Here is a 72,089-nt window from a genome sequence, read left to right as displayed (position 1 = left end):
TAAAAATTAGAATTAGATTTCAAACTAAGTTATCAGCTAAACACTAGTTAGAATTGTAAAAGTTCAAAGAAAATCAGAATTACAATTAGAAATCAGAACTGGGGTTTGCAAAGTAGTAAATTAGAATTAGGGACTGCAATAAATTGAAACAAGAAGCAATGATAAAGGAATTGAATCAGATATGATGATATGAGCTAGTTTCAAAGACAAAACAAAGAAAAAGATAAAGAAAACCAAACCCTAGCATTCCACAATCCAAATCCCGAACTCAACTCCTCCAATTTGCTGTAAAACAGAGCAACCTCTGGGAAACACCCTTCGGGCAACCAACTACAATTAACCAAGCTTCCTTCTATTACCAGGGAATGCTCACAGCTCCTGGAGACCTCCCTCGAAGCTCACATTTGACTGATAAACTCACCATCCGAAGAACAGAGGAGAATTCTGTGATTTTGCAATCCAGATCAACCGGCCAAATCGACCCAGGTTTGCTGTGGTATGGAAATCGGAAAAGGGCTAGAAGCTCCCGGAGACCTCCCTTGAAGCTCTCGTGGAAGCGAACAACGCCGATCTGGAACCTCCCTCGATCGGGTTTGCGGCGATGAAACAGAACTCAATCGTGAACTGGAGACCTCCCTCGATCGCTCTTTGAACACCGAAAAGTGAACGCTGGCCGCTTAGGATCGCCGTCGTTGAAGAAGAAGAAGCTCGGATCTAGTTTGTGGAAAGGGAACTCGGCGTCGCAGCGGAAAAGAAGAAGAACACTATGGCAAGAATCACGATTGCTCGAGCCCACTGTACACTGTAGCTTCTCACGATATTTAAACTCTCCCAAATCTGATCAGGCGACTGAGAATTCTCGAAGCTTGATCAATGGTGGAAAATAGCCAAAAATTCGATCCAACAGTACCGATCTTCATCTACGGTCCAGATCTGCTCCTCATTAGGTCGGATGAGCCGGATCTTCAATGGATGGCTCAGATCTGCTTAATCTTCAATGGACAGTCCAAAACACTCCAAGGCTTGATCGCTCTGTTTAGCCCTAGATTTGAGCCCAAGTGTGGCCAGATCTGATCGGGTCAAAAACCCTTTTGATGCCTACAAAATGATAATCAAATATTAGCATCAAATACCGTGATAATTAGCTAAATTGTAATTAAGTCCAAGATCATATGTAATTTATGAAATGTAATGTAAATGTGAGATTAGGCTATGAATAAACCATCAAAAGCATGCATTATGAATTAAAATAATATAGCTAAATCATGGTTATCAATTGCCATTAGGGCTAGTCCGGCGTATACTTCAATTTCATATTCGGAAGATGACGACTCGCCCCACGTTGCTTTGAGGTTATGTTTGGATCGAGCTGGCTTCTTATTCTTTTCTTTGTCTTTGTTCTTCTGTTTGAGGCAGTCATCTTTGATGTGCCCTTCTTCGTTGCAATTATAGCATCAAATAGTCCTTTTATTTCGATACTGCTTTCTCATCTGTGACTTAAATTTATTAGATTTAATAAATTTATTGAACTTCCTTACCATTACCGCTACTTCGTTTTCATCAATTGATTCTTCGGAGTCTGAATCATTAGTTCTTGCCTTCAGGGCAACATTCTGACTCGGTCCTTTTCTTTGTCTTACGCATCGAGATTCGTGTAATTCGAAAGTAGAGAAGAGACTTTCTAAAGTACTTACCTCGAGATCCTTGGATATATAGTAGAAGTCTACTATAGTTGTCCATTCGGGTGTTCTTGGGAACACATTTAACGCATACCTTTGTGTGTCCTGATTCGTTACCGTTTCTCCTAGGTTTGTTAGTCCGATGATCAGCTCCTTGATTTTTCCGTGTAGTTGTGCTACTGACTCTCCTTCTTCCACCCGGAGGTTCGTCAATTGATTCAGGAGCACATCTCGTCTCGCAAGCTTCGTTTTGGAAGTTCCTGTTGGAGCAATCTAGGTGCCCTAGGTTTTGATGTTTGGACAAAGGTTTAAGTTAGGTTTATTGTTGTATTTGATATGCATTATGAGTGTGCAGGATACAGGTACAACAAGGAAAGTCCAAGGGTGAGTCTTGGCGGTGTAAGTCCAAGCATGTAGTCTTGGCAACGTAAGTCCAAGTGTGATCTTGGCAAAGGAGGAAAGTCCAAGGATGAGTCTTGGCGCTGTAAGTCCAAGCATGTAGTCTTGGCAACGTAAGTCCAAGTGTGACTTGGCAATGGATGAAGTCCCGGAGGCGCGACCTCTTGGCAAAGGAAGACCCGACAACAATGACAAGGCCGATGGAAGCTCCAGAAGGCAAGACGTGAAGGATGGGGAGGCATCCGAGGGACGCAAGGCTGATGGAGGAGGCTAGAAGGCTAGGTCTAGGTTGGTCGGACGAGAACAAGTGCTGAGTGAATGTACTCGAGGTAAAATCTTAAAATTAGGGTTTACTGCAGCAGTACTGTAGAGTTACTGTAGCAGTCGACTGATGACTGTAGCAGTCGACTGGTGCACTGTAGAGAGCCGTTGAAAGAGCCGTTGGGATGACACCAGTCGACTGGTGCAAGGACCAGTCGACTGGTAACGGGCAAATCAGCTTACTGATTTGTTCCAAGCTCTATAAGAAGGAGCTTGGGATGGCCGGCCAAGGTGACGAAATTAGACTTGGTTAAAGCCTAATTAGTAGTCACCAAAGTGCTCAAGGATCTCTCGTGTCCAAGTGTTCTTGGTTGAAGTTGTGGTGAGGTTTCTCCACTCACAAGGAGCGGTTTGAGCTAGCCGGAGTTTCCGGGGACTAATCCACCGACGGATTGAGGGATCGCCCACCTTACGGACAGCCGTGGAGTAGGAGCATCATCTACGAATCACGTTACATCGACGTGCATTGGTTTGCTTGTTCTTTTCTTTATTTTTAGCTTTCGTATTCGTAATTTGTATTGTATTATTCCGCTTGCGCACTAACGAATACGTAGGAAGCCATCGATTTGGGTGAGACGCTATTCACCCCCCTCTAGCGGCCACCGATCCTCCAACAGTTCCTTCGTGCAGTTCCAAGAACTTCTCTAAAAGTTCCTTTACTGAGTCATAGCTGCCGATTTGATTGACCTCTTGGGGCGGAAGAACGTTGAGCAAATGAAATTCTACTTTATCATTCGCCATGAAGTTGGCTTGCTCCTTCTTCGTCCAATGATATTCTTCTTTGTCTTTTAGAACTGTAAAATCATATTTCATTATTAAAAGAATTTTGAAATCTGTTTTGAAGAATGCCTCCATCCGACGTTTCCATTGTGCGAAGTCTCCCTTGAACTTCGATGGATGAATGCTTGTACCGGCCATCATCTTGATCTTGATGCTTCAGTCGACAGTCAGTCCTTCTAAGACGGTTGGGCTCTGATACCACTTGTTGGCATAGTGACGGGGCCGGTGAGAGGGCGCAACATCTGAAAATAAAAATAAAACCTTTCCGTTCTTTCCAACCAAGATTAGTAGCAATATTACAATTAAAATAAACTAAAATGAACAACTAATTAAAAAGAAATGAGGCAAACAGATTTGACTTGGTTACAACCTAGGTGGTTGTTAATCCAAAGCGGTTGTAAAGCTCTACTAAAAAAATCTCTTTCTTTGTAGGTGGATAAGCCTCTTACACTTTTTGAAAAGCTCAGAAAATCTCTAGGAAATGATTACAGTAGTTGTTCTAAGTTGTTGTATCTTTCCTAGATCCAGGGGGTCCTTTTATAGCCCCTGAAAAGTCTTATCTACTACTTGAAGGCGCCTCCAAGGGGCTTGGAGGGTGCCTCTAGCGAGGCAGCGGATAAAGCTTTATCCGCTACCAAACGGCTACAAAGACTAGGTCGATGGTGCCCTCAATAAGCATGGAGGGTGCCTCCCATACCTTATGGAGGCCACCTCCTATACCTTATGGAGGGCACTGTTGGTTGCTACTCGGAAAGCCTAGAGGTTCCACTGTACAAAATTTTGTACAAAGGTCTGAACCTTTTCCTAGCTACCATGTGTTCTTTTAAATTAAATTTTGGATCGCCTACGGAACTTAACACGTTTGATCCAAAACTTAATCTATTTGTTCTTTTAGGTTTTGACTTGGATCTCCTGTGGAACTTAACACGTTCGACCCAAATCACCTTAAGTTATTAATTTCATTAAATATTAATTTCCATAATTGGTTCCCAGTACTGACGTGGCGAGGCACATGACCTTCTTGGATATGGGAGCAACCACCACCGACTAGACAAAACCTTTTATAGAAATCTAATATTTAATTTCCTAAAATAACTTTAGGTTAACCGAAAAGAACAATCAAATCACAAGGAAAAATAAAACAAAAGAACACAACTTCGAAAAACATATTCGAAATACTAGAATCGTAAGCCTCTTGTATTTGGTATTATTTCCAAAAATAACTAGTATGATGCGGAAAGAAAAATACTAGTTATACCTTTTAGAAAGACCTCTTGATCTTCTACCGTATTCCTCTTCTAACCTCGGACGTTGTGTGGGCAACGATCTTCCGAGATGAGAATCCACCAAAGCACCTTCTTCTCCTTTCTTCAAGTTTCGGCCAAGCACAAAGCTTCCAAAAGATGAAGATCTTTTTCCACCAACCAAGCTCCAAGGGATACAAGCTTTCTCTCCTTCTTCTTCTTCTTCTCCAAGTAGTATCCGCCACCACAAGAGCTCCAAGCAAATAGAGAGGTTCGGCCACCACCAAGAGGAAGAGAGGAGAGGTTGGTCGGCCACAACACCAAGGAAAAGAGGGAGAGAAATAATAGAGGTTGTTCACCATGAAGCCTTCTCTACCCCCTCTTTTATAATCCTTGGTCTTGGCAAATAAGGAAATTTAATTAAAAACTTCCTTAATTCTTTTGCCATGAAAAGGAAAAATTTATTTAATTAAAAACAATTTTCCTTTTCTCAATTTACATGGCCGGCCACCATCAAGCTATAAACAAGGAGAGTTTTAATTAATTAAAACTTCCTAATTTATCTCCAGAAATTTATAAAATTTCTCCAATAATTTAATCCCTTCATGATTGGTTTATAAAAAGGAAATTTAATAAATTAAAATCTTTCTTTTAAACATGTGGATAAAAGAAAGTTATCTCTAAAATTAAAATCTCTTTTAATCTACAAATAAGGAAAGATATCAAATCTTTTCTCAATCTTTGTAGAAACTAATAAAAGAGAATTATTAATTTTTAAACTTTCTTTTAAATCATGAACATGGTTAAAAAGGAAAGTTTTCTTAAAATTTAAAATCCTCCTTTAATCAACAAATAAGGAAAGATTTCAAATTTTAAACTCTCTTTTAAACATGTAGATGATTTACAAATAAGGAAAGTTTTTACCAAAAATTAAAACCATCCTTTTAATCTACAAATAAGGAAAGAGATTAATCTCTTCTCTTAATCTTTTGTAGAAAGTTATAAAAGGAAATTTTTAATTTTAAACTCTCTTTTAAATCATGATATCCACATAAGAAATAATTTTAATAAAATCCTTTTAATATTCTAGTGGCCGGCCACCTAAGCTTGGGACCCAAGCTTTGGCCGGCCACCTACATGACTCATCCACTTGGTCTTGGCCGGCCCTAGCTTGGGTTCCAAGCTAGCTTGGCCGGCCCCATTGGATGGGTAAGAAGGTGGGTATGCGGTGGGTATAAATCTCTATATACTAGAGGCTACGATAGGGACCGAGAGGAGGAATTGGTTTTGGTCTCCCGATGAAATTAAGCATCCCGTGTTCGCCCCGAACACACAACTTAATTTCATCAATAATAATTCATTCCACTAAAGAACTATTATTGAACTACCACACCAATCCCAAATTACATTTTGGGCTCCTTCTTATTATGAGCATGTTAGTCTCCCTGTGTTTAAGATATCGAATGTCCACTAATTAAGTGAGTTACTGACAACTCATTTAATTAATATCTAGGTCCAAGAGTAGTACCACTCAACCTTATCGTCATGTCGGACTAAGTCCACCTGCAGGGTTTAACATGACAATCCTTATGAGCTCCTCTTGGGGACATTATCAACCTAGTATCTCTAGGACACAGTTTCCTTCTATAATCAACAACACACACTATAAGTGATACCATTTCCCAACTTATCGGGTTTATTGATTCATCGAACTAAATCTCACCCATTGATAAATTAAAGAAATAAATATCAAACATATGTGCTTGTTATTATATTAGGATTAAGAGCACACACTTCCATAATAACTGAGGTCTTTGTTCCTTTATAAAGTCAGTATAAAAGAAACGACCTCTAATGGTCCTACTCAATACACTCTGAGTGTACTAGTGTAATTATATAGTCAAGATAAACTAATACATAATTACACTACGACCTTCCAATGGTTTGTTCCTTTCCGTTATGGTCGTGAGCTACTGTTTATAATTTATAAGGTGCTGATAACATGATCCTCTGTGTGTGACACCACACACCATGTTATCTACAATATAAATTAATTGAACAACTTCATTTATCATAAATATAGACATTTGACCAATGTGATTCTTATTTCTAGATAAAAGTTTATACCAAAAGCTAGGCTTTTAGTATACACTCTAACAATCTCCCACTTATACTAAAAGACTAAGCTGCCATATCTGCTGCCATACATCTGATTCCCAACCCTTCAACATGTCCATCAAAAGCTCTCGCCTTAAGGACCTTAGTGAAAAGATCTATAGGTCATCATCTGATGCATTCTAGGCAGCAACAACTTCTCCTCGTTTATACGATTTCTCGTATTGGGTGGTACTTGCGCTCTATTGTGTTTACTTGCCTTTATAGACTTATGGTTTCTTCGAGTTTGCTACTGCACCAATATTATTACAATAAATTGTAATAATCTTTGGACAAACCAGAAATCATATCTAAGTCTATTTTGAGGTTATTGAGTCATTCAGCTTTTATGGCTACCTCAGAGGCTTGCCATATACTAAACTTCTATGGTGGAGTCCAGAAAAATACCTATGTTTATCACTCTTCCATAGCTATGACTTTACCTCCTAAAGTAAACACAAAACCCCGAGGTTGACTTATTATTGTTCCTATCCGATTGGAAGTCAAAATCCATGCAACCCACAAGGACCAAATTAACTGCCTTGTAAGCTAGCATATATTCTCTAGTGCCTCTAAGGTACTTCAATATATGCTTTACTGCAATCCACTGTCCTTGTCCAGGGTTACTTTGATAACTGCTAACTATGCCCTTGGCAAAATAGATTTCTGATCTCGTGCATAGCATACATTAGGCTTCCGACAGCCGGAGCATAAAGAACTGCCTTTATTTCCTTTATCTCCTTGGATGTCTACAGAGACATATCTTTAGATAAAGTTACTCCATCCTGAAAAGGTAAGAAACCTTTCTTGGAGTTTTGCATGCTTAAAACGAGCAAGGATTTTTCTGATATATGGAGCTTGGGATAAGTAAAATATTCTTTTCTTGCGATCACTTATTACTTTGATCTTAAGAATATATACATTCTCCCAAGTCCTTTATATCGAATTGTTTGAACAACCATACCCTTACTTCTGACAACATTTTGATATTGTTTCCAACTACCAAAAATGTTATCTACGTATAGTACAAGAAATACCACCACGCTTCCATCACACCTTTTTGTATACACAAGACTTATCCGGTTACTAAATCCATAGATCTGGATTACTTTGATAAACCGGATGTTCCAAGACCTTGAAGCTTTGCCTCACTCCATAGACTGATTGAGCTTGCACACAAGATGCTCTTAGCCCTTTGTAATGAACCCTTCTGATTGCTTTATATGGATGCTTTCTTCAAGACTTCCATTAAGGAATGCTGTCTTGACATCCACTTTCCAAATAGATAAAAGAATCCGGATAGACTTAAGCATGGCTACCAGTGAAAAAGTTTCCTTTTTCATCAAGTCTTGCTTTGAAAGTTACTACCTTCCTGTCTATCCCTCTTTTCCTATTATAGACCTTTTTACACCCAACGACTTTTACACCATTTGGTGATTCTACAAGCTTCCAGATTTTATTAGAATACATATATTCTAATTCTATTATTCATTACTCTTTGCCAAGATGCTGCATCTTTATCTTGGAGTGCTTCATCATATGACCGGAGATCAGGTTCATGTCCTCCAGGGATCGAGTCCAAAAACTCTCTCAAAATATGAATCTTTTTAGGTTGCCTAACAACCCTCCCACTACGACAAGGCACTTACTGCAATTGTGTATCATTTGTGATACGTGTTGCAGTTTTCTTGTGGTATCTCATCTTGTACAGTTGGTACTAGGTTAGACATGTCCTTTATTATTTCCTTAAGAACAAATTTAGTTATGAGCACGTGGTTCATTATATAGTCATTTTCTAAAAAATCAGTCATTGATGCTAACAATGACCTTCTGATTTTTAAGACTATAAACCTACTTTTGTTTATCTAGGATAACTTACAAACAAGTGAGCTCCTATCCAATTTATCATTGTCTCTCTTTAACATATGTGCTGGATTACCCGAATCCGAATATGCTTCAAAATAGGTTTTCACCTATTCAGCAATTCTATATGAGTAGAGAGTTCTAACTTGGAAGGTACTATGTTCACTTTCGTTTTCAGAGTTTATCCTTAAAACAAATTTGGTAATTTTCTGAATAACTCATCATCTATCTAATTATTCCATAAGAGTCCTTTACCTTCTTTCTACTACACCATTCTGTTGGGGTGTACCAGATGCAGTTAGTTGGGATTGAAATCCAACTTCTGATAAGTGACTCCTAAAATCTCTCAAGAGGTACTTGCCACTACGATCTTCCATAGTGACTTTTTACTTTAACATTTCTCCGCATCAACCTTGTACTCTTTGAACTAATCAAAGTACTTAGTCTTGCGGTACATTAAGTAAATTTATTTGTATCTTGAATAGTTGTCTATAAAATAGACAAAATATTCAATACTACCTCTTGTCTGGATAGTCATAGGATCACACAAATCAGAATGAACCGTTTTCAACATATCTTTGACTCCATACCCCTTGGACTTAAAAACTTCTTGGTTATTTTCCTTCCAAGTAAGACTCATAGGTTGGAAAGATTCCCACTACCAATGAACCCAAAAGTTCATCAGCTACCAATGAATCCTACTCAAGTATAACCTAGCTTTAGATGCCAAAGATATAATTGGTTCATTTCCGAAGATTGCTTTCTCTTAAAAATTAGAAGATGTGTTACTAATTTCCATTTGTTGCATCGTGGGAGTTATTGGATTATAAATTGTCAACCATCATACCAGAATAGATAACTTCCCTATTTTTCTTGATAACAACTTTGTTATCAAAATAGACACAATATCTATAATAGTTTAGAAACTGAAATCAGGTTCTTTCTAAACTTGGTACGTAAAGACAATTACTTAAAATCCATATTTTATTCTTATCAAAGGATAAACATCTCCCACTGCAACAGCTACCACTTTTACAGTAGTGCCCATGTGGACGGTGATTTACCTTTCATTTAGTTGTCGGGTTTCCTGGAACCCTGCAATGAATTGCAGACATGATTAATGGCATCTTGTATCCACACTCCAGGTTCTGGTAGATAACACCACTAGACATGTTTCAACTAATGAATTAAATACACCTAAATTGTTCTTAGTTCTTAGAAGACAGTCTACCTTAATGTCCAAGTCCTTTTTCCAATCATTACAATTGGGACTACTAAGTCTTTTTCCATAGTATGACTACTAGGGATTGACAAACATCCTAAGAATCACAAAAACATTTGGTCAAGATCAACTCCTTAAAATCTCCATGAATTTTGTGTATACAAAATCGAAGAGGAGATTTTATTCATTAATTTTATTATCTCGTCAACGAATAAAATTAATAGTTGATCTATCTTTGATCAAATATTTGGTCAAAACTCTTTGAATTTAAAATAACATTGATTCCTCAAACAATATTATTTAAATTTACCAACACCTCAAACACCGTGAATTTTGCATGCCACGTTAGTGTGGACGTATACAAATTCAACATTTGTAAAAGGAGGGTTTTACCCATTAACTATCTTGTCAACGTATCTTTATGACAAATAAAATTATCTCAAACACCGTTAATTTTGTATGCCACGTTAGTGTGGACGTATACAAAATCAATCATTTGTAAGAGGGGTTTTAACCCTTTAATTTTATTATCTTGTCAACCTAGTTTTATGACAAATTAATAGTTGGTTTCATTTGGTCATACAAATAATAGCAGTGACTCCGATGGGGAGGATACTATTAGATGTGTCTAAGTGTATACCATTACTTGACACTAAGTCCATTAATAAGATTATGCCCCTTCCGTTGGGGAAGATCACACGCTCTTAATTAACTTCCTATAGTCATCCAAAAATGGAAGTCTGTTCTAGTGATCCACAAACAAGCTCATCCGTTATGGAGGAAGGCACTCAGAGCCAACGCGCAAGCTTGTTTGCATCACTTACAAACCAGTAATGGAGACCATGAGATTTATTTAAAAATCCCTCTCCCACTTAGTTATTTATAAACGAGGAATTTTAACTATGCTAGCCTACTAGTCATGTATACTAACATGCACACACAACACAATATAAAAGCAATAAATAGAAAATCTAATTTTCAACTATTATGGCTTTTATCTCTAGTTGTCCTCCGTGTGTTGTCATCCCAAGCTGCTGCCATATTTGGCCACCGCCACCGGGTCTAGCTGTCGCCTCCATCTTGCTCCTAGTTCCGTTGCGCCTCTGGTCCTTAGAAGGTTCCACGCTTTGCAAGATTCGATCCGCGACATAAATTGAATTTTACGTTTTGATCCTATATTCCATAAAAGAAATGTACATGTATCTAGATCAAAAATAAAATCCTAATAAAACTAAATACAGCTCCTGTTGTATTTTAATACAATCATGCACACACATATAAATGCCCTTGACATGTCCAAGGGTCCAATCACACACATAATAATTAAAAGCCATAATAGTTGGATCCTGCATCCACAAAGTTAGCACATCCTACTATTAACCTGCCTAAATTATGTATGACATGTGCATAATTAACCTAATACCAAATACACAGAGGCAAAACCCTAGCTCTGATACCAATTGTTGGTTGCTACTCGGAAAGCCTAGAGGTTCTACTGTACAAAATTTTTGTACAAAGGTCTGTACCTTTTCCTAGCTACCATGTATTCTTTTAAATTAAATTTTGGATCGCCTGCGGAACTTAACACGTTTGATCCAAAACTTAATGTATTTGTTCTTTTAGGTTTTGACTTGGATCTCCTGCGGAACTTAACACGTTCGACCCAAATCACCTTAAGTTATTAATTCCATTAAATATTAATTTCCATAATCGGTTCCCAGTACTGACGTGGCGAGGCACATGGCCTTCTTAGATATGGGAGCAATCACCACCGACTAGACAAAACCTTTTATAGAAATCTAATATTTAATTTCCTAAAATAACTTTAGGTTAACCGAAAAGAACAATCAAATCACAAGGAAAAATAAAACAAAAGAACACAACTTCGAAAAACATATTCGAAATACTAGAATCGTAAGCCTCTTGTATTTGGTATTATTTCCAAAAATAACTAGTATGATGCGGAAAGAAAAAATACTAGTTATACCTTTTAGAAAGACCTCTTGATCTTCTACCGTATTCCTCTTCTAACCTCGGACGTTGTGTGGGCAACGATCTTCCGAGATGAGAATCCACCAAAGCACCTTCTTCTCCTTTCTTCAAGTTTCGGCCAAGCACAAAGCTTCCAAAAGATGAAGATCTTTTTCCACCAACCAAGCTCCAAGGGATACAAGCTTTCTCTCCTTCTTCTTCTTCTTCTCCAAGTAGTATCCGGCCACCACAAGAGCTCCAAGAAAATAGAGAAGGTTCGGCCACCACCAAGAGGAAGAGAGGAAGAGAGGTTGGCCGGCCACAACACCAAGGAAAAGAGGGAGAGAAATAATAGAGGTTGTTCACCATGAAGCCTTCTCTACCCCTCTTTTATAATCCTTGGTCTTGGCAAATAAGGAAATTTAATTAAAAACTTCCTTAATTCTTTTGCCATGAAAAGGAAAAATTTATTTAATTAAAAACAATTTTCCTTTTCTCAATTTACATGGTCGGCCACCATCAAGCTATAAACAAGGAGAGTTTTAATTAATTAAAACTTCCTAATTTGTCTCCAGAAATTTATAAAATTTCTCCAATAATTTAATCCCTTCATGATTGGTTTATAAAAAGGAAATTTAATAAATTAAAATCTTTCTTTTAAACATGTGGATAAAAAGAAAGTTATCTCTAAAAATTAAAATCTCTTTTAATCTACAAATAAGGAAAGATATCAAATCTTTTCTCAATCTTTTGTAGAAACTAATAAAAGAGAATTATTAATTTTTAAACTTTCTTTTAAATCATGAACATGGTTAAAAAGGAAAGTTTTCTTAAAATTTAAAATCCTCCTTTAATCAACAAATAAGGAAAGATTTCAAATTTTAAACTCTCTTTAAACATGTAGATGATTTACAAATAAGGAAAGTTTTACCAAAATTAAAACCATCCTTTTAATCTACAAATAAGGAAAGAGATTAATCTCTTCTCTTAATCTTTTGTAGAAAGTTATAAAAGGAAATTTTAATTTTAAACTCTCTTTAAAATCATGATATCCACATAAGAAATAATTTTAATAAAAATCCTTTTAATATTCTAGTGGCGGCCACCCAAGCTTGGGACCCAAGCTTTGGCCACCCCTATATGACTCATCCACTTGGTCTTGGCGGCCCTAGCTTGGGTTCCAAGCTAGCTTGGCCCCCCATTGGATGGGTAAGAAGGTGGGTATCGGTGGGTATAAATCTCTATATACTAGAGGCTACGAGGGGACCGAGAGGAGGAATTGGTTTTGGTCTCCCGATGAAATTAAGCATCCCGTGTTCGCCTTGAACACACAACTTAATTTCATCAATAATAATTCATTCCACTAAAGAACTATTATTGAACTACCACACCAATCCCAAATTACATTTTGGGCTCCTTCTTATTATGAGCATGTTAGTCTCCCTGTGTTTAAGATATCGAATGTCCACTAATTAAGTGAGTTACTGACAACTCATTTAATTAATATCTAGGTCCAAGAGTAGTACCACTCAACCTTATCGTCATGTCGGACTAAGTCCACCTGCAGGGTTTAACATGACAATCCTTATGAGCTCCTCTTGGGGACATTATCAACCTAGTATCTCTAGGACACAGTTTCCTTCTATAATCAACAACACACACTATAAGTGATACCATTTCCCAACTTATCGGGTTTATTGATTCATCGAACTAAATCTCACCCATTGATAAATTAAAGAAATAAATATCAAACATATGTGCTTGTTATTATATTAGGATTAAGAGCACACACTTCCATAATAACTGAGGTCTTTGTTCCTTTATAAAGTCAGTATAAAAGAAACGACCTCTAATGGTCCTACTCAATACACTCTGAGTGTACTAGTGTAATTATATAGTCAAGATAAACTAATACATAATTACACTACGACCTTCCAATGGTTTGTTCCTTTCCGTTATGGTCGTGAGCTACTGTTTATAATTTATAAGGTGCTGATAACATGATCCTCTGTGTGTGACACCACACACCATGTTATCTACAATATAAATTAATTGAACAACTTCATTTATCATAAATATAGACATTTGACCAATGTGATTCTTATTTCTAGATAAAAGTTTATACCAAAAGCTAGGCTTTTAGTATACACTCTAACAGGCACCTCCTATACATCATGGAGGGCGCCTCCTATATCTCATGGAGGGTGCCCTTTACTTGCAGCGTATAAATAGCTCCAGCTTTCCTTTGGATCTTTCGCTACTCCATTCACTTGGGTGATTGTGGCCAACCAAAATAGGGTTCACCCGAACCCAATTTCTGGCCTTCTCCTCGAGCAGGCTTCCGCTTCAGCTTCTCGTCCCTTGAACGTCGCGTACATTCTTCTCATCTACCGGTGTACTCTTCCATAGCCCTTTCGTCCCTCAGATGCACCGAGCACGTCAGCTCCCTTCCCGTGCTATCATTCTCGCTAGCTGCGTCTTCCACTCGACTTCCTGCGCTTCTAAGCTCCTGCACACTTAGACACAGGGATCAAAACCAAACAGGACCCAACCTAACTTGGTTGATCACATCAAAACAACCATGGGGTTCAACATTCTACACTTATTTAAGTTGCTTATGTATTTGCTTAGGGTATAGGGGAATCAAGGTCTGCGTAGTTCTTTTATATTTTTACTCTTTTACATTATGAAGTGGCATTGTTACTCGCTTCCATTTCCTGTTCCTATTGTATTCGTTCCTTTGGTATCAAAATCTTTGACTTCATCATTTAAAAGTTGCATTCCTTGGATTCTTTTCTCGACTCTAGTCTAATCGTCGAGTAATGCTTAGACTTCCAATGAGTTGGGAGACAAAGTTGATCATCGTTCATCTAATATATTGTTGTCGACACTGAACGTGTACTCCACAGTAACAGTTGACACTAACAAGCTAAAATTTCTTTGGCAATCATGGAAAGGACAAGAAAGTTTTGAGTCTTCTGTGACCACCACTTTAGGATATCTGCTTCATTAAAATAAAAATGTCATAAAATAATTATCAAGTTCTTGTGTGGAATTTGAGGATTTTCATGGACGTTTTGTTAGTTCTTTTAATAAAAATTATATTTTTATAAGTTTTAAATTACTATTAGTAGTTTGTTGTGTTTCATAAATACAAGTTTGTATTCCAAATTTTACATAATATTGATTATAAATATCATATAAAGAAATTCTAATATTATATATAATATTAACTGGATCCGGAGAAGAAGAATTTTTAAATTGAATTAAAGCGTTATAATATAAAGTTAATATTTCTTGTAAAATTTCTAATTTAAATCTAAGATCTAAAGCAAATGCAAATAAATAAATTTCAAGAATAACATAAAAAATATTTTTCCCCATTTAGTTTTCATACCTAATCTGCAAGAAGATAAAATTTCATTATTAATATATTCATGTAAAACTAATATTATATTAGAAAAATTCTCTAAACTAAATGAGCAGTGAGATAACAAACACCGAAAAGTTATTCGATTGCATAGTTAAATACTTTTAAAATTTTATAAATACTACTATAAATATTCCATTATTGTCAAAATAAATATATATTAATATTAGTTTTTTATAAAAAATAAACATAATAATTATTTTTATTAAAATGAATCTTGTAATAATTGATATGTTAAATTCTAACGCGTTGGTATATCAAGTGAAAATTTTTTATGTCTCATTTCATTAGTTTGATAAAATTTATCGTATCATTTCATTATAGATGGATGCAACCATAAGTAAGAAATTACAGTTGTAATTGGTTTAATATAATTTTCTAAAATTTTTAATCCATCTTGAACACATAAATTTAAAATATGGTATACACAATGAATATGAAAAAATAAACTACCAATAAAAAATTAATAAATAAATTTTAGATCTTTTATACAAGTCGTATTAGAACTAGCATTATCTAATGATATTGAAAATATTTTATGAGTTAATTCATATTCTGCTAAAATTAAACATAATAATTGTCCGATGTTACGAGCAGTATATGATTCATTAAAATCTTTATAAACTAACAATCTTTTTTTGGAGGTTTTAAGAGTTTTCGATCCAATAACAAGTCACACCCATATACGAATGTGTTTGCCAATGATGACTCCAAATATCATAAAATGAAGAAACTTTATTATTTCATTTACTAAATTAATCAAAAAAAAATTTCATTGTTTTACTAATTTTTTAATTGTATAAGTGTAATCCTATGAACACGTTTAATACATAGATTAAGAAATTCTTTATAAAAATATTCAAATGTGCATTTATATCCAAAACTAAAAAAAAGGTGTTTCATGAAAATAAATTTGGTTAATAAGTCTCTTAATTTATTATCAGAATATAAAAATAAACCAAAATTAGTACTACTGTAAGTTAAAGAAAAACTAGATAATTGTGATTGAGCATGGTCGAGTTCATATTCTATCGAGTGCTTTGTTTCTACGTGTCATTTCAACGACTCAAAGTTGTCGCCGGCGTGGAATGTATAGGATGCACTGTGTTGGTGCAATCAACCCCTAGGATTTTGATATTTGCCAATGTACCTAAATCTGGTCAGTTTGACCAAGGGTTGATCCAAACATGACTTGATGTTTGGAAGAGAGAAGTCTAGTCAAGACTAGATGGTTAGCAAGGGTAAACCCTAATCGAAGGATAGGCAAGTGAGAAGTCTACTGAGTGACTAGTTCTAATCGGAGGTTAGGCAAGGGAAAGTCTTGGTGAGTGAAGCTAGGTCCTAGTGAGTGAAGCTAGGTAGTGGAAGTCTTGGTGAGCGAAGTCAGACCCTAGTGAGTGAAGCTAGGTAGTGGAAGTCCTGGTGAGTGAAGTCGAGCCCTAATGAGTGAAACTAGGTAGTGGAAATCCCGATGAGTGAAGTCAGACCCTAGTGAGTGAAGCTAGGTAGTGAAAGTCCTGGTGAGTGAAGCCAGACAATGGAAGTCCTAGTGAGTGAAGCTGGGCAACCCTAGGAAATATGTGACCGACTGGTTTCCAGTCGATCGCGCATGGTCGATCAGACCAGTGAATTATTAATAATACTAACACTGTTTTTCTTTACCATTTTATATCTACTATGCTAACTTAGTGTTGCAGGCAAGTCTTAGTAGATTAGCTCGATCAGATACTAAGCAAGGTTAAAGAAAGTCCAAACAGGTATGAAGGATAAGATGTTTAGCAAATAAGTGGAGGTAAGCCACTGGAGGAGAATAACACAGTGAGGACTCGTCCCGGTTGAGGGGACAGTAGGTGTCGGTGCAATTTAGGTCCATTTCGAAAACATAAATTAAGACCATGACTAGATCCTGATTTGGAGGACAGGATCTAAGTCATAATTTGATCATATTTTTAATGTGCTAACTATGTTTTGCAGGTTAATTTTTATGTTTGGACTAACATTTTGTTATAGGAAAGATATAGGTAAAAAAATAGTCAGGGAGCTCGGAAGTGCTTCGAGTGCCTAGAGTCCGGATGCCCGGAGTTACTTTAGGCGCCCGGGAAAGGCTCGACGAGGAGCAACCCCAAGCGGCTGCCTGACCAGGCATTTGGGCAGTCCGGCGCTAGGAGTTGCTCCAGGCGCCTGGACTAGTGAAAGTTGATCTTCGCGGTGTGGTGGAGCATAGCGATTGGCTGACCCATGAAAGTTTCGACGAGAGCTCGCTACATCAGCATAGTCCAGGCGTCTGGACGGGACTATAAAAGGAGGCTTCGACCAGAAGCTTAAAGACAACAATCACTCCGACTTTCGTTCTTGCGCGCTACTCCGAGAAGGCTCCGGTAACTAATTCTCAAGTTTTTACTCGTCTTGTTGTTGGTAACATCTTTTGTATTACGTTGTACTTAACCTCTTGTAATATTTTCGATATCATAGTAATTACCCAATGAAAGCACTCAACGAGCGCGAGCCTTAGAGTAGGACTTGTCGAAGGGTCCGAACCAAGTAAATTAAACTTGTGTTAGTGTTTGTCTCTTTTTCTCTCGCTTCTATTTTCTATTTCCGCTGTGTATTTGATTTCAAAAAGAAAAGAACAATTTCAAAACCATATGATTCACCCTCGCTCTCTCACGTGCGCTACGGTCCTACACATTGCAATGCTTACATTTTGTACGTAATTCTCCCGACAGAAGAGTGACATTTTAAAAATATTTAGTGAAAATATAAGATTATAGAGGAGTAATTTCATGAACCTTAGAAGTAATTGATTAGAATATCCTTATGTTTTAGGTGTCGGAAGGTGCTCGGTTTTATTATCAGTGGATTGAATGTTAGGCGGATTCACTATTTCCTTTTCCTTATGAGATCAAGATGATAAACCTTCACGACCTTCTTCCATTGTAGTTAAAAGTTGGAGACTAAAGTGCGTAGAAATAGATACTTGGAGTTGAAAATGTATAAAGAATGCGGAATTAAGAATGAGAGTAAATAAGATGTGTGTGAAAATGATGAAATGAACTCTTTATTTATAGAGTTTGAATAGAAACAAATATTAAATTATAATCATTATTAAAAAAAAATGATCAAATTGTTTTAACCTTTAAAAAAAAATCTAAAATAATCATCCCCCAACCCTTAACAGCTAGTAACTATTGATTAACCGCCAGTCGATTCCAACATAAACATAAAAAATCCTTAGAATCGACAGGCCAAATTAATGGTTCATCTATTTTTAGAGGCCTAGAACTATAATCGACATCCTACTAAGAGTAACAATTTGGCCAAATAACCTGCGTCAATGGACAACTTGCTCGGGATCAGCCATGGTGCTGAATTTTAAAAACTAACCCAGAGCTGATTGGAGAAGAAAAAATCAAGATAAAACGGAAAAGAGATGCATCGTCTAGACATTCTCAAATCTCAGGCGCCTTTTAGGCAAGGGATCGGATCTTCTGATCCGTAATTTACGGACCAAGAGATAATTCACTATACAAAGATCATTAATTTAGATGGAGTCCACCTTTAAATTGGTAAGGTCCAGCTAAATCAAGGGTCTATAATAATGGACCATCCCCTGATCCGTAAATTATGGACTAGAGGATCTGTCCTCTTCAGGCTTGCCCTAGTGCCTTTGTAAATTGCCGATTATTTTTTCGAAAATTATTATTATTTAAATATATAAAAAATAAAATATTATAAATTATATATTTTTGTTAATAGTTGGCTCATTTGCAGTAAAAAAAACGGTGTAGTTTTCCCATAAAGAGTATGCAGGGTCAGCGCGTCATCTCCTCACTTATCGTCTTCAACTCACATTACCTAGCCGTAAACTTCCTCTGCCGCCGCCATGGCTTCCCACGACCACCACCATCACCACGACCACCACCACCACCACCACGACGAAGGCGACGACCATCATCACCATCATTACCATGAGTAAGCCGTCTCATCTTTAGCTCTCGATTCTCTTTTTGTGGTGTTTCTTCCCCTCATTCATCGATGTGGTTTACTGCAGGGCTGGGACCGTCGCCGCCTCGTCGTCGTTCGTCGGTCAGGACGGAAGGGTGTACCATTCCCACGACGGCCTGGCGCCCCACTCGCACGAACCCATCTACTCCCCAGGGTTCTTCAGCAAGCGCGCGCCACCCATTGTAGATAGGGACTTTAAGGAGCGAGCTTTCACTATCGGCATCGGAGGTCCCGTTGGCACTGGGTACTATTCCCCCCTCCCTTCTTGCTCAAACAAGGCAAATATATGGTTTTGTCACACTAAGTAAATAATTTTAGGAAAACTGTTGCAAGGTTGGTAGCTGCTTTCGCTCCATTTATCTGAAGAGGAATGCTCTTGTTTCATGTGTCTTGTAGAGCAAACAACGAAAGAAAAGTTAATCTATTTCTAAATTATTCTCTGTTTATTTTAATTTTTTTTACAAATTATGGTTCTAACCTTGAACAGAAAATCTCTAGTTTATAGCAAATGCTTATTAAATTTTTTATCCAGTGACCAAATTTCTTTTGCCTTATGCAGAAAAACAGCATTGATGCTTGCACTTTGCCAGTTCTTGCGGGATAAATACAGTCTTGCTGCTGTATGTATTATCCTAGAAATAAATGCTTTTAGAACATGCTATTTCTGTCTTGATTTCATTTTATGAATGAATGTTAAAAATTTTAAATTTGCTTTTTGTTACTATCCTTGGAGATAACATGGAACTACATAGGACAACTAATTTGTTCTGTTTCTTTGATTATCTTGAATTTCTTGAGCTGGTCTTTATTTCTATCCTTGAATCAGGAAAGTTTAGTTGGATAAATGAGACCATCCTTTGTTGAGATACTTCTGATCTGTGATAACACGACAAGTTAGTTAGGGTTCGCAGGAGCCTATTAAAACTGATATAACTAGGCCTTGATATACTTGTTATTGATATATTTGTTATGAAGAAAAAGTTTCTTTGGGAACTTTTTTTTTTACTTCATTATTTGATCATTTTTAGTTTTAGCTTTCAATTTGGTAAGAGACTGAATATATCATTTCTTATTGACATGGGACTGTAGGAGACAGAGATTCATGTATAACATGATGTTGTGTTATATCAACTCTTATGTAATAGAAGAAAGTTTGCTGATGGAAATCTCCTAATGCTCCTCTCTAAAACTCTATAACAAAATTAAGGTTTAATTAAAATGCAATATAATAAGTAAAACCTTAGTAACCTTGTTATTCCAAGGATAGGAAAAACTTCACTCTATTGAGGAAAGATGAATTCACCTTTTTCTCTAGAATAAATGGTAGGCCGATGCACAAAGCTCCCATCAATGCAGTGTTCCGGAGAAGGGTCTATTGTATGTAGCCTTATTCTGCTTTGTAGGAGGTTGTTTCCGTGACTCGAACTCGTGACTTCCAGGTCACACGACAACAACTTTACCATTATGCTAAGACTCCCTTTCCCCTTCTCTTTAGAATCAAAAGGATAATTTATACTTTTGCTACTCTTAATTCCTCATCCAAAATCTAAATTCCCTAACTTCTTCCCTCTTCTCTTTTCTTCCTCGTCTCATTTTATTTTCTCCTTTCATTTTATTCCTTCTATTAGTTTTTGTTCTATTCTTTTCCTTAACTGTAGCACCAACCTCTCTTTAGTTTGAAAATTCAGTGGGTTGTTTCAAAGGGTTGATGTCACAATGTCACTAGTTAGTAGGCTGAGTGTTTTTTTTCTCTTTGCAATTACCTGCTTATTGGTAGCTGGCATATTGCACATACAACATAAAACTAGTTAATTTTAAAGGCTGTTTGTTTTGCTTATTTTGCCTGCACTTCATAATTCTTGACCTGGTATGATGGCATAGACTTTCATTAGCCTATCCAGTTTGCCTTTATTTATTTGCCCTATTGATGGCACGGTTAGGTAACAAATGATATATTCACCAAGGAGGATGGAGAATTTTTAGTGAAGAATGGAGCACTTCCTGAGGAAAGGATTCGGGCTGTTGAAACTGGAGGGTGCCCACATGCTGCTATACGTGAAGATATAAGTATTAATCTAGGCCCTTTGGAAGAGCTATCTAATTTGTACAAGGCAGACATACTTCTGTGTGAATCTGGAGGAGGTATTTTCCTCAACTCAACTCTTTATCTTGAAACTCTATTAAAAAGTAAGGTCGTATTTTATGCAACATTTTTATAGCAACTAGAAAGACTTCACTGTCAGCTAAATTGAATGGTATGCTAGAACCACCCACTAAACATGATCAAATATTACAACATTAATATACATGCTCTTAAGATGATATTTAAAAGCTAAAACTAATCTTTTTAGTAGAAACACTGTGTGGTTGTTAATAATTTAATTTCCATAGCTTCTGCCTAATACCTTACTGATAAAAATTGTGGATAAGATATAATTTTCTATCAACCAAAAAATAATATATTTAGTTTGCAAAAAGCTTGTAGGATTTGTGGAATGTGGCAGTTATTGGTATTTTACATAAAAACACTTATGTAACTAATTGCTTTCTGATTATTATAAGTATTCAATTTCTCATAGGTATAGCCATTGCTATTCTACATACTATCCATTTAAATCATGTTCATCGATTTTGCTTCTACGGACATGCATGAGAATTTGGACCTCCTCTCTTAAGAGAGAACGTTGCCTCTCAAATTTCAATTGACATTCAATCCAAGTTTGATCTTTTCTCTACCACCATCAAATAGTCATTTCTTTTTTTAGCTCATCTTCTATAGCAAGCAATCTTATCCCTTATCTCAAATTATTGAACTTGCTCGTGTTGTTGGTCTCTTAAGATGACATGTTTGCTCAAATCAATTTAGTATATTTTAGTTGGGTAGTTGAAGTTTTGAACAAGATGTAGCCACAAATGCTCTATTGTGGTCTGTATGAGAAGAATGTACAAGTTACAACAAATAAAATAGTTGGTTGAGTATATAACAATACTGCATACAAGCTGTGATCGGTGAAGAACTGCGATCTGTAGAGATGAAAAGGAACTATGTTATTTGCATACATGTAAATGTTTAAAGAGAAATCAGGATTTAGTTTTCATCCCTCATAATGAACGTGACAACTTTATTTACCTTTTATGCTGCTTTTTGTGTTGTTCAGTCATCTGGCACTCGGCCATAGAACTTCTGATACTCCCCTCCATTTCCCTATTTTTTCGTTTTTGTATTTTTTATGTACGGAACAATGAGATGAACTTGACATTTGATAAATAGATTAGAAATTCTTCTTTCCTCTAAGGGGTTGAACTGTTGGTAATAGTAAACAGCCAATGATCTCACTTCATTCCCAAAAAACGACATCTTGCCTACAAATTTCTAAATGCTTTCTTACTCTGGCTTGTTTTTTTTTTTTTTTTTTTGAATATTTTGTTCAGAAGAAATCCATTCGATGTGATTAAACTTATTTGACATAAAGGTGTATGCTGTATTTGATGCTTGGTTTAAATGAGCTGGAAAGTGATCTTGCTAATTGATGCAGATAACTTGGCTGCTAATTTTAGCAGAGAATTAGCGGACTATATAATTTACATCATCGATGTTTCTGGCGGTGATAAAATACCTAGAAAAGGTGGTCCAGGAATCACTCAAGCAGATCTTTTGGTATGCTCAAATAATGCTCTTTGTTGTTTAATGTTGCACTCTCCTTTCTTTGCTTTATTGCCTAATTCTCAACCTTAACTGTCTGACGCTCTACAATACTTATATTAGGTAATTAACAAGACAGACATAGCACAAGCAGTTGGAGCTGACTTGGGAATTATGGAAAGGGATGCATTACGAATGCGAGATGGAGGGCCTTTGGTTTTTGCTCAGGTCTGTTGAACTGATAAAGCAGACCTATTAATTAGATTTATCATTTACCTGTGATTGTTCCCTTTGGCATTGCTAGGGCCATGCTTATCAACACCATCAATATTTGGATGGTCAAAATATCTAAATATCCGTCATATTAGATTGATAGGATCAATGAGATTGGAATTTAATAGGGTTTAGGGAAAACCTAATATGTCATTTTACAAGTTATTAGTTTGATTGATGCCTCTTCTGTTGCAATGCTGCATTGATATTTAGAAAGTTGATGAAATGTTATCGTTATTACGACACAGGTGAAGCATGGAATTGGCGTCAAAGAAATTGTGGACCATATACTGCAAGCATGGGAAGCAGCTACTGGTAATCCGCATCGCTGATTCTGTTATATGATGTTGAACTTAGCGTTTGCAGCTCTGGATACATTGCTAAATAAATGTTGTCGATGTAATGAGTTGCTTTGAACCAGACGACCTTTGGATCCTTATTGTTTTAATTTCCATCCTCCTATTATATGCTCTGAGAACTTGATTGGAGTTCATAAAAATCCAATAGTTTTATCATCGACATTATACAATTAACGTATCTGCACGCAATTAACATAACACTGTATTCACAATCCTCACGCTTCAGATAAACAAGTATATAAAACTTGTTCGTAACGCCTTTCTACGGACACGCTTTCATGCTTGCACGGTTTCCGGTTCAGCGCGGCACTGCCTTGCCCTTCTCGCGTGAAAGCAAGCGCTGCCTATTTTATAAATTTTCATTTCATCGCATTAAAGTAAAATTTTCTTTCATTTCATTAACGTTTTTTTTTTTGAGCAACATTTTTCAGTTACCTCGCGACTCTTCTCTAGCTTGCACGCAACCGGATTCGACAGACCCGTAGTTAACCTACCCTGGTGGGGCACCACCTCTGACAGACAGTGGGCCCCCACCATAGATCCGTTAATGAAACACAAGCGAGTCTTACCCGTTAGATTTGAAACGATTATTACGTGGCAACCTGTTGCTAGCTTGCGATCGCAGTTTTATGCGGGGAAAAAAAGTTGATGCTTAAAGCAACCACGACCTCCTCGATGGCCGCGCGAAAAGGGAGCGGATCCTATCCGATTGTGATTTCAATTGTTTATATTTCAATGCTTTCATCGATGGTGTTCGGTGGCTGAATTAAAATACGGACGGTCAGCATGGAATGCAGCTACGAGATAATTGTATACGATCGTGAACCCGTTATGGGAAGCACCTTACGGAACGGATGGTCTGTCATCGCCTCAATGGACGGCTCTCGCTATATATATCTGGACGTGAAGAACCATTGGTCTTCGAAGAGCTTGGTTGGGCCGTTGAGAGATCACTAAGCTTTTCTCTCGGCGATCTTCTATCATCCACTTCGATCCTTCTTTCTTCGGTGGGTTTTGTTATTGGTTCGATTCTCAATTTGCATATTTTTTTTTTTTAAATTTCTTCATTATGTTTGTTGAGGAAAATTTTCTAGGGACAGTGTTCTGGTTTTGATTCCGCTTGCAAATCTAAGGTTCGTCGGTACATTCTAGGGGAGAACCATTTGGATTGTTGTTTCGATCCGTCAGCCATAATGGTGACGGTGAGTGGTGGCATTGCGATTCCTCTGCTGCTCTCGATTCTTGTGCTGCATGTGGCTTTTCCGGGCTCGTCCGCCTCCGATGGCTTGGTTCGGATTGGTTTGCGGAAGAAACCGTTAGATGAAAACAGCAGGCTTGCGACGCGTTTCTCGGAGAAGGAAATAAGGGATTTGATGTCGAGGAGGTTTGGATTGAGGGGCGATGTTGAGAGTAACGGGGATGAGGATATCATTTCTCTCAAGAATTATATGAATGCGCAATACTTCGGGGAGATTGGCATTGGTACTCCTCCGCAGAAGTTCACTGTGATCTTCGATACTGGAAGCTCGAATCTGTGGGTTCCATCTTCCAAGTGCTACTTTTCGGTGAGAGTTGTCCAACTTTGGCGAGTTTTTTTTTGTTTTCGTTTTTCTTGCGGCTCTTGAAATAACCATTGTGTCATCATAATCCAGCTCGCTTGCTATTTTCATCCAAAGTACAAATCAGAAGTATCGAACACTTATCAGAGGAATGGTATGTTGTAAGCATAAACATTTTTGTTTCTTGAACCATTGTTCTCTCTTAGTTGGTTATGGCATTTTTTTTCATCACTTTCACTGCATGTTTTCTTCTTTATTTTAGTCTGTGGATGTACAATTACGATGCAATGAAAATGAAGATGACATATATGTAGTTCATACGTGGGAGGAAACAAGTGTAATTTGACTTTTTCATAGATTAAACACGAGTTGGAATCTGATTATTCATACTAAATGAGGATTCTTTTAGTAACTCTTGATCCTGGTGTCTGGGAACACAATGCAACAGATCAAGTACCTCTTGGTCCCGTATCCTTGTTTTAATTGATAAGTGTTATTTCTTTTGTCATAGTTTAGGAACTCAGTCGTCTCACCTACATTGTTCAATAATAAAATAATAATGCTCTTCGTCATGTTTTGTTTAAGAAAATAAATTAATTTGCTCTGTATGGCTTACTTCATAAACCCTATCTGCTTCCTCTTCTTCTTAAAGCTTTTTGATTTTTTTTTTATTATTTGCAAACAGACACTCTTGTAAAAGTACCTGCATGAATTGGCTGATTGTTGCAATTGGATACTCAGCACATCCTGACGATATCATAATTTATATTGCCTCTTTTGAATAGGTAAACCTGCTGACATCCAGTATGGAACAGGAGCAATATCAGGTTTCTTTAGTGAAGATCATGTTACCATCGGTGACCTAATTGTTAAAGATCAGGTTCACAAACTTCGTACTTTTTTACATGTTTGTTTTGTGGTTATTTTTCTTAGATTGTGGGGTCTGATATAATTCATCCAGGAATTTATTGAAGCCACAAGGGAGCCAGGTCTCACATTCTTGGTTGCAAAATTTGATGGCATATTAGGACTTGGATTTAAGGAAATATCTGTTGGGGAAGCTGTGCCTGTGTGGTATTCTGACTATAACTCAATTCCTTCTCCCTGTTGCATGATATTTAATGATCATTGCTTGACATCAAGTTGATATTGTTCGTTTATAAACAAACTAGTTAGGAGATTCAAAAAGATTTTTGTCATTGAAAGCATCAGTAATGTCCGGACTTGTTCTAATAATTTCAGAAAAGCTAAATAGTAAATGTGGTGAAAGTCTGAAAGATGCAAGGTCGTTGAAAAATTGAATTATCTTGAATTAAGATTTTTTTAAATAATTCCTGCATGTGTTTCTAGAATCTTTGAACAGCAAAATTAACACTACTTTTGTTACTTGCAACTCTAGAAAATATATTTTTTTAGAAATTTCTTCTTTTCTTCTTTTGAAAAGAGAAGTTCCTAGGATGGATTAGAAAGAAGAGGAAGATAACATGGTACTTGTAGTAGAAGTCAATCATGACTCTTGGATCTGTATTCTCACTTATAATTGAAAAGAAAAGCCAACCTTGTGATATTATATCACGATCTCTCTAATCAGGCCTTTGGATGTTTCATAAATAAGACTGCAGGAAATTTCACATTGAATACCATTTAGACTCGAAATAGACTTAGTAGAATAAAATTGAAGAGGACACAATTTTTTTTTGTACTGTATGGGCTTTGTTTTACTCTTGGGACCTCTATTTTCTCGGTCTAAAAGTAGGTGATTTTTAATGATGACAAAAATAGATGATGATCATAAACTGACAAAAATAGGAACTTAAGGTATTTTAAGGTAGTCAACCAAGAAAATCTAATACTCAAGAGAATCCAGTGAAAATCTCAGGCTGGTACTAGTCTGAAACCATCAAAAATATCATTAATGTTTATGAAGTTCTAGGAACTTAAGATTTAAGAACTGACGTTGTGTTGCTTATGCTAATAATTCTATCTCTGTACTACCGATATTGATCAATCTCCTTTGTGAATAAAACTGTATTAAAATTTGTAGCTCAATTAGAAAATCATCTTCTAGTTAAGATTTTGTAGTTAATATTTTTTTTGAAGCACAATTCATTCTCCCTATTTCAATCTTCAAGGCCACAACTATCTTCTATTATTCTCCAAGGAAGATATACTCTTAGTGCTCTAGGTCTTGATGATGACCTCGAAACATAAAGCAAGCTTATTGTTTATTCTCTGTTGCTTAGATGTAGCATGGAACATTGTCCTCTTTTGCGGTAGTGTAACTATGAAAATGGTGTCTCAATTGGGTGATTCTTTTGTGCTGTTGATATTAGAACTGCTTTCTTGTTCTAAGTTTGTGGGTACCTGGATTGTTATCTGTAAGTTTGTGCTAATTTTATTATGCAAATGCTGTATTTGATCACTGTTTGCTATTAATGCAAGTCTATGTCTAATTGTTTAATTATTCATTCTATTGGCAGGTATAATATGGTTGAGCAGAAACTTATCAGAGAACCTGTCTTCTCATTCTGGTTTAACCGAAATGCTGATGATGGTGAAGGAGGTGAAATTGTTTTTGGAGGAATTGATCCAAATCATTATAAGGGTGAACATGTATATGTCCCTGTTACTCAGAAAGGTTATTGGCAGGTGCATATTTCGGACTCTTTTCTGTTCAGTTAGCTTGTATGGATCATGCATATGCTATCTGACATTGCAATTTTCTATATATGATCTATCACAATATCTTGCAGTTTAACATGGGTGACTTACTTATTGATGGCAAATCTACTGGTACAACCAATTAACTGAGCTTTTTTTATTGCCACTCAGTATCGTCATATATTTACTGCTTATTTATCATGAGGTGCCTTTGTGTTCGTCAGGCTATTGTGCTGGTGGTTGTGCCGCAATTGCAGATTCTGGAACTTCTTTGATTGCTGGTCCCACAGTATGATTACCCTAAATTCAAATGCTTAAGTTTTGATAACGGAGACAATTCTTTTCATTGACTATCAACCATTAATTTATGTTTATTGCGTTCATATTGCTTGATTGCTGACCCATCCGGCAAGAAAACAGTTCTATATCATAATGCCATTTTTCTGCAGACCGCTGTTGCAGAGATTAATCAACAAATTGGAGCTTCTGGTATTGTTTCTCAAGAGTGCAAAGCAGTAGTTGCACAATACGGGAAACAGATTATCAGACTCTTGATGTTACAGGTCTGATTGGATTATTAGACAGAGGTATTGCCTCTGGTATGTTGCGTCGCAGAAAGCGCACTAATAGTTATCTATTTGGCAGACAAAACCTATCAAAGTTTGCTCTCAGGTTGGTCTGTGTGCATTTAATGGAGCGCATGGAGTTAGGTCAGTGGATATTTCTTTGCAATTTTGTAACATAATATCCTTCACTTCACCATTGTTGTTATTCACATAAAATCTTGTATCTTATGTATATTCCTTATGCAGTACTGGCATTGAGAATGTTGTAGCCGACGAGAATACAGAAGCTTCAGCCCATCTCCACAGTGAAGCTATGTGCAATTCTTGCGAGATGGCAGTCGTATGGATGCAGAATCAGCTACTTCGTAACCAGACAGAAGAAAGAGTGTTGAATTATGTCGATGAGGTTAGGTTCTCTTTCATCCATGTGAGTTTCACTTTTGCAGCTGTTTGCATTATTTACGGTTAATTTAAACTACATTCAGCTCTGTGAGCGCTTGCCTAGCCCCATGGGAGAATCATCAGTGGATTGCGCTGCTTTAGATTCCATGCCTGTCATCTCTTTCACTATCGGTGCTAAGAAATTTAATCTCAAACCGGAGCAGGTATGGCCATTCTCACTTAATTCCACACAAACTTCATATATGAATCTCAGCCAAATTCTTGATTCTCTTTTGCTGCTTCAATCCTAATCATGTGTTAGATGAATGGCCTTATAATTCTGATTTACTTAACTGTCTCTATAAGATTCATAGTGCATTCAAACTATATATCATTTCAGACGCTCAAATTTATCCCATGAAACAACCTTTTCTTTTAACAAATTAAATAAGTAGAGTCTAATGTCCCCACGGGATGCCGGCTGGCTCGAGCTCGGCTCGTTTACTGCCCTAATCAACTTTTGCTACAAATAAGTAGAGCCTAAATCCCTCTACTGATTCATTTAATAGAGAAGTCGAAGTAACAACACTTCACCGTAGTAAATCTCCCTATGGATGCATTTTTGTGTTATATCTTCTACTGTGTTCTTAGACCTCATCATTTTGTGATGCACATGCAGTACATTCTCAAGGTTGGCGAGGGTGGTCAAGCACAGTGCATCAGTGGGTTCACAGCCTTGGATGTTCCACCACCAAGAGGCCCTCTCTGGTGCCCACCCACCTCTTATCTGCCTTTGAACCTCACTTGTTTGCACCATGTCCCACTAACTGAACTGTGAAACTGGTGCAGGATTTTGGGAGACGTCTTCATGGGAGTATATCATACTGTCTTCGATTACGGCAATTTGAGGGTTGGCTTTGCACCCGCCGCATAAACAAGTTCTCGACGTCGCTACGATATCCTTAAGCAAAGGCTTTGTCGACCCAATACAGCTTTATGTCCTGTTGTTTGTTGTGTTTAAATGTTCTTTGGTCCTATGGTTTCACTAATGTTTGAATAGCACATTCTCACTGTTTTCACATTAAATTCAAGCAACAAGTTCAGATCAAGAGGAATTATGATTCTCTGGATCAATGTTATAACATAAATATAAAAAATATTAATAATCATGTATTCCATAAAAATATTTTTCATACGTTAACAATATTATCTTAATGTGAAGAAATAACAATATCCTGAATTATGTGCATTAAATAGTGAGTATATTATAACATAAATAACTAAACAATAAAAAAAATTAATAAGAAAATTAGAGTGTAAGTTGAGAAAATGGAAATTACAACAGTTGAGAGAATTTTTTTAAAAAAAAAAATTAAAAAATCAATTTCATAATTATAGATTTAAGTTTACTAAAATATCCTAAATTAATTAAAGAGTTAAGATAATTGCTCTTCATTTTCAACCTCAATCCGTTGGCTCCTTTCATCCAGTCCTACAGCAGGTAGGACACAAACCGAGCTGAGTCCGGCCAGATGGTCGCCGGCGACTCTGCTGATCCACCACCACCTCCAAATATAGCATCAACCCCAAGAAATATTCCCCCTACATCCGTAAAAGGGAAAAAGAAGCCCTTGAATTGACAAAACATGCTTTGCTTTTTCTAAGTCCATAATCCCAATGCCATCGGAATCTGAAAACTAGACGAGCAGAAATGCCATGTCTTCCTAAAGTGAAACTTCCATTATTTATCGCTCGTCAGTACAACTCATAAAGAGAGAGAGAGAGAGAGAGAGAGAGAGAGAGAGAGAGAGATCCCAATATTTTCTCTAATGCTCAAGCTAAATAGCTAGGAACATGCATTATCGGACTGGAAATTGCTTCAGGGGGCGAAGAACAGTAGTAAAAATTAATATATAATATCCATGGAGGTGGTAATCTGAACTCCTCTCACCACAGAATCCAGCAAATATTTAAAGAAATTGGAATACTAAACTAACCATCTCTAGTAGCGTTTCAATCGATCTAATTTCTACTAGTAGCATAAGCTGCAGAAAATATTGTAATATTTGAACACCATTTCTTCTTCTTCTTCTTCTTCTTCTTCTTAAATCAAGATTGAGGTTGTTGGGCTACTGCTCTTGTGCCGTGAGTTGGAGCTGTTCTTGTGGTGGAAGCTGCTGCTCTTGCTGCTGCTGCTGCTTTTTGATGGAGTGCTTGTTGTTGTGCATCCAGACTTTTAACACGTGACGCTTGATGCCGGTCTCGGCGCAGAATTGCTCCACCAGCGCCTCCTCGTGGCGCTGGAGCCGCCACCCGATGCGCTCCGCGAACGCCACCATCTTCTCCTTCTGCTCCGCCGTGAACTTGGTCCGGAACCGCTTCCTCGTCGGTGCTCCCCCCACCACCCTCTCCTCGCTCGACGACTCCGTCGTCGTGCCTCCGCTCGCCATCACCCCCGAGGAAGAGACCGGCACCACCCGCGACGGCAGCAGAGGCGGGCTCGCGAACCCCCCTCCGCCGTACGCCGCCGTCCTGTGGTGGTGATAATGCGGTGGCAGCGGCGGGGGTAGCAAGAGAGACGGGGGCAGGTGCGCGCCGCCGCGATGATGACTGCCGACGTCGTCCGCGTCCGCGTCGGAGTCCCTCCTGTGGAAGCTCCGGTGGCAGCCGCAGGCGGCGCACTTGAGCGCGTCGATGCCATTGGGCATGAACTCGCCGCACCCGTCGAGGATATGGCCTCCGGCCGCCGCCGCGTGGTTACGCAGGCACTCCTTGTACCTCACGGCCGCCTCGTCTGCGGCCTTGCCGCCTTCGCCGGAGTAGGACTTGGAGCTGGGAAACAGAGTGGAAATGGGGGCCGGATCCTGGTTACCCACTCTTGCAGAGCTCCCAAAATTAGCAGCGCCATTTCTTGCACCACCACCACCGTCACCTTTTGGGGACGAGAGAGAGGAAGAAGCATGGAGTACAGGCTTCGAGAAAGCAGATCCTCTGATGGGAGGAGGGCTATAGATCAAAGTAAAAGGAGGAGGAGAAGAGGAGGAAGGCAACTGCACGTCACCATCTTGATTTCTGAACTCCATCGATTCCCCCTCACAAGAAGCAATTTATAGAGACGCCCAGCCTGCTCTCTGCTGCATGCATTACTACTACTACTGCTGCTGCAGCAGTCTTGAGAAGGAAGAGGAAGACACAGAGGTAAATAATCAAAACATTGGTTGAGAAGTCGCTGAAGCCCTAATTAAAGAGGAAGCGAGGGTTTTGCCGGTTCCCTAACAGCCATCAGAGGGGTGATGAGGGAGAAAACCCAAGAGCATGGTCATGGACTATACAACAAAAAGCTAGCTATGCCACTGTAGCTGAGAGCCAGTCCTGCACATCGTGCCCTATCCCTAATAATTCCTATCTGAGAGAGGCAGGCATGTCTTTTGTAGGGTTGCGGTGTGAGTGCACCAATCCAGGGGGTGACAGTGATCTACATTAGCTGTAAGGTGAAGGTGAATTGTGAAGGTGAAGGATTGAAGCTTATCTTCTGCTAGATGCTGGTGATGGCTGCAGGAGTCTGTGCAGGGCTATTAGTGCAGGCAAATAAAGCCCAAGCCCCCGTTATTTTATTATTTATCAGTTATCTCATTTACATAGATTAATTCTGAATAGTCGGTTCTTCGTATTTCGACTACCAAATAAATTCAAAGTAAGATGACTCTTGACCTATCACCGGAATGTCATTAATTATTTGAAACTCTTTGTTGTTTGAGAAAATCACTCCGCTTTCTTTTTCTTCACTAAACTATAAATTACAAGTATCCATATCAGTTTTTCTTTTCCGAGTGAATAATTTAAAATAGAAAATTATTTTATTACATTTAGAACGTTCACATCTATTTTTTTTAATTAAAATATATAATTTAAGGTAAAAAATTATTTTATTAAATTTAGATATTTATTTTTCATCATATTATACATCAACCTTTCTATTTTTTTCTACTACTCATAAATACAAAATTTAGAAAATGAATAAGATAATTGAAAAAATTTTATATTAGCTACCCTATCTATAATTTGAAGTAAAATATTTGAATAAAGTAATTGATATAAATACTTTTCAGCATATCATATATCAATTTTTTTTTTATTTTTTCTCTCTTCTCTATTTAAGAAATTGAATATATTCTTTAAATTTAGAGAAATATTATTCATAAATATAAAATTTTAAAAATGAATAGAGTAAAATATTAAGTATGTGTAGATGATAGACGAACATGATTAAATTCACATCCCTACATTTAGGAAATGGACAGAGAAGTACTTTAAGTTGTAGTGTTTATGAAAACATAATTATTATAATACGGATTCGATTTGCTCATCCAACATTAGCATTGTAACAACTAATTAGTAGCTACTATCACACATACAAGAACAACCGACTCAAAATTTGACAGTAAAATAAGTATTCATAGTTTAATAGTGAGATGAAGCGCTCTTTAATAAAAATAAAATCTAAGACATTCTGATATGATTTGAAAAAATCTTTATATTGACCTAGATCAATAGTATAGAGATAGAACGTCTTCTTAAATTTTTCACACGGTTAAAGATTAAATCTTAATTTTGATGACCAATACTAAACTGATTATTCACTATAAATACTTTCGAATTTATTCAAATTTTGATAGAATAGAGACGATTATCTCAGAATTAATCTGCCTAAGGGGTTATATAACTTTTGCACATTAAATTAAGAGGGTGTTTTATTCTTTCCTAAGAATAAGAATCGAAATAAGAATCATAGTACTGTGGAATGAGAATGAGTATGAGCATGAATATCATTCTTAAAATCAATATTTGATTAGTTGAATATTTTCTATCGGAATAAATCAAAATTTTCTTTTTTACCCTTAAAAGAAAACAAGAGAAAAAAAATAGATGTGAGAGAAAGTCGAATGTGAGAGAAAAATATGATAAGAGAGAATCATGAGAAATAAAGTATGATGGGAAAGAATGAATAGAGAGAAAGTGTGATGAGAGAAAATCAAGAAAGAAAGTGTGATGGGAGAGAGTATGATGATAGAAGATGAAAGAAAAAATATGATGAGAGAGGATGAAGAGAGAGAAGTGTAATGAGAAAAAAATGAGGATATAGAATGCGATGGGAGAGATTGAGAAGAGAGAAAGTATGATAAGATAGAAAGTGTGATAAGAAAAAATAGGAAAGTAAATGTGATGAGAGAGAAAGTATGATGAGAGAGAAAAGTGTGTTGAGAAAAAAAAGGAGAGATTGTGATGAGAGAAATTGAGGAGAGAGAAAGTGTGATGAGATAAAAAGCATGATGAAAGAGAAAGTGTGATGAGAAAAAAAGAAAAAAGAGAGTGTGGCAAAAGGTGGAACCGCCACCCTAGCGGCCCCCTGGCCCCGGCCCCACGAGATTCCAGAGGGAATAAATCACGGTTAATGCTGGGCAGGATAGGTGACTGGGGGTCGAAGGAATTTTTGGCGCAGCAGACCAGGGTTTTATCCCCGAGTGCAACTGGCGACCTTCGACCCCACGACTTCAGTGGCAAGCTGCAGGCATCTAACCAGCTGATCCAGCCCGTGGGGGCAAGAAAAAAGAGAGTGTGATATGAGAAATTGAGGAGAGAGAAAATATGATAAGAGAAGAAGTATGATGATAGAGAAATTGTAATGAGACAAAAAAAAAAGAGTGTGATTGAAAATATTAAGAAGAGAAAAAGTGTGATAAGAGAAAATGTAATGAGAAAAAAAAAGAGAAAAGAAAAGTGTGATGAGAGAGATTAAGGAGAAATAAAGTGAGTGATAAAATGAGGAGAGAAAAATACGATGAGAGAGAACAATGAGAGAGAAAGTGATATGCAAGAAAAATTACATAAATATATTTTGATATTTGATATTAAGGAGAAAAATTTTAGTTTTGGGTTAAAGGTATTTTTAGAATAAGAGAATATTTTGATTATTAAAAATAGAGTAATGACTTATTGAAGAAGGGAGATATGAGAATGAGTCATTACCCAATTATAAGGATTCATTTCCTTATTTGTATTTTCATTCTTATAATCTAAATATCAACAATAATAATCAGTGATGTGTCAAATATTACTATTCTGATTCTCATTCTTATTCTTCTAAATCAAACACCTCCTTAAAAATCTCCGGATTGGCGATGGAGAGGCATTCGCACTGACCCTAGTTCAGTGCAGGCTAATTAATTCCACTCATGAGCTTTCTCTGTCCTTATCATTAGCGTTATAGACTTCTAATCCCTAGGGTTTTGCAACGGGGTGAGAGAGAAGGAAGGGGGATGGGCGGAAAGGCGAGTGGGGCCTTCAGTCACACACCTTGTTGGTGTGTCAGAATTCCAGCACCGGAAAAGGACTCGGGGCCCACACCATTACATGCATGAATTAACCCTCAGGTCAACTCTCACCCCCCCTCTCTGCGTGGTGTGTCTGGTTTCTGCTGCGTCATGTTTACTCTTCGAGTTTTGCACTTTAGCTTCTTATTCATCCGATCGGCATCCACACACGCCCAGCGATCGTGGCACACATCACGCGCTGCTGGCATCAACTTGCGTGTGAGAGATAACGATCGAGAGAAGAGGAGCAACTGTGGGCAGGTGGTTGTACTGGATGCTCTTTACTCAAAGCTTTGGAGCAAGTCTTCAGCATTAATTCAAGCTCAGTTCTGAATTTAATGCATGTGGTCGTGACAGGAATAATGAGTTCGTGCCTTGTAATATGCTGTTGGAGCCTTATAATTGATGACAGATTGCTTTATGAACCCTTCTTGCTCCCAAATCAATAATGTATACATATATTCATTTTTTTATCCTCGAGCAATTAAGATTATCTCAAACATAATATGAAATATATTCCACACGAAATGCATGAGTCAAGGCCTTGGAATCTCAAATCTATGAATTTGATTGTTGAGACGATGAACAACATCTAAACAGAATAAGCTATCGATCAAAATCTCTATATATATGCAGTTTCAGAAAGATGCTGCAAGGAAGCCTATAAAGAAGAGAGAAGCGTGACAGTTTATACAGACAGACAGGGTCATGGATGTCTGTCGTATATGCTAGCTGGAAACCATATGGGAGTTAGTGTGCATGGAATCCAATGTAGTCAAATCTTCAAAAAAGCTAAAAATAGTGTGATCAGCGTATCTTAGTTGGTTAAAAGAGAGGCCAGGCAGTAGGCCACGATCCACTTACTTGGAAGAAGACTATGTATAATGGTATTGATCCTTCAAAACATATGTCACTTTACTTGTTTAAGTCAAGAGCTAGCAACTGTCCACAAACAATGTAGTGCTTATCTGAAAGATTTATGGCCCAAAATTAAAAGCCTTGTACCATCAAATCTTCTTCTAAACATGCATAACTATTACGCCATCATTCATTATCAACTAAATTCTAGGCATGGCAAAGCCAACTTTTTCATATCTTCCTGTATTACCATCCACCACGCGTAGACTTTGTTACAGTAGTCATCAAAAATGAAGCTCTCAGCTGACGTACCGTACGTAGTTCATTGTCCAAGTCCATCAGCTCCCACAAGTGGGTTAGCACAAGTCGCCATCTCTACAACAAATCAGTCTAAGTGATTGCTTGAGTAGGAATCTTGAAATTATGTATAATTTCAGCTTTGACATATTTCAGTTGATCAACAATCCCTAAAAAAATCAAGCACAGTTGATAATTCAATTGGAGATTCAGTTTATCAACAGAACTGAAAGTACCAGTTAATCAAATGAACTGATTTCCCAATTTAGGATAAGTCAATCTTTTCCTAGGAATCATGTGTTAATGCTTCCTTACCAAAAATTTTGATTATTTTTGGGATCAAAATGCAAAGGCCAAAGGCTCCATTCAAACTCTACAGTTGCTTTCATGACTATAATATTACTCCCCAATATCTCTAAGAATATATATAGCCTTTCATTGTTCTTAATTAGAATATTAACATGCTACAATTACTAAAAAGAAGGGATAAGCCCCAACAATGGCGTTGGGACCATCAGTCATAGATACTTGTCACATGAATTCTGATCAGAGTATCAGCAACTGTCATTGCTGGAGTCTTCAGCAGCAGGTGATGCCATACACTGAAATGACATTTTTCCTGATGTATAGGAGTTGGTGGCAGACTAAGGTGAGATGTGAAAATGCTATGTAGCCATTTGTTTGCTACACTAAAGTCATTACAGGGATCAAGGTTTTGGTAGCAGCTAGAGCAGTCATAAAATTAGGATGAGTGCACGCAGAGGGTATTATTACACTAACATAGAAAATAGCTAAAACAGCTCAAAAAGGAATCCTTTTCAATGGAGACATAGCATCTGTTGGTGGAGGCATTAAGGAAGGTAGGGAGGGGCAAGGAAGCAGTAGACATGTTGAAAATGAGACTCCAAATCTTTGACAGTCAAAAGTAGCATGCTCGATCCTGTAATCTTGGACTCTTTGTCACACATCAGCTAGTGTGATTCATTTAGGCTAAAATGCCATTTTTTTTATAAAACACTATGGTTTCTAGATAAAATTCAATGGATCCAAGACATGAGAAACTGAGCATTTTAATTATTGTTCAATTTATGCTTAAACTTAAACTTTATAGATTTCAACATTTGCAGATATAGATTAATTAGCTAATGACTTGCAAAGATATATAGACTCATATATTTGCCAAGTGATCACATGATTCACATCCCGAAAAATGCATAGATTCATTTAGCTATTCGTCCACCTATATCTAAAGGACCAAAAACTTCTGACACAATATTACTTAAGGAACTGATTGAATCACCTAAGGTGTGTTGTAGTTGACATCAAATTTTGCACGACACCATCTAAAGTACTACAGTCTAAAGCAAATTGCCGCACAACAAATTTAGTGGAGATCACTGCATAAAGACAGGTGCAGTGTAGAAATGCCGAGCAAGCTAGCAAAGGGTTAAATGCACTATCAATTTCAAAGACAATAAAGGACTTTTATGAAAGCAAGAAATGACCTTTGTGATTTGATTAGTAGTCTCTTGATCTACCATCATTAAATGTTGATAATTATGAGAAACTTTTCAACTTCTGATAACTTAGTATAAATACCCAATGAGAGTGTTTCTAATTGACAAGTTTAATTCGTGAGTTTCACTAGAAAATTGTAATTGCAACTTGAGTATATTTTATTCTCTCCTTTCTCTCTACACCTCCTAAACACTTAACCTCAACATCCGTTCCTTCTCACAAGTGGTATTAGAGCCCCAACAATCTTGAAACCCGAAGTATCGTACGACCTAAACACTTCCAACATGACAAGCGTCACAACCAAAGCACCACCAACCTTCGATGGTCAAAATTATGCCACGTGGGTCGTGAAGATGAAAACCTTTTTGAAAGGTGCCAACCTCTAGAGCTAGCAGAGTCTGATGTACCTCCTACCGAGTTGAGAGATAACCTAACCATAAAAACAGTAGTGGTTCTATGCCGAGGAGAATGCCAAGAAATACAAGGCACTCAGCATGATTCACGTAGTTGTATCAGCGGCAATTTTTACAAGAATTATGAACTATGAAACAACAAAAGTTGCATGGGATAGGCTAAGCAAAGAGTTTTAAGGAAGTATCAAGACAAGACAAATGCAAGTCTTGAACTTGAGACGGAAATTTGAGTTGATAAGAATGACGGAGGTGGAAGCGGTTAAAGATTTTATCGATGGACTAATGAAAGTAGTTAATCAAATTAGACTACTTGGAGAGTCTATGCTGGACGGAAGAGTTGTTGAGAAAGTGTTGGTGAATTTGCTAGAGAAATTTGAATAAAAAATTTCTTCTTTTGAAGACTCATGTGACCTATCATAGATAAGTATTGCCGAGCTGGTGAACTCCCTACAAGCTATTGAATTGAGGAAGGAGAATAGAATTAGCTTGCTATCAAGATGGCGTTGGTGGCCAAATTTAAAGGCAAAGCATAGGTATCAAAGTTCAAGGGTAACTTCAACGAAAATAAAGGAGATTGGAGAGGAAAGAAGGAGGAATCCGAACGGAACTTCCAATTGGATCTGTTTTGATCAAAGTGTAATAGAAAGGGATATTCGAAGAAATTTTACAAGAGTAAACCACTTGGAAAATGTTGGAACTGCAATAAGCTAGGCCACTTAGCGGGAAATTTCAGAAACAAATCTCATCCCCAAAATCTTCAAATCAAAAGAGATGATCAGGAGGATGAGGAAATAGCCTTGATGGCTAATCTGGAAGAGCATAAAATTGTCTAATGGAAAGAAGACACTTGGCTGCTAGATAGTTGTTGTACACATCACATGATGCCGAACGGATCCTTGTTTGATATTGTTCATCCATGCAGTTGTTCAAGAGTGAGATTGGGTGATGGAAAGTTGGTCAGTGTACAAGGCAAAGGGAACATTGAAGTATCGACACTTTCAGGTACAAAAACTATTATCAACACACTCTTAGTTCCTAATCTTAAGTAAAGTCTTATTAGCATAGGGAAATTATTGGAAGATAATTATGATGTTCATTTCTTTGATAAGAAATGTGAAATTAGAATTGCTAAGGACTTGATTGTTGTTATTAAAATGGTGAATAGGAGCTTTCCTATGAATTGGGGTGAAGTTTTGGCAAATGCTATAGTTGTCAAACTAGATGAGAGTGAATTATGGCATAGACGACTAGAACATTGTAATTATCAGTCGTAATCCAATCTGTCGAGAAAAGAACCGGTGAAAGGAATGCCTAAGATTAAGGAGAATGATGGAATTTTTTAAATCTATCAACTCGGCAAATTTCACAAACAACTGTTTAGCTCTAGGCAAGTTTGGAGAGCTAAGGAGAAGCTCCGATTGGTGAACAGTGATGTTTTTGGTCCTTTGAATATACCTTTATTAAGTGGGAGTCGATATTTTGTGCTATTTGTTGATGATTTTAACAGGTATACTTGGGTTTATTTTATGAAGTCCAAGTCAGAAGTGTTTAGCCATTTCAAGAACTTTAATGAAATGGTAGAGACTCAAACGAAGAGAAAATTATTACTTTTAGAAGTGACAATGGTGGAGAGTATACCGCATGACAATTCGAAGACATGCTAAGAGAAGTTAGAATTTATCACAGCTAACCGTTCCTTACACTCCTCAGCAAAATGGAGTAAGTGAATGGAAGAATAGGACTATCCTAGGCATGGCAAGATGCATGCTGCATGAGAAGTTCTTACCAAAGTTTTTATAGGCAGAAGCAGTAAACACTGTTGTCTATTTGTAGAATCGAACGAAGTCTAAAGCTGTGGAAGGGAAGACGCTATATGGAGCTTGGTTTGGTGAGAAGCCGCAAGTGGGACATCTCAATGTCTTCAGATGTCCATTTATGCTTGGGTTCCAGAGATTAGAAGAGACAAGTCGGATAGTAGAGCAGAAATTTACATTTTTGTTGGTTATAGCCTATATTCCAAAGGCTATAGACTCTACAATATTGAAAGCCGGAAGATTATCATGGCGAGAGATGTCAAGGTGGATGAGAATTTCATATGGAATTAGGAGGATAAGAAATTATCCACACTGTAACATCAGTGTCGAATGCCATGCAGGATAATGATGATGATGAAGATGAGGAAGTAAACCAACCAGAATTAATTTTGAAGGAAGTCGAAGATGACATTCTAGTAAGAGGAACCCGAAGCCTCTTAAACATCTATGAAAGATGTAATGTGGCTGTTGAAGAGTCATCTTACTTTGAAGAGGCATACGACATTCCTAAATGGGAACAAGTAATGAAACAAGAGATTGAGATGATAGAGAAGAACAGAACTTGGAGTCTGGTGGACAGACTAAGTAGTAGGAAGGTTATAATAGTGAAGTGGATATACAAGCTAAAGCTCAATCTAGTTGAAAACTTGAACAAGTATAAGGCTAGGCTGGTTGTCAAAGGCTATGCTCAGAAAGAAGGAATAGACTATTTCGGAACCTTTGTATCGGTGGCTTGGTATGATACCATTCGACTTAACTTAGCTTTGACCGCTCACCATTCTTGGAAAATATATCAAATGGATGTGAAGTTCGCTTTCTTGAACGACGACATCCAAGAAGAGATATATGTAAAGCAACCAGAAGGGTTCTACAAAGAAGGTGAGGAGGAGAAGGTGTATAAGCTGAAGAAATCATTGTACGACTTAAAACAAGCGTTGAGAACTTGGTATGCAAAGATCGATGACTATTTGATCTCGTAAGGATTCAGGAGGAGTTGGAATGAGGCAACTCTCTACATAAAAAAAAAAAGATGAACAAATACTCATAGTCTCTATATATGTTGATGATATTCTGATCAATGGGAGTTGCCAAATTCAAATAAAAAATTTTCAAGATGCTATGGAGGAGAAGTTTAAGATAAGCAATCTTGGAAAGTTGAATTATTTTTTAGGCCTGGAGATCTAAAGACAAGATAATGGTATTTTCTTACATCAATGAAAATATCTCAAGTAGGTCCTAAGGGCTCATGGCATGAAAAAATGTAAGCCAATGCCCACTCCTATGATTTATGACTGGACTGATGACAGTGAAGAAATGAGTTCGGTTGACGCAACAAAGTTTCAAAGTCTGATCGACAGCCTACTATACTTTTCACATAGTCCACTGGATATCATGTTTGCAACAAGCTATCTATCTAGATATATGACTAATCCACTCTGTGGGCATATGGTAGAAGCAAAGAGAATGTGGAGCTACTTGAAGAGTACCAACAACCATGAAATACTGTATCGTAAGGCCATGGAAAATGAGAAGGTAGTGTTGTACGGGTATTCAAACAGAGTCTAGGGTGGCTCATGTAGGGACTGTTGGTGGTCGGCTATCGGAGGGTATCAAAACAACTTTGGGGTTCCAACAGCTCAAAGGAAGACATGAAGAGTGTTGGATCGAAGTGTTCGATAGAGGGGGGGGGGGGGGGAATATCGATTAAAAAAAATGTAGAGCGCACAGCGGAAAGGTAAAGACACAAAAGTAAAGCAACGCTAACAAAAGTCGTTTTTACTTGGTTCGGAGCCTGTGTCGACTCCTACTCCAAGGCCCGCACACAAGGGTGCTTTCGATGGACAATCCACTAGCAATTAGAAATGAATATTACATAAGAAGTACAGGAATTACTTAACAAGGAAAAACCGACAATAAAAAAAAACAAACAAACTAGCGCTAGTCGGAGAATCTTTGTAGCGTCGCAAGAGCACAAGAGAGCAGATTGTGAGTTGTTTTGTTGTTGTGTTGAGCTTCAGCCTTTACCCTCCTTATATAGGAGGTTCGGGGCGCCCGGATCGCTTCGAGCCCCTAAATATGATGTAGCTAACCCAACCAGGATGCTCCATGTGGCGAAGCGACGTTGAGGATAGAAATTTGTCTCCGGGTGCCCGGACTCTTATTTTCCAGCGGTTTCTTTCCTGCAAGAAAACGTTAGTCCGATGCAAATATATATCCTGCAAAATAGAGTGTTAGCACAGTTTATCATCAAATAAAATATTAATTAGATTCCGTCTCCTCGAGACCGGAATCTAGTCACGATCTCGACTTAGATATCCGAAATAGATCTAAATCGGATCGACGCCTAATGTTCCCTTCCCGGGAACACGTCCTCACAGTCACTCTCCTCCAGTAACTTACCTTCACTTACTTGCCAAACGTCCGGTCAGCCCTTCGACCTGTCTGTCCTTCGTGCCAGCTATCCGGTCAGCCCGTCGACCTAGCTGGACTTCATGCCAAACATCCGGTCAACCCATCGACCCGTTTGGATTTCGTGCCAGCTATCCGGTCGACCCGTCGACCCGTCGACCTAGCTGGGCTTCGTGTCAGACATCATGTTAGCCCGTCGACCTGTCTGGGCTTCTCCTGCACACTCGATCAGAGTGTTAGATAACAACGAAACTAACTTAACCTATTTTATCATTCATCAAAACTTGAGTTAGACCGTTAGTGCTAACTGCACCAACAATCTCCTCTTTTTTGATGCAATGACAACCTGGTTAAGTTAGTGAAAAATATGCAAATAAAAACAAGCATAAGGTTGTTAAGTTAACTTTTAAATTTTATTATTTTTGTTGTTTGTTTAACTAACTTAAACCACCTAACCCTCCCCCTTTGACATTCATCAAAAATTAACATAGAACAAAATGCAAGGAAGTCTAGAAATGTAAGTTAGATTAGCTTTGGGGGAGTTTAACATAGAAAGATAACTTTTGTTTGAAATTTTTTATCTTTTATCTCTTTAAAAAAAATAGTTAACCTTGGAAAGATCACTTAAAGATAGTTATCTTTAAAATTTGTAAGTTAATCTTCCGAAAAGAATTTTGCAATTTGAAAACATAATTTTCAAATATAGCATTTTTACAAAAAATATTAGGGTTAAGTCCAATTTTCAAATCAAGTTTTCAAAACTAAGTAAAATCTAATTTTCAAAAAACTCAGTTTGAAAATTTTAATTTTCAAAACTAAGTAAAATCTAATTTTCAAAACTTAGTTTTATAAGAGTTAGTTTTAAAAATAGGTTTATCAAATTAGATTTATAAAGATAAGTCAGATTTTTAAACACATTGAGAATATTTTTAAGAAAATATTTTTTTTAAAAAAACTAATTTCAAAATAAATGGAAAATTAGTATAAAAATAATTAAATCTCCCCATAAAAAAATTGAATCTCCCTCTGAATTTGATGTTCCCTTAATTTATTACTCTCCCTTAATTTATCTTTCCTAAATTTATTACTCCCCTGAATTTATTACTCCCCCTAAATTTATATCTACTCTTAATTTATATCTCTCTCTTAAGTTAACCTTAAGGTTTGGGTATGTTAAAATTTACAGCCTTAACACATTTTTGTACCTAAGTGTTTTAGGAGATTTAGTAACACACTTATATTATTTATATAATTATTTCTATATCCTTGGTATAATTATTCATTTAAGTTTGATTAATCAATTATTCTAAAAATAATTAACTTTAGATTCAGGTGTAATAAGTTAAACTTTAGTTTAAGGTTAAATAATATAAGTTGTTATTAATTCAATAACAATTAATCATTATCAATAATTTATTGATTAAATTTTATTTTATTCAATAATTTAATACTTATTAAAATAATTTAAATTTTATATTAATTGATTGAGTTGATTAATGAAAGTGTTAGTAATAGTTTAACATTTCAATTACTTCCTTTTAAGTAAGATTAACTTAGTTTGAAATTAGTAGTAATTTGAAGTTAAATTTATTAAAGTTATTAAACAAAGTTAAGTAAGGTTCAATTATGTTTTAATTAAAATAATTAATATTTTAAAGTAAAGTCAAGGTTGATTAAAAATGATTTAGAATAATTTTAATGTTTTTAATTAGGTTAAATCCAGGTGCTAATCAAATCAACCTTAGTTCTCAAATAAGGTTAGACTTAAGCAATTAGTTATTTACTTATTGATTACTTGATTAAGTTTAAAGTTTAAATTTTGAGTTTTAAGTTTTATCTTAGGTATAAATTTAAAGTTTTCATTTTAAGTTATAATTAAAGTTTTAAATTTAAGTTTTAAATTTAGGTTTTAAAGTTTTAATTAACTTAAGTGTCTTAGTTTTAAAATGACTTTTAAAGTCTTTTAAAATAGTCTCTTAAGGAATTTTTAAAATGACAAAAATAATTTTAAAAGAATTTTTTAAATAATTTTTTAAAGAATTTTCAAAATGATTTTTTTTAAAGAATTTTTAAAATGATTTTTAAATAATTTTTAAATAAATTTTAAAATGATGTTTAAATAATTTTTAAAAGTTTTTTAAAATGTTTTTAAAAATAATTTTTAAAATGATTTTTAAAATGATTTTTAATAATTTTTAAAAGGCATTTTAAATATTTTTAAAATAAATTTTAAAATATTTTTAAAATGATTTTTGAAAGAATTTTTAAAATATTTTCAAAAAGATTTTTAATAGAATTTTTAAAAGAATTTATAAATAATTTTAAAATATTTTTTTTAAAAGATTTTTTAAAAGAATTTTTAAAATATTTTTAAAGGAATTTTTAAAATAATTTTTAAATAATTTTTAAAAGAATTAAAAGAATTTTTAAAAGAATAAAATAATTTTTAAATGATTTAAAAGATTTTTTTAAAGTTTTTAAAAGAATTTTTAAAATAATTTTTAAAGTTTTTAAAAGAATTTTTAAAGGTTTTTTTTAAAAAAATTTAAAAGAATTTTTAAAATAATAAAAGGTTTTTTGATTTTTTTAAATTTAATTTAATTTAATTAATTGAATTGAATTTAATTTAATTTAATTTAATTTAATTTAATTTAATTTAATGTTTAGTCTTTAGTTATCTCAACAAATCTAAATTTTCTATTAGAGAATCCTATAATTTTATGAGATGAGTCAGGTTCAATTTTAGGGTTTGGTTTAACTATGTGTTAGATTCAGGTTTAGCTTTGAGCTTAACAAATAGACATTTTTTAGATAACTTCTGGCATGAGTCACTTGGACATCATTAGAGTAACCATGCCTTCGAGGTTTTCCAAATAGTCCTATCCACTTAACTTAATACAAAACCTTGGTCTAACTGGTTAAGATCCATAAAGGGTAGTTTCAGTTAGTTCCACTTAGCCAAATGTACCAGGTCGAAGCCATATTTTCCTAGACATGCATAGACTAAGTTTCCCTAACCTACTATCATCCAAAACTTCACCAGTACCGTAGGTCAAGTTAAATTTTGTCCCTTTTTATTCTAATTCTAATTATCCTACCGGGTAGGTTACTTTGGTTACCCTGTCTAGTAGATTATTTTTGAAGGTGCCAACTAGTTTGGAGTCTTCCCCTAAGTGATTGATTTTCTTTTTATATTTTTATTTAATTTGTAATTTAAATTTAAGTTTTTAATTTTGAATTAATTAGATGAGTCAAATTGTCCTTCTTTAAAAGAGTGTATTTAAAGTTTAAATTTTCATTCAATTTTAATTTTATTAAGTTAATTGAATTATTTTTCTTTAATAGCTTATGTTTAAAGTTTAAGTTTTTATTAATTTTTAAATTTGAATTAATTAAATTGTTTGAATTATATTTCTTTAAAGGTTTATCTTTTAACCTTTTATTAATTGTCAATTTTGAATTTTCTAAATTATCTTTGTTTAATATTTTATTTTTAACATTTAATTTTAAGTTTGTTAAATTTAGTTTTGATTTTATCCTTATATTTTCTTTGTCTCTTAAGTTGATATAATTAGTGGAATTTATTAGATTAACCTTATCATTAAAATTTAATTTTTTGTTAATTAAATTATCTTGGGGTTGGATAGGATTTTCTGTATTCTCTAAATTAATTAGATTTGTTTTATTTGAAAATATCCTAGGGGTATTTTTGCAAGTATTGTCAACTATACTATTTTCACATAAATTTTCAGAAATATCCAAATTAACATGCATATTATTTAAACTACTATTAGTAGGGGTATTTTGGTAAATATTACTAACCTTGAGCGTAACCCCTAATTCAGTAGGGTTTTTCGTTGGATCTGACTCAAGTCTGGATTCAATTTTGACTTAATTGTCTAACTCCAATGGCTCCTTGTGAAGCTTGGTCAAACAAGTCTAAAACTCGTGGGCATCCTTGACTTTTCCTATCCTGCAATTTACTTTGCTAGGTAATAAATCTGAAACTAACTTTATTACCTTTTGGCTTGCTTCTGAGTTTTGTGTTGATGTTCTCAGTGTCAAGCCACTATCAAAGTCGTTCATGAAAATGAAGCTTTCCATCTGCATCCTCCACAAATTGAATTCATGTCTCTCGTACATCTCATATGGAGGTGGTTCATTGATGCTCCGTCCTTCTAAAAGAGACATTGGTCTTGCACACAAGGAAACAAAAGAAAGATCCCAAGACTTGGTCTTGGATTAGCAGTGCTAGAGAATAAATATAATATTTCATCAATTTTTTAAATAATAAAATATTAATAAAATATTAAAAAAATATTATTTCAAATTTTAGAAAATATGATATTTCACTAATATTGTCCAACTATGAAAAAATGAAAATGAATTTTTCAAAAATACTTTTAAAGGGAAAAAACGAAAGGCGTAAGAATATATTTTAAGAACAAACGATACCTAATTTTTTTAATTTTTTTAAAAGGACCCCCCTTTGCTTGATTGGTGGTTGCACCAAATCAGAGCGGTACTTGCTCTGTACCATTTGTTGGATCGAAGTGTTCAATAGAGGGGGGGTGAATATCGATTAAAAAAAACGTAGAGCGCACAGTGGAAAGGTAAAGACAAAAAAGTAAAGCAACACTAACAAAAGTCGTTTTTACTTAGTTCGGAGCCTGTGTCGACTCCTACTCCAAGGCTCGCACACAAGGGTGTTTTCGATGGGCAATCCACTAGCAATTCGAAATGAATGTTATAGAAGAAGTACAGGAATTACTTAGCAAGGAAAAACCGACAATAAGAAAAACAAACAAACTAGCGCTAGTCGGACAATCTTCGCAGCGTCGCAGGAGCACAAGAGAGCAGATTGTGAGTTGTTTCATTGTTGTGTTGAGCTTCAGCCCTTACCCTCCTTATATAGGAGGTTCGGGGCGCCCAGATCCCTTCGGGCGCCCTGAATATGACGTAGCCGACCCAACTAGGATGCTTCACATGGCGAGGCGACGTTGAGGATAGAAATTTGCCTCCGAGCGCCCGGACCCTTGTTTTCCAGCGGTTTCCTTCCTGCAAGAAAACGTTAGTCCGAGACAAATATATATCCTACAAAATAGAGTATTAACACAGTTTATCATCAAATAAAATGTTAATTAGATTCCGTCTCCTTGAGACCGGAATCTAGTCACGATCTCGACTTAGATATCCGAAATAGATCTAAATCGGATTGACGCCTAATGTTCCCTTCCCGGGAATGCGTCCTCACTGTTACTCCCCTCCAGTAACTTACCTTCACTTACCTGCCAGATGTTCGGTCAGTCCTTCGACCCATCTGGGCTTCGTGCCAACTATCCGGTCAGCCCGTCGACTTAGCTGGACTTCGTGCCAAATGTCCGGTCAGCCCATCAACCCGTTTGGACTTCGTGCCAGCTATACGATCGGCCCGTCGACCTAGATGGGCTTCGTGCCAGACATCAGGTCAGCCTGTCGACATGTCTGGGCTTCTCCTGTATACTCGATTAGAGTGTTATATAACAACGAAACTAACTTAACCTATTTTGTCATTCATCAAAACTTGAGTTAGACCGTTAGTGCTAACCGCACCAACAATGAGCACCTCAGGGCACTGTTTTAGTCTTGGTTCAGGGATGATCACCTAGAACTCCAAGAAGCAAGAAGTTGTGGCCCAGTCTACTACCAAGGCCGAGTATGTTTTTGCAAAAACTACTACAAATCAAACAGTATAACTTAGGAAGATGCTGAACAACTTGAACAAGAATCAAGGAGCAGCAACAACAATTTTGTGTGGCAACAAGTCTACCATTACAATAAGTCAAAATCCCATTTTTCATAATAGAACAAAACACATGAAGATCAAGTTCTATTATTTAAAGGAAATGGAGAAGGAAAAGCATATACATATGGAACACATTTCAACCGAAGAGATAGTGGCCGATGTTCTTACAAAACTGTTGCCAAGAACAAGGTTTGAAAAGCTTAGAGAAAGGCTTGGAATAACTTGCAACTATGATGTCAAGGAGGAGATTGTTGTAGTTAAAATCAAATTTTGCACGACACAATCTAAAGTACTACAGTCTAAAGTAAATTGCCGCACCACTCATTTAGTGAAGATCACTACATAAAGATAGGTGCAGTGTAGAGATACCGAGCAAGCTGGCAAAGGGCTAAATGTACCATCAATTTCAAAGACAATAAAGGACTTTTATGAAAGCAATAAAGAACCTTTGTGTAGGGGATCTTGCGACCGACTAGAAGGGGGGTTGAATAGGCGGTACCCCCAATTCGAAGTTCTTCCTATGTATTCATTAGTGCACAGCAGAATCTAGCAGAATCTAATACTAATATGAATACAAAAGCTAAAGACAATAAAGACAAAAACGAGCAAACCACTACATGTTGTTTAACGTGGTTCGTAGATAAGGCTCCTACTCCACAACTGTCCATAAGATGGACGATCTCGATCCATCGATGGATGACTCTCCGGAAAACTCTAGCTAGCTCACGTAGCTCCTTATGAGCGGAGAAACTTCACCACAACACTCACAAAAACACTTGAGATGTTAGGGCACAGGTAGACTACTAATAGGGGTTAACCATCTCTATTTCGTCAACCTTAACCAAGCTTCCAAGGCTTGGTTATATAGGTCATGGGCTGAAAAACCCCGCCTATTAGTCGACTGGTGAAAGTACCAGTCAACTGTCCTCCGTGGAGATTCGACCATTACAACCCAACGGCTCGATACCAGTCGACTGGTGAAAGTACCAGTCAACTGCTCCGCACTGGCTGAGCGAATAGAGGCATTCTGTTCGCTCCTTAGTCGACTGGGCAGTCGACTACACCAGTCGACTGATGAAACCACTAGTCGACTGATACCCGAGTATAATCTCTCAACACTCGAATCCTCACCCTTACGATTCACTTGACTCTTCTTTGTTGTAGCCTTGACCTCTTGCCTTCAAGCCTACTTCCTTTGGCTCTTGTCTCTCGGATGCATCCAAGCCCACGGCTCGTCCCTAATGTCATCCTTCACGTATGTCTTGAAGCCGCTTCCCTCGACCCTTGTCCTTGCTGCCTTGTCCATGGTCCCTCGGATGCTCCATCTTTCACCGGACCCGAAGCCATCAAGCTGAGTCATATGTGTATCCTGCAAACCTACACACTTATATACACATATCAAATAACAAGGGTGAACCTAACTTAAACCCTTTGCTCAAACACCAAAACACATGGTTGCACGAACCATTGGGATTGCTTTAACAATCTTTCTCTTTTTGATGTTTGACAATACGTTTAAGTTAGGGAAAACAGATAGCAAATACCACATGCTAAAAATAAATGAACTTATGTTGCCAAGGCTACACACTTGGACTTACACCGCCAAATGAACTTACGTTGCCAAGGCTACACACTTGGACTTTCACCGCCAAATGGACTTACGATACCAAGGCTACACACTTGGACTTACACTGCCGAATGGACTTATGTTGTCAAGGCTACACACTTGAACTTACACTGCCGAATGAACTTATGTTGCCAAAGCTACACACTTGAACTTAAATCGTCGAATGGACTTACGTTGCCAAGGCTACATACTTGGACTTACACTGCCGAATGGACTTACTGTAACGCCCGAAAATTCTCAAAACTATTTTAGAATTATTCTATGACTTTTCTGGAATTTTTAGATATTTTTCCGGAATTTTCTAAGTATCGGAAGTAGCAAAAATAATTAGAACCGTAAAATAGCTTAGGCGGGAATCGAACCCGAGACCTATGGTTTACAGATAAGATTAGTAACCGGTGAACCCAGCAGGGCCGTGCTGAAAGAAAGGAGAACCAAATATATTTATATTAGAGTTGGGTTCATTAAACCACTTAATATAAATAATAAACTTAAGTTGGAGTTGGGTTATTATTATTTTGGTTCGGCACCTTCTCCTCTCAAACCCTCACGCCGGCGCCCCTCTTCTTCTCCTCTTCCTCACGCACGGCACACCAAGCCCAAGGTCCATCGGTTCACCTTCCGGCGACGACTCCAACACGAAAGAGGTTCTTCTCCGCGAGAGGAACGCGAAGACGGGATCGGATCGTCGAGAGGATCACCTCCACCGGAACTCTAGCGAATAGAATCGTAAGAAATTACGATCAAGAGGTAAGAAACCCCTCACCTACGGTATAATAGCTCCGTTTGGTTTCCTACGCATTAGTTTTAGCTATATGCAGGTTTTTCGGCACATAGGGTGTGTTTAAACCCCCCTCGAGGATTAGGGATGTAGTTGAGCACCTCTAGACGGGCCGGACACGTTGTTCTCCTTTAGTTGGAGATTCTAGACACTGTCGGGTGCCTAGAGGTGATCTCCCTATTAGAGGAGAGAGTTGGAGCACACCAAGTGTTCGGTAAAATGTTAGGATAGCTAAATACCACCTCAGTTATGTTTAAAAGCTCAGTTAAATGCATTAGGGGCATTTAAACCAGCACATTAGTTTAGTGCAGTTTTATGGGACTACGGTCCAATGGGTGGGCTCCCACAGTCGCCTCTAGGTTCAGATAACCTAGCTCTAGGTTCAGATAACCTAGAAACAGCATGTTATATCAGTTAGCTATAGATATCAATATTTTATTTTCAGTGACACTGTACTGGATTAGATATCCATTGGGTTGGACTCCCACAGTCGTCCCTAGGTTCAGATAGCCTAGACAACCCTGCTAAATTCGGGACTTGCAACCCCGGGTCTGGTAGGGATGCGCGCACAGCAAGTACAGTTGCCGGGCCCAACAGCATGTTTAGTATTTTCACCTATTATGTATTAGATTTCAAAACTCAAAATCCATTATGCTAGTTGAGTTTGTTTCCAGTTACAGATTTAGTTTCAGTTAGTTTAGCCTATATTCAGTTAAGTGTTTATTTGGTTGCTTTGCCATGATTCAGTGCTTATGCCATGCTTATATGTTATGCCTTATGATTTCAGTATGCCATGTCTTAGCAAGTTCAGCGCATATTTTCAAATAGCATGATTTAAAAGCATATTGCATCGAATGCATGATTTTGTGAGGTAGATGGTTTCTTACTAAGCTTTAAGCTTACAGATTCTACTTTTCCTTATACTGCAGATAAAGGTAAAGGAAAGATGGACTAGCAGTGGGGGCTGGAGGTCAATGCAGATGAGGAAGTGTGTGTATGGAACTGGAATCAAAGATCCTTAGGGGATTTAGCAAGTTTAAACGATTGGACTTTTAGTATTTCTGTGTTATGCACTTTCAGTTATTAAATGCTACAAATTAGTAGACCATGTTTATATTCAGTTTAGAATGCTAGCTTTATGTCATTAGAATATGTTCTATAGATTTTAGAATTGTTGTGTGAGGTTTTGGCACGCCAAAGTGCTGAAATCCGAGTCCCCGGGTGAAATCAGACTCTGATCGGTCTCCCGACCGATCAGGGCCTGGCTGTGTCACTGGATCGGTCAGCCGACCGATCCAGACAGATACAGTAGGCTACTGTATCCTCCTGGATCGGTCAGCCGACCGATCCAGCGCGATACAGTAGCGATCCCAGCGTCTCCAGGTGCCTGGATCGGTCTGCAGACCGATCCAGACCCACCTGGATCGGTCTTGCCGACCGATCCAGCCTCTTCTGGATCGGTCCGCAGACCGATCCAGCCTCTGCTGGATCGGTCAGCCGACCGATCCAGTTGGGAGCAGGAGCTTCCCCAGCTTTGATCGATCCGTAGATCGATCAGCAGGCCGGCAGGTAGTTGGGAAGTTAGTTTCTAGCCCCTAGCTCAGTTGGGGCATTCAGGTTCCCCTCCGTAGCATATGTGCACCAGCAGAGAAGGTCTTTGGACCTTTCTTATCAGTTGTATCGGTCATTAGTAGAGTAAAATTTTAATTAGCCCAGCTTTCCGCACAGTATAGTTTAGCAATAACTGTAGCGATTCGCCTTACAGCCTAGTAGTAGAAGGCGGGTCGTTACACTTACGATGCCAAGGCTACACACTTGGACTTACACCGTCGAAACAAAAACAATGCAACATGCATTGGAACCTATCACAAGGCTCCCCCTACACCTATGCTTCCCCTTGAGTTAGGAATTTTACCACAGGGCTATTTAAGAACCTATCACAAGGCTCCCCCTACACCTAAGCTCCCGAGCTAGGATTTTCACCACCGCAAAGGTATTTTTAGGTTTTCCCAACTAAACCTTACTTCTCCCCCTTTGCCTAATATTAAAAAGCTCCAACAATATCCCAGTTGTTGAAACTTGATCATCAACCTGACCCTAAACTCGTGTATTTATCCCCCATGAATCTCATACACATATACGAGCTAACTTGGTCAAATCCAACGTTGAAAAATAGTTTCAAGCTGGTATCAGTCAACGCCACAAGCATCAGTCGACTGCTCCTACCGAATTCTACACACAGAACTATTCTGTGTTCGACAAACACTGTTACCAGTCGACTGGTAATTGCATCAATCGACTGGCACCTTGATTTTAGCCCAAATAATTTTTGAATCCAACTTCAGAAATGCACCAGAAATTCTACAGACATCCAAAAAAAGTCTAAATTTTATGGAGAGGTCTGTTTTACCCATGCCTACTTGGAAAAATATATTCAAAAATATATCTAATACCAATCCCAAGATTGACACAAAATCTAAAACTAGCTAAATTGTTCAATTGAACCTTGATCTAAAGTCCTAGTTTTGGCTTCCTCTTGACGTATTTGCTCATACTAAACCACAATGCATCCCTAGTATTATTTTATATGGCATCTATACATCTAAAACCAATTATCATGCAATATGATCCCAATTTCATATTTTTAAATATGACACACATCCCATGTGTGTCAATTCCCTAGGTTTGAGACTCAAGTTCGTCTCCAAACCATTTGACGCACTCCATGACCCTCTAGACTCCCAAGTAAAATCCATTTGAGATCCATTTACCATGGGTCCCAAACTAACTCTTTGAGCTCACCCTAGAGCTCTTAACCTTGGTCACCTCCATAGGTGACTCATCCACAATTACTAGTCTACATCGGTGCACCTCTGGTGACACTTGGCCTACAAACCTAACCTTCTTAACCTTGGACACCTTGTCCTTGGTTATCTTCTCCTTACCTTTAAATGACTTTCCCTTATCATTTATTGACTTCTCCTTGCTATAGTCATATGCAACCCTAGCATAAGACTTTCCTTTAACATTAGAGACATTAGATCGGTATCCCAAACCTGATCTATCATTGTTGGGTCTTTGACTACCCAACACCATATCTAACCCTCTAGATCCAACATTGAATCTAGCTAGAGGTTTTTCCAAACTATCAAGCTTTGCCTTCAAAGTTTGATTTTCCCTTTCTAGGTTCCTAAACCTAGAGTCAACATGTCCACCATAGACATTCCTAGACCTATCCTTCCTAGGCATGTGTCTCTGCTTCTTGGGATTAATGTCTTGGTTCTCTATTACCTTCTTCTCCTTAGGTAATGAGAGTTTAAATTGTTTAGGTCTATCATGCATAAATTTCCTAAAGTTTTGATCTACATTAACCCTATTCCTATCATGATATTTAAATTCAAAATTTTGCATGGGCATATAATGATTATCATTATTTTTCCTAGCATGCATGGAGGAATTTAAATTTGACTTCAAATTTAAACTAGGGTTTACCTTACCCTTTACCTTTGGAGCTCCTCCTTAACATGAGCCTCCATTCTTCCTCCACTTCTTTTCCCACATCTTCAAATGTGCCAACTTCTTGAGCTTTCCCTTCCTTGGGTATTTTGTGTGGTAGTATCCCCGCTCACCACACGTGAAGCACACTATGTGCCATTTCTTCTCCTTCTTCTTCTTCGCACCATCATTCCTATAACCCACATTAGTATCTAAAGTAATTTGAGTAGGTTTAGGAGTTACCTGCTTCTTACCCAATGGACACCTACTCTTGTAGTGGCCCTTCTCATTGCACCTGAAACACACAATGTGGTTCTTTGACTTTGCTTTAGTAGAGGTGCTCACTAGGTTGACCTCCAAGACCTCTTCATTATCTGTCTTGGATTCTTCTTCAATCCTTGAGGATATTGATGATACTTCCTCATCCTCCTTCTCCTCCTCGGATGTTGAGCATGGCTCAACTTTCGGTTGCTCCACCTCCTCTCCTTGAGTAATTGAATCCATCTCCTTGGGCTCTTCTTCTTCTTTTGTAGGCATAGGTTCTTCCCAAGGAACCTTCTTTATCTTACTCCACAAATCATGGGCATTCTCGTATTCACCTACACGACTCATCACGTCATTAGGTAAAATATCAAACAAAATAGATATTACCTTTGAATTTACATTTGACCGTGAGGTTTGCTCCTCCGTCCAATACCGTGGTCAGAGTCTCTTCCCTTTCTTGTCTTTTGGAACTTTGAACGACTCTTTGATCAGTATCTGTTAGGATGTATACTAAAAGCCTAGCTTTTGGTATAAAACATTTATCTAGAAATAAGAATCACATTGGTCAAATGTCTACATTTGTGATAAATGTAGTTGTTCAATTAATTTATATTGTAGATAACATGGTGTGTAGTGTCACACACAGAAGATCATGTTACCAGTACCTTATAAATTATAAACAGTAGCTCATGTCCAAAATGGAAAGGAACAAACCATTGGAAGGTCATAGTGTAATTAGGAGTTAGTTTATCTTGACTATATAATTACACTAGTACACTTAGAGTGTATTGAGTAGGACCATTTGAGGTCATTTCTTTTATACTGTCTTTATAAAGGAATAAATACCTCAGTTATTATGGAAGTGTGTGCTCTTAATCCTAATATAATAACAAGCACATATATTTGATATTTATTTCTTTAATTTATCAATGGGTGAGATTTAGTTCGATGAATCAATAAGCTCGATAAGTTGGGAAATGATATTACTTATAGTGTGTGTTGTTGATTATAGAAGGAAACTGTGTCCTAGTAATCTAGGTTGATAATGTCCCCAAGATGAGCTCATAAAGATTGTCATGTTAAACCCTGCAGGTGGACTTAGTCCGACATGACGATAAGGTTGAGTGGTACTATTCTTGGATTAAGATATTAATTAAATGAGTTGTCAGTAACTCACTTAATTAGTGGGCATTCGACATCTTAAACACAGGGAGACTAACACACTCATAATAAGAAGGAGCCCAAAAATATAATTTGGGATTGGTGCGGTAGTTCAATAATAGTTCTCTAGTGGAATGAATTATTATTGATAAAATTAAGTTGTGTGATCGGGGCGAACACGGGATGCTTAATTTTACCGGGAGACCAAAACCAATTCCTCCTCTCGGTCCCTATCGTAGCCTCTTATTTATAGAGTATTACACCCACCTATACCCACCTTCATACCCATGAGAAAGGGGCCGACCAAGCTAGCTTGTGGTTCAAGCTAGGGCCGGCCAAGCCTTGGTTCATAGGTGGCCGACCCTAGCTTGAACCCAAGCTTAGGTGGCCGACCCCCATTAAATTAAAAAGAATTTTAATTTTAATTTTTATTATGTGGAAGATATAATTTATTACAGAGAATTAAAATTAAAATATCTCTCTTTAAAAGATCTACAAAAGATTAAAAGAAAGAGATTAGATCTCTTTCCTTATTTGTAGATTGGAAAGATATTTTATTTTTTCTCTTTGAAAAATTATTTACATGTTGAAAATTAAAATTATAGAAATTTCTTTTTATCAACCATGAAGGGATTTTAAAAGGAAATTTTATTTTTTTTAAAATTTCCAAAGACAAATAAGGAAGTTTTAATTGTTGATTAAAATTATCCTATTTGCTCTACATGAGGTGGCCGACCACATACAATTAATTAGGAAAATTTATTTAATTTTTCTTAATTAATTGTTGTCAAGGAAAGTTAAGGAAATTTTATTATAAATAAATTTCCTTATTTGCCAAAGCCAAGGAATATAAAAGAAGGGGTAGGGGTGCCTTCATGGGTGGCAAATTCTATTATTTCTCTTCCTCTTTTCCTTGGTGTTGTGGCCGGCCAACCTCTTTTCTTTTCTTCCTCTTTGTGGTGGCTGAATTATCCCTATCTATTGCTTGGAGATCTTGTGGAGGCCGGATACTACTTGGAGAAGAAGAAGAAGGAGGAGAGAAAGCTTGCATCCCTTGGAGCTTGGTTGGTGATTTGTTCTTCATCCTTGGTAAAGCTTCCTTGTTGTGGCCGAACCTAGCTAGGAGGAGAAGAAGGTGGTTGGTGGTTTCTCATCTCGGAAGATCGTTGCCCACACAACGTCAGAGGTTAGAAGAGGAATACGGTAGAAGATCAAGAGGTCTTTCTAGAAGGTATAACTAGTAATTTTCCCTTTCCGCATCATACTAGTTATTTATGTAAATAATACCAAATACAAGAGGCTTACGATTCTAGTATTTCGAATATGTTTTTCGATGTTGTGTTCTTTTGTTTTATTTTTCCTTGTGATTTGATTGTTCTTTTCGGTTAACCTAAAGTTATTTTAGGAAATTAAATATTAGCTTTCCATAAAAGGTTTTGTCTAGTCGGTGGTGGTTGCTCCCATATCCAAGAAGGTCATGTGCCTCGCCACGTCAGTACTGGGAACCAATTATGGAAATTAATATTTAATGGAATTAATAACTTAAGGTGATTTGGGTCGAACGTGTTAAGTTCCGCAGGAGATCCAAGTCAAAACCTAAAAGAACAAATAAATTAAGTTTTGGATCAAACGTGTTAAGTTCCGCAGGCGATCCAATGTTTAATTTAAAAGAACACATGGTAGCTAGGAAAAGGTTCAGACCTTTTGTACAAAATTTTTATACAGTGGAACCTCTAGGTTTTCCGAGTAGCAACCAACAATTGGTATCAGAGCTAGGGTTTTGCCTCTGTGTATTTGGTATTAGTTTAATTATGCACATGTCATACATAATTTAGGCAGGTTAATAGTAGGATGTGCTAACTTTGTGGAAGCAGGATCCAACTATTATGGCTTATAGTTTTTTTTATGTGTGTGATTGGACCCTTGGACATGTCAAGGGCAATTTATATGTGTGTGCATGATTGTATTATAAAATACAACAGGAGCTGTATTTAGTTTTTATTAGGATTTTATTTTTGATCTAGTTACATGTACATTCCTTTTATGGAATATAGGATCGATGGATGTAAATTTTTATTTTATGTTCGATCTAGTTTACATGTACATTCCTTCGAGGAATATAGGATTAAAATTATAAAATTCTATTTATGTCGCGGATTGAATCTTGCAAAGCGTGGAACCTTCTGAGGACCAGAGGCGCAGCGGAACAAGGAGCAAGATGGATGCGACAGCTAGACCCGGTGGCGGTGGCCAAATTTGGCAGCAGCTTGGGATGACAACACACGGAGGACAACCATAGATAAAAGCCATAATAGTTGAAAATTAGATTTTCTATTTATTGCTTTTATATTGTGCTGTGTGTGTTAGTATACATGTCTAGTAGGCTAGCATAGTTAAAATTCCTCATTTATAAATAACTAAGTGGGAGAGGGATTTTAAATAAATTCCACGGTCTCCATTACTGGTTTGTAAGTGATGCAAACAAGCTTGCGTGTTGGCTCTGAGTGCCTTCCTCCATATCGGATGAGCTTGTTTGTGGATCACTAGAACAAACTTCCATTTTGGATGACTATAGGAAGTTAATTAAGAGCGTGTGATCTTCCCCATCGGAAGGGGCACAATCTTATTAATGGACTTAGTGTCAAGTAATGGTATACACTTAGGCACGTCTAATAGTATCCTCCCCATCGGAGTCACTGCTATTGTTTGTGTGACCGAAGAAAACTAACTATTAATTTGTCAAATAAATAAGTTGACAAGATAATAAAATTAAAAACTCCTGTTACAAATGTTTGATTTTGTATACGTCCACACTATCATGGCATACAAAATTCACGGTGTTTGAGGTAATTTTATTTTGTCATAAAGATTTATTGACAAGATAATTAATGGGTAAAACCCTCCTCTTACAAATGTTTAAATTTTGTATACGTCCACACTATCGTGGCATGCAAAATTCACGGTGTTTGAGGTGTTGGTGAATTTAAATAATATTGTTTGAGGAATCAATGTTATTTTAAATTCAAAAAGTTTTGACCAAATATTTGATCAAAGACAGATCAACTATTAATTTTATTCGTCATAAAGTAAAGTTGACGAGATAATAAAATTAATGGATAAAATCTCTTTTTTGATTTTGTATATGTCCACACTATCGTGGCATACAAAATTCATAGGGATTTTAAAAGAATTGATCTTGACCAAATATTTTTGTGATTCTTAGGATTTAAAATGTTTGTCAATCCCCTAGTTGTTATACTATAGAAAAGACTTAGTAGTCCCAATTGTAATGATTGGAAATAGGACTTGGACATTAAGGTAGACTGTCTTCTTAGAACTAAGAACAATTTAGGTGTATTTAATTCATTAGTTGAAACATGTCTAGTGGTGTTATCTACCAGAACCTGGAGTGTAGATACAGATGCCATTAATCATGTATGCAAGTCATTGCAGGGTTCCAGGAAACCCGACAACTAAATGAAAATAAAAACACCGCCCACATGGGCACTACTGCAAAAGTAGCAGCTGTTGCAGTGGGAGAAGTTTATTCTCTAATAGGAATAAAATTTGGATTATTAGATATTGTCTTTACATACTAAGTTTAGAAAGAACCTGATTTCAGTTTCTAAACTATTATAGAATAGATATTGCGTCTATTTTGATAACAAAGTTGTTATCAAGAAAAATAGGGAAGTTATCTATTCTGGTATGTTGGTAGACAATTTATAATCCAATAACTCCCACGATGCAACAAATGAAAATTAATAACACATCTTCTAACTTTAAGAGAAAGCAACCTTTAGAAATGAACCAATTATATCTTTGGCATCTAAAGCTAGGTTATATTAACTTGAGTAGGATTCATTGGTAACTGATGAACTTTTGGGTTCATTAGTAGTGGAAATCTTTCCAACCTGCGAGTCTTACTTGAAAGGAAAAATAACCAAGAAGCTTTTAAGTCTAAGGGGTATGGAACCAAAGATATGTTGGAATTGGTTCATTCTGATTTGTGTGATCCTATGACTATCCAGGCAAGAGGTAGTATCGAATATTTCGTCTATTTTATAGACAACTATTCAAGATACAAATACATTTACTTGATGTGCCGCAAGACTAAGTGTTTTGATTAGTTCAAAAAGTACAAGGCTGATGCGGAGAAACATTAAAGTAAAAGTATCAAGTCACTATGGTAAGATTGTATTGGCAAGTACCTCTTGGGACAATTTAGGAGTCACTTATCAGAAGTAGGGATTCAATCCCAACTAACTGCACCTGGTACACCCATATAGAATGGTGTAGTAGAAAGAAGGTATAAAACTCTTATAGAAATAAGTAGATTGATGATGAATTACCAAATTCGTTTTAAGGATATACACTAGAAATAGAAGTGTACATAATACCTTCCAAAGTCAGAACTCTCTACTCATATAGAATTGCTGAATAGACGTAAGCCTATTTTGAAGCATATTCGGATTCGGGTAGTCCAGCACATATGCTGAAGAGAGACAATGATAAGTTGGATAGGAATTCACTTGTTTGTGGGTTATCCTAGAGAAATGAAAGTAGGTTTATAGTCTTTAAAATCAGAAGGTCATTGTTAGCATCAATGATCGATTTTTAGAAAAGGACTATGTAATAAACCTCGTGCCCATAAGAAAATTTGTTCTTAAGGAAATAATAAAAGACATGTCTAATCTAGTACCAACTGTACAAGATAAGATACCACAAAGAAACTACAACACGTATCACAAAAGATACACAATTACAGAAAATGCCTCGTCGTAGTGGGAGGGCTGTTAGGCAACCAAAAATGATTCATGTTTTGGGAGAGTTTTTGGACTCGATCCCTGGAGGACATGAACCTGATCTCCGGACATATGACGAAGCACTCCAAGATAATGATGCAGCATCTTAGCAAAGAGTAATGAATAAAAAGAATTAGAATATATGTATTCTAATAAAATCTGGAAGCTTGTAGAACCACCAAATGGTGTAAAAGCCTTTGGATGTAAAAAAGGTCTATAATAGGAAAAGAGGGATAGACAGGAAGGTAGAAACTTTCAAAGCAAGGCTTGATGAAAAAGGAAACTTTTTCACTGGCAGCCATGCTTAAGTCTATCAGGATTCTTTTATCTATTTGGCAAGTGGATGTCAAGACAACATTCCTTAATGGAAGTCTTAAAGAAAGCATCCATATAAAGCAACCAGAAGGGTTCATTACTAAGGGCTAAGAGCATCTTGTGTGTAAGCTCAATCAGTCTATGGACTGAGGCAAAGCTTCAATGTCTTGGAACATCCGGTTTGTCAAAGTAATCCAGACCTATGGATTTATTTAGTAACCGGATAAGTCTTGTGTATACAAAAGATGTGATGGAAACATGGTGGTATTTCTTGCACTATACGTAGATAACATTTTTGGTAGTTGGAAACAATATCAAAATGTTGTCAGAAGTAAGAGTATGATTGTCCAAACAATTCGATATAAAGGACTTGGGAGGATGTATATATTCTTGAGATCAAAGTAATCGCAAGAAAAGAATATTCTATTTATCCCAAGCTTAATACATCGGAAAAATCCTTGCTCGTTTTTAGCATGTAAAATTCCTAGAAAGGTTTCTTACCTTTTAAGCATAAAGTGTTTTTATCTAAAGAGATGTCTCCGATGACATCAAAGGAGATTGAGGACATGTAGGCAGTTCTTTATGCTTCGGCAATTAGACAACCTAATGTATGCTATGCACGAGATCAGAAATATGTTTTGCCAAGGGCATAGTTAGCAGATATCAAAGTAACCCTAGACAAGAACATTGGATTGCAGTAAAGCATATATTAAAGTACCTTAGAGGCACTAGAGATTATATGCTAGCTTACAAGACAGTTAATTTGGTTCCTGTAGGTTGCACGGATTTTAACTTCCAATCAGATAGGGACAATAATAAGTCAACCTCGGGGTTTTGTGTTTACTTTAGGAGGAAAAGTCATAACTATGGAAGAGTGATAAGCATAGGTGTTTTTCTGGACTTCACCATAGAAGCTGAGTATATGGCAAGCCTCTGAGATAGCCATAAAAGCTGAATGACTTAATAACCTCAAAATAGACTTAGATATGATTTCTAGTTTGTCCAAAGAATATTACAATTTATTGTAATAATAATGGTGCAGTAGCAAACTCGAAGAAACCATGAGTCTATAAGGCAAGTGAACACAATAGAGCACAAGTACTACCCAATACGAGGAATTGTATAACGAGGAGAAGTTGTTGCCGCCTAGATTGCATCAGATGATAACCTAAGGTCCTTAAGGCAAGAGCTTTTTGAAAGGCATGGCAATCAGATGTATGGCAGCAGATATGGCAGCTTAGTCTTTTAGTATAAGTGGGAGATTGTTAGGATGTATACTAAAAGCCTAGCTTTTGGTATAAGATATTTATCTAGAAATAAGAATCACATTGGTCAAATATCTACATTTATGATAAATGTAGTTGTTCAATTAATTTATATTGTAGATAACATGGTGTGTTGTGTCACACACAGAAGATCATGTTATCAGTACCTTATAAATTATAAACAGTAGCTCATGACCAAAATGGAAAGGAACAAACCATTGGAAGGTCATAGTGTAATTAGGAGTTAGTTTATCTTGACTATATAATTACACTAGTACACTTAGAGTGTATTGAGTAGGACCATTTGAGGTCGTTTCTTTTATACTGTCTTTATAAAGGAACAAATATCTCAGTTATTATGGAAGTGTGTGCTCTTAATCCTAATATAATAACAAGCACATATATTTGATATTTATTTCTTTAATTTATCAATGGGTGAGATTTAGTTCGATGAATCAATAAGCTCGATAAGTTGGGAAATGATATTACTTATAGTGTGTGTTGTTGATTATAGAAGGAAACTGTGTCCTAGTAATCTAGGTTGATAATGTCCCCAAGATGAGCTCATAAAGATTGTCATGTTAAACCCTGCAGGTGGACTTAGTCTGACATGACGATAAGGTTGAGTGGTACTATTCTTGGATTAAGATATTAATTAAATGAGTTGTCAGTAACTCACTTAATTAGTGGGCATTCGACATCTTAAACACAGGGAGACTAACACACTCATAATAAGAAGGAGCCCAAAAATATAATTTGGGATTGGTGCGGTAGTTCGATAATAGTTCTCTAGTGGAATGAATTATTATTGATAAAATTAAGTTGTGTGTTCGGGGCGAACACGGGATGCTTAATTTTATCGGGAGACCAAAACCAATTCCTCCTCTCGGTCCCTATCGTAGCCTTTTATTTATAGAGTACTATACCCACCTATACCCACCTTTATACCCATGAGAAAGGGACCGACCAAGCTAGCTTGTGGTTCAAGCTAGGGCCGGCCAAGCCTTGGTTCATGGGTGGCCGGCCCTAGCTTGAACCCAAGCTTAGGTGGCCGGCCCCCATTAAATTTAAAAAAAAATTAATTTTAATTTTTATTATGTGGAAGATATAATTTATTACAGAGAATTAAAATTAAAATATCTCTCTTTAAAAGATCTACAAAAGATTAAAAGAAAGAGATTAGATCTCTTTCCTTATTTGTAGATTGGAAAGATATTTTATTTTTTCTCTTTGAAAAATTATTCACATGTTGAAAATTAAAATTATAGAAATTTCTTTTTATCAACCATGAAGGGATTTTAAAAGGAAATTTTATTTTTTTAAAATTTCCAAAGACAAATAAGGAAGTTTTAATTGTTGATTAAAATTATCCTATTTGCTCTACATGAGGTGGCTGGCCACATACAATTAATTAGGAAAATTTATTTAATTTTTCTTAATTAATTGTTGTCAAGGAAAGTTAAGGAAATTTTATTATAAATAAATTTCCTTATTTGCCAAAGCCAAGGAATATAAAAGAAGGGGTAGGGGTGCCTTCATGGGTGGCAAATTCTATTATTTCTCTTCCTCTTTTCCTTGGTGTTGTGGTCGGCCAACCTCTTTTCTTTTCTTCCTCTTTGTGGTGGCCGAATTATCCCTATTGCTTGGAGATCTTGTGGAGGCCGGATACTACTTGGAGAAGAAGAAGAAGAAGCAGAGAAAGCTTGCATCCCTTGGAGCTTGGTTGGTGATTTGTTCTTCATCCTTGGTAAAGCTTCCTTGTTGTGGCCGAACCTAGCTAGGAGGAGAAGAAGGTGGTTGGTGGTTTCTCATCTCGGAAGATCGTTGCCCACACAACGTCTGAGGTTAGAAGAGGAATACGGTAGAAGATCAAGAGGTCTTTCTAGAAGGTATAACTAGTAATTTTTCCTTTCCGCATCATACTAGTTATTTATGGAAATAATACCAAATACAAGAGGCTTACGATTCTAGTATTTCGAATATGTTTTTCGATGTTGTGTTCTTTTGTTTTATTTTTCCTTGTGATTTGATTGTTCTTTTCGGTTAACCTAAAGTTATTTTAGGAAATTAAATATTAGCTTTCCATAAAAGGTTTTGTCTAGTCGGTGGTGGTTGCTCCCATATCCAAGAAGGCCATGTACCTCGCCACGTCAGTATTGGGAACCAATTATGGAAATTAATATTTAATGGAATTAATAACTTAAGGTGATTTGGGTCGAACGTGTTAAGTTCCGCAGGAGATCCAAGTCAAAACCTAAAAGAACAAATAAATTAAGTTTTGGATCAAACGTGTTAAGTTCCGCAGGCGATCCAATATTTAATTTAAAAGAACACATGGTAGCTAGGAAAAGATTCAGACCTTTTGTACAAAATTTTTGTACAGTGGAACCTCTAGGTTTTCCGAGTAGCAACCAACAGTATCATGGTGTCCCAATCCATATTGAAGAAGACCTTCATCTTTATCATCCAATACGTGATGCCCCATAAGTCTCCTTCTTCAAACTTCGGAGGTACTATCAAGTCAACCATCTTTGGCTTCCTTGGCGGTTATTCCAATGGAGAGCGTCCCATTGTGATACCACTTGTAGAGGATCTTGCGGCCGGCTAAAAGGGGGGTTGAATTGGTGGTGCCCCCAATTCAAAGTTCTTCCTATGTATTCGTTAGTGCACAGTGGAATCTAACACTAATATAAATACAAAAGATAAAGACAATAAAGACAAGAACAAGCAAACCACTACACGTTATTTAACATGGTTCGAAGATAAGGCTCATACTCCACTAATCCTGTCTGAGAAGCTTGACAAAATGGAAAGCTGGGAGAAAACCTACTACTGATGGAGAGTAATACCTGACTGAATACTGATCCAAGAAAACCAAAGCGGATCTAAGAGAATGAAATCCCGGAATGTCCTTCTAATGCACAGCTCCAATGGCGATAAAGAAATCCGACCGAAGAAAACCCAGATCCGGAGCTTCCAAGGCTTCTTGCGCACAAGAGACCAACCAACACTATCATCAGTGACCTGAGACCGGGGTGGGAATCCCTGGCTAGGCCCTCCGACGCTCAAGTTAGTGATCTCTCTTGGTGTGGAAGAAGGAAGAAAAATGAACAGCAGTTGAGAATTAGGGTTATGGATGTGTGCAATGATGTGAACTTACCTGGCCAACGGAGAGGATTCCCCCTTTTATACCACTTCATATAACCTCCGTAGTCATGAAGTGGACCCCGGTTCATTAGAGTTTGTTATGAGATGACATAAGCTATGTACTTGTGGAAAATGACTTTTAAGGAATCTTTTTTGTACCCCAGATGTACCTTCTTTATCGTCTAGTACTTGCAGAAAAATCTAGAAGCCTTTCTCCCGCCATATTAGCAAACCTGTTATACAATCACATACCACAAATATTTCCATTAAGCTATTTTATTTGGAATATTTACTTCTGTCCTGTTTCATAAGTTATTTTAGAGTGCATCTATCATTCCTGCTTGTTCTTCCTGTCTTTGCTATATCATAGACAGCTCAATGTAACATTGCTCCTTGTATCGGTCGAAATCGAACTCGGGCTAGGTCCGGTCAATTATTATTACCTCTCATGATGTTTTTGAGCAATACTAGTATACACCCCTCTAAGTTTATTATCCTAGCTAATATTGGGCTATATTTCATTAAGTATGTAATCTCAACCAATATTGACATATCCTTTTCAAGGTATTATCCAGCCAAGACTGGCCTACCTCTTTCAAGGTATGTCACGGTCGGTATTGCCCTACTTACTTGGAAGTATATCTTGGCCGATATTGGCCTTCCTCCCCGAAGGTATATCTCGGTCAATATTGGCCTGCCTCCCTGGAGGTATATCCCGGTCGATATTGGCCTGTCTCCCTAGAGGTATATCCCGATCGATATTGGCTTACCTCCTTAGAGGTATATCCTGATCGATATTAGCCTACCTCCTTTGAGTATATCCCGGCCGATATTGGCCTACCTCCCTGGAGGTATATCCCGACCGATATTGACCTACCTCCCTGGAGGTATATCCCGTCCGATATTGGTCTGCCTCCCTGGATGTATATCCCGATCGATATTGGCCTGTCTCCCTAGAGGTATATCCTGATCGATATTGGTCTACCTCCTTAGAGGTATATCCTGATCGATATTGGCCTGCCTCCCCGGAGGTATATCCCCTTTCCCTTTCTCACTGGGGATCCATGAAACCTAACCCATATCACTAGCCTTCCCTTCAAGTCTAGTCGAAGGAGGTGTAGCCGACTGACTAGACACAAGTCTTTTCTTTTATCTTTTTGCCTGTCTTAACCCGTGACTCTGCTATTGTGACTTCGTGAACCTCTGCTATAGTCATCCCGTGAACTTAAGTACAGTGATCCCATGAGTCTTTTTGATCCTTTAAATAGAGCTATTACTCCCTCTTCATTCTTCATTCACCTCAATTCTTTTTCCTCCTCGCTAACTTTTCCTGCCAAGAGTATGGCCTTAGATCCCCCTTTCTGGGGGCGACTCTTGTTGGACAAGGCGAGATCTATACATGAGTTTATTCAAGTTTTTGCTTAACTAACTCTTTGGTTCGAGAAACTATCTTACAAAACGACGTTTCTCGAGATCCAAGATCCTCAGCCAAAGGCGTGACTGTTCTGCAAACCCAACGGGTTTCAGAGGAGTTCCCACTACTCATGGAGGACCAACCCAATAGCCAATGGATGTCGCTATGAATGCGTATCCCATGTTACTTGAGGGCTAGGATTGGTTGCTTTGGAAGCAGAGCTCTAGGGCTCAAATAGGGGAGGGACTCTTTCGGTCACTTTTGCACCAGGGCTTGAATAGATCTGTCCCTTCCCCCTTGTCCCTGAGACCACCCTACTTCATAGTTTCCTTCATCCCGGGCAAAATATTGCCACTTCTGTCACCCGAGCAAGCTTCCTTCGTGCCAGGTAAAATATTTCCATTTCTGCTTCCTGACAAGTTTGACTCCGGTGGGATTGAAATTTTCTAAGCATCCTGAGAGCTTATGTTTGTAATTTTTGTTGACCTTTTGAGGTTTAATGTTTTGAGGGGGAAATGTAATGTTATGTATTTGATCAGATTCTAAATGTAGATTCAAACAATCTTTTGTATTGAATTGGGTGACTTTCTTGAATCCTTCTGGTTCATAAGCATAGACGTAATGTTTTGCCCAATATTAACTTGTATATCATAAACCTTGTCGTTTCAACCGATATTCGCTCATTTATCATAGACAAGGTTATCCCGGCCGATGTTATACTTATCTATTATAGCTGACGTTACGCCGACCAATATTCACTTGTTCATTACAAACAAGGTTATCCCGGCCGATGTTACACTTATTTATTATAGCTAACGTTATGCTGACCGATATTCACTCGTTTATCACAAATAAGGTTATCCCAGTCGATGTTAGTTTATGCTTTATAATGACATTAATTTGGACCATGCTTTATGCTTGAATAACTTTCATTATTTTTTGTCCTTAGCCTGGATTTCGTCAAACTCAATCCCTCTTCCTTTATTACACCTAGTAAACTACGTCTTCTCTTCAAAATTTCCTTGCTTGTGATTGGCTTTTCAACGGTAAGAGAATGTTGGAGGCGTATGATGAGGTGTTACCAACCCCAACATGATTCGATTTGTCGCGTCCAACATAAATGCTCTTTTATGATTATGTAACACATATTTTCTTTCTTTGCTGCGTCACACGAGCATTTGCCCCTTTTCTATAATCCTCAACGTCTATTGAATGAGAAATGTTTTGATCCAACGACAGTTGTGTGTCCTCTAAACCCTAAACCCTTCGTCTTCTCACCGTTCTATTCCTTTCTTCCCTGTCTTAGCGTTCCTTCTTTTGCTGCCGTCTTTGATCAATTCTCGTGCTTACTGCTTTTCAGTGATCTCTTTCCTTGACTCCAGTAGGTAGTCTATTGTTCTGTTAACTTTTACTTCCCTCTATGGCCGAAGAAACGATCGCCCCCTGGTATGTTCAAATCTCATCTTCTTTTGACAAGAATGCTAGGCTTACCATTCGCCGCCACTATGAAATCCCTAAAGAATATGACATCTTGATTCCTAAACCACATAATCATCCTCATCGTCCTCCCGATAATTGTGTAACCTTTTTTAGGGATCAGCTGATAGGGGGCTTGAGGTTTCCCATTCCTCCTTTTCTAATTGAAGTGAGCCAGTATTTTGATATTCCTTTGCAATAATTCGCCCCTAACGCCTTTCGCTATCTATGTGGTGTTTACATGCTGTTTCGTTTATTAGATATACCTCCCACTCCTCAGAATCTTTTCATGTTTTCTTACCTGAAATGTTTGGAGCCTGGCGTTTTCCTCTTCCAGTCTCGAACTAAAATGGTCCTCTTTGAGGATATGTCTTCTTCTCTAAAAGCTTGGAAATCTCGTTTTTTCTTTGTGAAGTTTCCTGGGCCTATCCCATGGTCTCATGCTTGGAAATCTTCTTTACCCCTTTGCTCAATGTCAAGGAATGTCTTCTTCACTCCTCGTTTCCTCTTTATTGCGAAAAATTGTTGTGCCGTCGCCTTTCCATTTCTAAATGGCTACGAGTCAATTTTTTTGTATTTGTTTGGCTTAAGCCCTGTCAAGCCTGATACACTAGGCTCCTTAAGTAAAGTTCTGCTTCCCTCCTTATTGATTTTTTCTAACTAAAACCCTTCGTTCTATTTTGTGCAGTGTCTGGGTTTTTTGCTGCTTTGATCGATGAGGAGCGGCGTTTGGAGGAAGCTCAGCTACGCGCAAAAGAGCAGGAACTCCTTGCCACCCTTAACCAGCCTTCCTCGACTGAAGTTCTGGTTCCTGGGGCAGAAGCTTCCAGCTCTCAGGTGGTTCCTGAGGCTCCCGAGGGTCTTTCTGCAGAAATTCCTGTTATTCCCTTGCTAACTGTTTCTTCATCAGTGGTCATTGCTCCTTCATCAGCCACTCCCCTTCCTATCATTGAGCTTACATCTCCTATGAGCTCCGGTAAATCAATAGCTGAAGTTGCTTCTGGCAAGCGCCTGGGGCGCAAACTTACTAGGGCTCCTCCTTCCAAAAGGAGACTTATCCTTCCCGCCGACGAACTGTTTTCAGAAGGTTTTGTTCCTGCTGACCTTCCTTCTGATGAACCTACTTTGGCTGAACTTTACCCTTCTCTCGTTTTTCCTACCTCACCTTCTTCCACTACTAGTGCCTCTGGTGGTGTCTCCTTCACCTTTCCATTGTCTATTCCAGAATCTGGATTCCTACCCTCCTCACCTTCTTCTTATTAGTTTTTGCTCCTCCTTCTATTCCTACTTCCTCTTTCTCCGCGAGTTCTTCTGCCATTCCTGTCCTCCCTATACTGCTGGGAGGTTCCTTTGCTAGTGCTTGGGAGAAAATTCATCCTCTTTTTGAAGAACTTACTACTCTTGAAACAATCAATCGTTTCTCCTATGAGGAAACTCAGGTATGTTTATTAGTATCTACTTATTGCTCATCAGTGACTATGTCATAACCCTTTATTACATTTTTAGCGATGGATAGAAAACATGGGCTTGTCTCGGCTAATGCATAATTTATATAACGAGAATAAGAAGCTGAAATCCGAGAACGAAAAGCTGAAACAACAGGTTGCTGAGTTATCTTCTACCACGCTTTCCACTGCCTCCAAGAAACAACTTGAAGTCCAAATTGAGAGTCTCCAGTCACAATTTAAATCAGCTACGGATCTCAATAAGGAATTAACTTCCAAGCTAGAGAAGTAGACAATTGAGACCAACAAACTAAAATCTGATTATGAGTCTACACTAGCTGATAAACTCAAGGCTTTGCAGCTGAAGGATGATGAAATAACCTCCTCAAGTACTTCCTTAAATTCAGCCAAAAATGAGGCCTCTACAAAAGAAGCTGAGCTGAAGTCTTCCCAGACGGCTTTGGTTGTTTATAAAGCTGGTGAAGATAATCGCTTCAAGGACAGGGCCACCATCATGATTAACTCTACTGAGTTCAACTGGCCAATTGTAAAGTCTATCTTGACAGCCTTCACTGCTGGAGCTGAAGGAGCGGTGCAACAATTGCAAGAAGAAGGCTTCTTATCTCGCGATCCTCCTCCCAACTTTCTAAACCGTTGTAAACTTCTCGATAACAGGCCTACCGATCTGTTTCCCCAGTTGACGATAGAGTGATTTTCTTACTTGAATTTGAATCATTGTAAGGTTGACTAGGATTTGTGACGGCAGCCTGGGTGGTTAATGTGAAGTTGAATTTTAATTCTGTTATTAAATCTGTTCCTTTTCGTGGTGGTTGTTTATTTTTTCTAAGTATGTTGAGTGTCGCCTGGCTTACCACCATAAAACTTCACTCAATATAATATAATATCCTTCACTCCGACCGATCTATCATGACCGATCGATGCACATTAGTGTTGACAAATATTGTCCGGTATTTTGTAGTTAATTAAGTCCCGTTCGATTTAGTGCAGCCTATCATAATATTCTTTAATATCGGTCGGTTTATTATACCCAGTCGATATATACTTGTATTTATGAATATCATCTAGTGCATTATGTTTAGCCAAATTTCATTCTGATTCATTATGGCGGGTGTCGCCTGACTTACCATTATAAACCTCTAATCAACATATTAGGGTAGTATTTATCTTGGCCAGTCTATCGTGACCGACCAATTCATACTTATGCCTACAAGTCCCGTCCGGTTCATTATGCCTATCCGGGTTTATTGTTTTACTCAAATGGGTAACCTGAAATTATTTTATCAATCTAATACCCGACCACTTTTCCCCATTTGTTTGATTCTTTTAAGAATCAAATCCATGTCGAGAGAAACTTGGTCGCGTTTCACGAGGAAGATTACCAAACTTAACATCTTTTTCTTGGAATTCATCCTTCTTTTTGAATTCTATTTTATCCTTTGATGAAATCACCTCTTTATGACGATTATGATTCTAGGTATTCTTCCTTATTCTATTTCTTCTGCTATCTTTATTTGAGGGTTCTTGCATAGGATCGAAAGGAAAAGTAAGGGTTTAAGACGTTCTCTTTCGCTTCCCAACTTTTTCCTCGCCTTCCTCGGTTCACCTTCCTTTTACTGTTCCGCCATGGCTACCTCTCCTCCTGCGTGGTTTCTTTCGTGTGTTTCTGACCTCACAGAGACAGAGGAAGTGGATTTACGAATGAGCTATGGTTTTCCTTCCTACATAGCTCGCCCTGCTCCCCAGGATAGTCCACATCTTCTTCCCCTAGGGTGTATATCTATCTTTAGGGACCAAGTTCTACAAGGTTTCTGATTCCCTCTTCATCCTCTTTTTCCTGATGTTAGTATCTACTTTAATATTCCTCTTAATCAGTTTATCCCTCAATATTTTTCTATCCTTATGGGTTTCGTTGGTGTCTAAACTGCTAGATTTTCCTTTATCCCCTCGTCTTTTTTATCACTTCTTTGTTCCGCGCCAAGTAGATATTGGTGTCTTCAAATTTCAATCTCGCCCTAAGGCCATTTTGTTCAACCGAATTCCCCCTCAAGGGGAATGACGTCATAAATTTTTCTTTATGCGTCTCCCTTCTCCTCCCCCTTTTCCTGTCCAGTGGATATATGATCTACCTCCAATTCCTAGTACCCATAATCTCCTCAACGATCCCTCCATTTCTTTCGCTTTATCGAAACTGAAGGGGGCAAAATTCAATTTACCACATTTGATTGTGGAGGGTTTGATGTTCCCTTTTGGAATAAGTACTATTGACACTCCCTTGGATGACTCTTTTGGTATGTATAAATATTTTGAACTACATTTACCAATTGATATATCGCCTCTATAATGATGCCCAATTCTTGTGTTTCAGTTGATGTTCTTCTTCCGGCTTTCATGTATAAGAACACTACTATGACTAAGTCTTTTCTGAATAATCTCGGAGAAGAATGGATGCAGGCTTGCCGAGCTAATCTTAATTCCTTTACCCTGGGTTTGTTGTCTAAAGAAGAGCAAAAATAAGAAGCTGTTGCAGCTATGGAAGAGGAAGAAGAACAACCCTTCATTACCCTAGTCAAAAAACCAAAGCTTATTGAAGATGTTCCTTTTAGCGACCTCTTTGGTACTTTTGTGTAAGCTCCCCTTGTTCCGGCGCCTATTTCTTTTGAGAGAGATAAGACACCAATGTACCCTACCCATATTATCTTCAATCTTACTCTTAGGATGATGAGACCGGCTCTACTCATCCCCTCCTCTTCTGCTATTGTTTTAGCTTCTTCTGCTTCTGAGGTGGCTATTATCCCCTCCGTATCCTCTCAGCCTCTTGCACTGGCCTTGCCTCCTTTGGCTTCTGGGCCACGAGCTAAACGAACCCCTTGACGAAGATCCTCTCCAAGTGCAAGGCCG

General features: G+C 37.3%; 3 protein-coding genes across 5 annotated transcripts; 2 read left to right on the top strand and 1 right to left on the bottom strand.

Annotated features, from left to right (window-relative positions):
* Window positions 1-18,873: 18,873 nt before the first annotated feature.
* On the top strand, window positions 18,874-23,499 carry LOC121976902 (urease accessory protein G-like). The gene is made up of 7 exons (XM_042529307.1): window positions 18,874-19,035; window positions 19,115-19,312; window positions 19,628-19,688; window positions 21,009-21,210; window positions 22,605-22,726; window positions 22,835-22,939; window positions 23,233-23,499. The coding sequence occupies exons 1-7, from the start codon at window positions 18,947-18,949 to the stop codon at window positions 23,314-23,316; spliced, it is 861 nt and encodes a 286-aa protein (XP_042385241.1). The 5' UTR covers window positions 18,874-18,946; the 3' UTR covers window positions 23,317-23,499.
* A 683-nt stretch (window positions 23,500-24,182) lies between these two features.
* Window positions 24,183-29,676, top strand: LOC121976880 (aspartic proteinase oryzasin-1-like). Of its 3 annotated transcripts, none has more exons than XM_042529287.1 (14): window positions 24,183-24,350; window positions 24,444-24,908; window positions 24,996-25,056; window positions 25,688-25,782; window positions 25,864-25,976; window positions 27,383-27,551; window positions 27,656-27,695; window positions 27,788-27,852; window positions 28,013-28,126; window positions 28,209-28,273; window positions 28,376-28,535; window positions 28,615-28,734; window positions 29,190-29,278; window positions 29,360-29,676. In XM_042529287.1, exons 1-14 carry the CDS (start codon window positions 24,198-24,200, stop codon window positions 29,442-29,444), a joined length of 1,794 nt encoding a protein of 597 aa, XP_042385221.1. In that variant the 5' UTR covers window positions 24,183-24,197; the 3' UTR covers window positions 29,445-29,676. The 3 variants fall into 3 exon arrangements, with proteins under 3 accessions (XP_042385221.1, XP_042385213.1, XP_042385228.1); XM_042529279.1 differs by having other exon boundaries at window positions 24,438-24,908; XM_042529294.1 differs by having other exon boundaries at window positions 24,260-24,350; window positions 24,496-24,908.
* A 731-nt stretch (window positions 29,677-30,407) lies between these two features.
* LOC121976872 (zinc-finger homeodomain protein 6-like) lies at window positions 30,408-31,879 on the bottom strand. Its single transcript, XM_042529267.1, has one exon. The coding sequence runs from the start codon at window positions 31,591-31,593 to the stop codon at window positions 30,640-30,642; it is 954 nt and encodes a 317-aa protein (XP_042385201.1). The 5' UTR covers window positions 31,594-31,879; the 3' UTR covers window positions 30,408-30,639.
* Between the last annotated feature and the right edge of the window lie 40,210 nt (window positions 31,880-72,089).

This window comes from Zingiber officinale, chromosome 1B, assembly GCF_018446385.1.
Source record: "Zingiber officinale cultivar Zhangliang chromosome 1B, Zo_v1.1, whole genome shotgun sequence".
Lineage (NCBI taxonomy): Eukaryota > Viridiplantae > Streptophyta > Magnoliopsida > Zingiberales > Zingiberaceae > Zingiber > Zingiber officinale.
Note: the sequence above shows the minus strand (reverse complement) of the source record. Positions and strands in the feature narration are given on the sequence as shown.

Bases quoted from the DNA above. Each gene is read 5' to 3' on its own strand.
- LOC121976902 (XM_042529307.1), top strand. From the start codon at position 18,947: ATGGCTTCCCACGACCACCACCATCACCACGACCACCACCACCACCAC. The intron at 19,689-21,008 runs GTATGTATTATC...TGGCACGGTTAG, and splicing joins ATAAATACAGTCTTGCTGCT to GTAACAAATGATATATTCAC. The intron at 21,211-22,604 runs GTATTTTCCTCA...TAATTGATGCAG, and splicing joins TCTGTGTGAATCTGGAGGAG to ATAACTTGGCTGCTAATTTT.
- LOC121976880 (XM_042529279.1), top strand. From the start codon at position 24,198: ATGGTCTGTCATCGCCTCAATGGACGGCTCTCGCTATATATATCTGGA. The intron at 27,696-27,787 runs GTACAACCAATT...TGTGTTCGTCAG, and splicing joins TATTGATGGCAAATCTACTG to GCTATTGTGCTGGTGGTTGT. The intron at 28,127-28,208 runs GTCTGATTGGAT...TCTATTTGGCAG, and splicing joins TCAGACTCTTGATGTTACAG to ACAAAACCTATCAAAGTTTG.
- LOC121976872 (XM_042529267.1), bottom strand. From the start codon at position 31,593: ATGGAGTTCAGAAATCAAGATGGTGACGTGCAGTTGCCTTCCTCCTCT.